A 72,089-nucleotide genomic window follows, 5' to 3' on the forward strand; every position below is an offset into this window, starting at 1 on the left:
GTGACAGTCTGGATGCAAGGCGAGGAGGGACTGTGGGAGACTTCAGGCAAGGGCTGAATCAGCCTCACAAGCAGGACTGAAACCCATGTTTTCTTCCAGGCTTACATGAGGTTTTATAATTCGATTCTTTTTCTTTTCTCATTTTTTTTTCCCCTGATTTTTTTTTTTTTTTTCTAAACAAACAGACAAGCTTGGTTCATTTTATTTCCCGACACCGCATTCAGCCTCTGCACCTTAAAGTCCTTTAAGCGATAGGTCCGCGTTTACCTCCTCTGGAGTAAATGCAAAATACACTTCAGCTTAAGGGCTGGGGAGAAATTTTCTCCGAAAGCAGAAGCTCTGCTAAGCAGCCTGGTGCTGCTGATTATATAGTGCAACTTGAAATGATCTCAGCCGGTGGAATATTAATCAAATCAATCAGGGTTGACAAATGAGAAATATTTGAGGGAAGGTGGTAATTTACAACTTTGTTATTAGTTAAGAATCTCCCGCCTTGTAAGAGTAATTAATAACTCCTGGATGGGAACAATTTGGAGACGGAAAGGAGACAGCGTCTTGAAATAAAACAGGATAAAGAGAGGGGTTGAGAAGTAAACTGCGCCTCCGTGAAAGAGAAATTGCAAATGATTTTTAAAAAGATGTCTACAGGGGCATTACATATATATTATGTATGTAATGTATACACACGTATAAATATGGCATAATCAGGGAGAGGGCGAGTGAGCGAGGGAGACTAGACAGGAGATAAGTACTGAAAAATAAATCAAAACATTGATTCTTGTGGTCACATCTTCCATCCAAAGATTAGACGCAACGCTGGATTTCAAAGTACTTCAAAGAAATGATACCCAATATGCAAAAGTGCAACTCAGAAACCAAAGGGGTGACTCCAAATTGATTTGAGAAATGTATTTTCCCCCCTTCTCTCTCATTCACTCACACCCCCCCTCTCCAGAGCCTGATAAATGTGAAGACCCCTTTTCTCCCCAACTCCCGCTCAGATGGGAAAACTCAATTGTCTGTAATGTTTATAGTGTTAACCCTACTTATCTGCAGAACCCTCCCCTCCCCACCCCTCCCTTTTCACTTTCCATAGTCACACATTGATTATTAGACTGTATGGACCCCCTTCCTTTTCCACAACCCACCCTCAACAACTGACCAAAATAATGACTTGTTGGAAAACTATAAATCATTTTCGTGTTTGAATCCCTGAAGACTCTATTTAAGTAAATAGGCTTACTGTGAAACAATGCATAGATCCAAGTCCTTCTCCGGATTGCTTCCAAATGCTGCCATCTCCAAAACTTTTATTTACAAGAGAGAAGAAGAAGGGGAAGGGGAGAAGAAAAAAAAAAAAAAAAACAAACAAAAAACAAACCAGAAACAAAACAAAACAAAACAAAAAAACACAAAAAAACAAAAAGCAAACCAAACTTTGGCAAACTTTATCTCTTCTTTATTATAAGCTTCAGCCTTGCCTTGGTAAGCCCCAGCCTGTTCTACAAAAGGTGGCTAGAGATTGAGATTTATTGGTTTCCAAATGAAAAGATTCATTCGATATAAGAGGTTAACTCAAAGTTCCTTAAACCGTGACTAGCATTGGCAAGGAGCTTTGCCTAGTCAGCACAAAGGCAGTTCAAAGAAACCTTTAAAAATACACACAGATATACATACACACAAACACACTCTCACACTTTAGCCTCAACTGCAATTTTCTTTTCATTTTTGTTTCTTTCTGCCATTACAAAGCCCTGAGCCCCTTTGTAGGTAGCTGGAGGGTTTTTTTTTTTTCCAAGCTGAACTTTGCCATTTTGGTGTTGACCAACCCCCTTTTCTTTTGCAACCAGTGAATGAAAAGACTCAAAAAAAAAAAAAAAAAAAAAAGATTAAGAAGTAAACGGGGTGAGCAAAAAAAAAAAAAAAATCCTTCTAATTTATAGCAAGTAGAACAACTTTTAAAAAATAATAGAGCCCCAAAGAAACCCCCAAATCCGTAGAGAGAGGGGGGGTCAGGCAAGGTGACACAGGGGAGGGGAAGGCAGCGAAGCCGCCCCATGCTGCTGCGGGGGCTTGAGGCGGGCTGTGAGGATTTGGGGTGCTGTCACGACACATGTGTGTGTGTGTCCGTGTGTCCGTGTGTCTGTCCGTGCGTGCCCGCCCGGGAGCCGCACACAGCGGCAGCCGGGGCTGGAGGGCTCCGTCCTGTGTGTGGAGCCTGAGCTATGGAAATGGTAATGAGGGAAAATTAACCCGGCCGTTTGTTACATTGCAGAGAGATCAATGCCTGACCCTGGGCTGAGGGATAGCTTACTTCTGTAGGAAAGATATGAGATAATCGCTCTGAAACACGCTGGTGGCGAAGACAAACAGGGACCCATTTGAATATCGCCTTTAATAATAATAATAGCAATAACAATAATAATAACAATAATCTTCTCGCCGGAGCAGATAAAGGGCGGAAGGTGTTTACAGGCTCCGCGGGTGCGGAGCTCCGGCGGGGGCCGGGGCGCCGGGCAGGCGAGGAGCGGCCCCTCCGCGGGGGATGCGCGGGGTACGGGGGGAGCAGCCAACTGCCAGCAGCCCCTCTCGTAACGGGAGGAGGAGGAGGAGGAGGAGGAGGAGAAGGAGGAGGAGGAGGAGGAGGAGGAGGGACGGCCGCTCAGGGCTGCGAGCGGATGGCGGGGATGGTGGAGTGGGGAGAAGCTGACCTTTCTGGGATTTCATGTTTTTTCAGTGAAACCTCGAAATAAAACATGAGAAGATGAAGGGGTTGGACAAATTCAGCTCGAGGAGAGAGAGTGAGCTGCTATCTTAAAAGCAGCCAGCGGAGGCTAATGAGACCTTTGGGGTAGGAATAGTGCACTTTTTTTTTTTTTTTTTTTTTTTTTTTTAAGTAAGTAAGTAAGACATCAGTAAACCCACAAAATTGGAAATAGTGTCAGTGCGAAATGAATCATCCTCCTATAAAGGGAATAGGAAATACAAAATACGAGCGGGGAGGGGGTGTCTATCAGGCGTGGAACATAATACAAATAATTTGGTAAAAAGGCAGCTGAAGAAGGTAGCAGGGTTCTCCCCGTGTTTCAGGAGGCAATATGGGCAGTGTGATGTGCTCTGACCTGCCTCCTGTTGTACAAGTTCGCCGCTGGCTTCAGCGAGGGAAAGATGAAGTTTTATCTGAATAAAGTCCAGCTAACTTTGCTGGATGACAGTCTTTCCTCTCCCTCCTCTTTTGAGCCTCATTCAGAGTCGATGTAAAACTAGTCTAGATGTCAAATGTCTCTTTTAAGGCTTTTCCCGCAATACATTTCGCATATGCTTCTCCCAGAGTTGTTATTATTATTATTATTAATAATAATAATCATTTAGTGACAGCTTTTTTTTTTTTTTTTTTTTATGTTTCTTTTTAAGGTTAAGTGAAACTGCCAGGCGAGAGGATGAAATTTTAGGTCACTGTACACTTAATTTCCAGGGGTCGTTAATTAGTAATGTTGCAGGAGTTAAAGGCAGAAACTTGTTGGCTGAGATTAGATGATGCAGGAAGGAAAAACTGCGAGTGGGCTCCATTACATCTACAACCGGGGACGACTTTCTTGTCCAGAAAAATAAAGCAAAGAATAGGGACAGACAATGATCTCCAAGGAAGTACTGGAGGGCGGTGGGATGGTTTGGGACGCCCGGAGCTGAGCCGAGTTGATCCCCAGCCCCGCGGCTGCAGCGAGCGGGGGAGCAGCCCCACTCCCACGGGGAACCGCAGCCCCGAGAAATGTGTTGTGGAAAAAGGCTCTGGGGCGAGGGGAAAAAAAAAATGGGGAAGGGAGGAAGATCACACTGAAGATGAGTAACCAGTCTGAGAACCAAGGAAGAGAGCGACTAGTGAAGTCGCTTTCAAAATTAGGATTATCTTTAAAACTGGGAATTAAGAGTGGCTGAAACTGGCTTCGCCTGCGGGGCGGGAGTTTGTGGGTAGCGAAGGATGAAGTTTTAACCCTAGTACCTGACATATAGAAAACATCACCGGAATGGTTAAAAAGACACTGGGAAGAATCAAACAGGGGCGGGGGGCGGGGGGGGGGAGGGGGGAATTTAAAAAAAAAAAAAAAAAAGTCAAACCGCTAAATTGCCCGAAAGGGAGTGAATGGGGGAACGCACGGAAAAACAGAGAGAAAAATGATTCTGTGATGCCTGGATATTCAGACAGGAATAAATGCAAAATGAGAAATCGGAGAAGAGTCTGTGCAGCCCGTCTGGTCTATATAGCAGCGACTTAAAAATTACATCTGGAGCAGAGCTGTCCTTGGCTGGCCGTTTTTACGATTTGATTTTTTTTATATATATATATATATTTTTTTTTTTTTTTCTAGCAACAAGTATCCAAGGATCTAAACTAATTGATTCTGGAGTTTCTTGGAATTTATCCAAAGAGTAATATAGTTTTAATTGTATGTTGCTTAAAACTCCATTTCTCGAACAGTGTGAAACAAGTCATAAAAGTCATAAAGCGTATCACTGCTTTTTCCCCCACCCATAAATACTCAGCCGACACTCGCAATTTTATCCTAATACTCCTAAGGGGTGCAAAAATAATTTCAAAGATGTGTAACTACACCGTAAACTTGGAAACTGTTAATCCGTTTTAACTGATTTAGAAGTCACTTCTGGTTTTATTTTTTAGGGGAAGAAGAAAAAAAAAAAGAATGAAATTAAGGCACCCTCCCAGCTATTTCTACTTACCCACTAACAAGAAAGATTTCAAAATCTAATTTTAAACCTCACCACTAATGTTCCAGTCCGGCTAAGGGGGTAGAACTAGGTTACTGTGCAAAGTATTTGGGTGGAGATGAAAAGGCCTGTAAATTTTATATACATTTCTGTTTTCCTCATCCCTCACTTGGAAAGCCAGCCAGCAGCATCCCTGGCTAATCAGCCAGAACCAACCTCAAAAAATGAACTTTTTTTTCAATTAACAACAATATATTTTCATCATTAGAGGCCATGGCTATAAATATCTGACTATTTCTCTTAAAAAAAAAAAAAAATCCAAACCCCACGACAGAAGAGTCACTGCCTTCCCCCCATCACCCCCCTCCCCCACCTCCTTCCCCTGCACACCCACACTTTTCGTGTCTAAAATTAGCAGGAAAACTATGCACTGGAGAGAAAGTGCGATGTAGCTGAGGCAGGGAGGCTTCATTAGTTCCTGCAAGGGCTTGGGCTGGGGCTGGGGCCGGAGAGACAGCCATCAAAGGAAGCCAACTGCATCTTTGCAGATCATTTTGGCGCTTCAGAGAGCGATTCAGGCTGGAAATCTGTAAAATCCACGCAAACCTTTCTCCTCTCGCTACTAGGCACCCTTTGACACAGTTGTATTGAAGTTGGGGCTGGAAGGTCCTTGGAGGTCTCTGAGTGTGACAGTACTTAGAATAGCGGGTAGATGGCACAATTTTCTAACATTTAGAGAGAAGAACCCACGCTGGGAGCAATAAGTCCATTTAAAAGCCCTTTATTTAAAAGGAACAAAGATAACTGACAAACAAAGTACAGAGACATCTCAATGAAATTTCTAGAGAAGAATAAAAAACTCTCTGCAAAGGAAAATACAAGTTCTCGGGTTTATTTATTGTTATTTTAAGTACAATACCGAAATTAAATTAAATTAAATTAAAATATAGATGTATCTAACAAGCTCCTAGAACTGTGGATGTTTAAATCGGGGATCCAGGATAGTAAAATACAAGCAGCTATTTGAAAGGAAGGAAATTCAGAAAATAGGGTTAATGTTTCAGAATGAATACAGATCTCGCATGCCTGTTGTTTAAAGGACTACATCAAATCAGCACATGCTTTTTTTTTTTTTTTTTTTTTTTTTTTTTTTTTTTTTTCCCAAGGCGAATTGGAGAAAGATGTGGTCAAGGGGGGAAATAAGACCAGGGAAGTGGGGAGGGGGAATAAATCTGAGGTTAGGAGCTACTTTCTAGGAAAGGGAAATAATCTTAAAGGCGCTATGTGGCTGCATTTCAGTAATTTTTTTTTTTTTTCTTTTACAGTGCTTGAATTCAGCAATGAATGGTGGTTCTTTCTGAGTTCATTCCCTTTATTCGCATACAGGGTAATGGGTAGGGTTCAAAGGAAGGGCTAAGAAAAAGGAGAGAGAAATTTCAGCAGAGGTAGGCAGCATCTCTCCGGGGCGGTGTGGCTCCTGAGAGCCGCCCGCAAGCGCTGGGGAAGCGACACACAGATAGTTCGGGGACAATTTCTCCCCTTTTTATCACCCAGCTTGGACTCCGAAACTCGACGACTTTTGATACCGATTACACATATCGTCGACATGTTGGGGTTGAAGGAAAAGAAATGGGTGAAAGAGAGAGGGGGAGAAGAGAGATGGTGATGCTGAGAAATTAGGCATTGATCCGGGTTTGATCGAGGCTGGGAGCTTCCACCAGCAATAAGCAGGCAAACACTCCCAAACCAGAGACAGACACACGCTCCCAGCTCCACCGATTATGTTAAAAAGGGGGGAAATAAAAGGAGGACCAGGTGAAAAAAAGAAAAAAAAAAAAAAAAGAAAAAGCGAAAAAAAAAAAAAAGGCAATAAGCGGTATGTTCCCTTGAATCTGTGGTGCTGTAAAGAAATCAGTTTCCGTATAAATGATTGTATTTGGGTGGGTGCTCTTCCGACTTATTTGTTGAGTAAATCTCTCTCACTGCGCTGAAGGCGAATCCCTGTTGATAAATCCATCATTACCGTTTGGATACAGGGAGACAGCAGCGCCACTAAATTTATCTTACATTTGTAGCGCTTTAATAGACATTTATTAAATGCTTTTAGAGAGAGACATGGGGCGCCTGATTACATCCTAGTTATAGACAGAACATAAAGACACACGTTAACAGCAATTTACAAGAAGGGGGGGTGGGGGGAAGAATAAAGAAAAGAAAACAAAAGAAAAGGCAAAGTTTCGGAGCAAAGCTGCTGGGAAACAGTCAGTGTGCGCCTCTCCGTATGGCCGCTAAATACCAGCTTTTTCTCCTGCATTTCTCAGAATATTCATCGTGGCCTATATATGTGTCTGCATCTATACGTAGAGAGAGTATATGACATGCACCCGCATACATGTAGATGCGTGCATATGGATCAAACAAGGCGACGCATATTTCTGTTCCGTTCACCAACACATCAGAATACAGGAGAGCATTTACAATAGATTCATCACCCTCTTTCACACTCGCCCTCCACCCCCTTACCCCCCCCACCAGCTTTTAACTCTAATTTCAATCTTCTTCAACTGGAGAATCTCCAGGGACCTGGGCAAACTTGTGTAAAATAGTTAAACCAAGCGTGTTTCAAAGAGGATTGCTGAGTTCCTCTTCCTGCCTTAATAAACCGAAAGGCCCAGTTCAAAGAAAACACACTGGAATCAAAATTCAAAATACCTCACGACTCACACGGATAGAGCAGGCTCCGAGCAATGTATACAGTTTCATGCGTTGGTGGGCACGTAGTGACAAACATTTCACCCTGGGTTTTGTGTGTGTGGAAATCCTTCCTTTGGGCTTTTTCTCCCTCTCTTTTATTTTTTTTTTTTTTTTCCAGCCTTTCTCTTTTTCTTAAAAAAATCCCTTCTTCCACTCTCTCTCAGGTACCGGGTTTAAAGCCACTTTTTGCTTTTATAAAGTTAACCCGCTCCTGCAGAGATCTGATCAAATTCGGGTTAACGCCGCACATCGCCCCTCGCTCCGCACCGCAGCGCGCCCGCTCCGCGGAGCCTTCGGCTCAGGAGCAATGATTTATCATCCTTTTTTTTTTTTTTTTTTTTTTTTTTTTTTTTTTCCCGGGTGTCTTGCGGGGATCGCCTCTACGTTATCTTCCCACCACCCGAGTCATGCCAAGGACAGCATCGCCCGGATTTCACATCTACCTCGGAGTTTATCCTCCTCTAACACCCCGTGGGTCGCCTTTCGCGGGGGACGGGGACACACACATACACATACACAGAGTTGATACCCGCACCTCCAGGAAAAACAAAAACAAACAAAAAACAAAACCCCAAAACCTACGCGAAACCTTCCCCCCACCTCTGCCCTTTTTCAAGAACACTTCTTCTATCTAAAAGTTTCCAAAAGAAAATAAATACAAGTGACACTGTGCTGGGGGAAAGCTCATTAGTTCGTTGTCCAACTCTAATAAAGAACAGAAGTGCAAATTATAGAGTTCAGCTTCAACACACGCTCTGTCAACTAAAATCAACCGAGTGCAGGCTTGATTCAAATAGCTGCGAAGTTGGTCCGCAATTCAAAACCACCTTCTCCCTCCTCCCTTCCCCTTCCCACCCCACCTCCACCCTCCGCCCTGCCGCAGGGACATTTGGTTGGAAAAATATTGTTCCAAGGAAGGTAATGATAAAGCTTAACATTAGGAAGAGAAGTGCGCAAACTCATTTCCCCATCGGTAATCCCAATAAAAGGAGCGTAGTGCTTGGCTGGGAAGGGCTGGGATAGGGGCTGAGTGTGTGGGGCTGGGGGGGGGGGGGGGGGGGAGAGGAGGGACAGGACTCCTGAAATAACATCTTCTTTCCAGTAAGGTAGAAGAAGAAACGGCCCCTTTGTTTTGATAATTAGCTAAGCCCAAACTAGGAAAGCAGATGTGTTTGCTTAGCTAATCATAAGACAAGTTTCTTTCAAAGAACTTCATTGAGCGATTGCAATTGTGAAGGAAGAAGAAGGATTTCATTTTACTCTCCCTTGTCTCCCACATCCCTCTATTTTATTTATTATTATTATTATTATTATTTTCCCTAAACTTCTTCTAATATGATATAAACGCTTCCGATTACCTAGATGGGAGGAATGCAACCCCTCTTCAGCACAGTCCCGGGCTCGCCCCCGGAGCCGCACAGCCACCCCGAGCTCTCCCTGCTGCACGTTACCACGCCAGATCTGTTGACATTTTACTTGAGGGGGGGGGGGGTGGGGGGTGGGGGGTGGGGTGGGGTGGGGGGGAAGGGTAGAGAGAGGGGAAAAAAAAAAAAAAAAAGAGAAGGGGGAAAAATAAAGTTTTAATGACATGTATGACATATTAAATTAGGCAGTTTTACAATTGGGTTTGAATGCGATGCTAACTGATTACAACTGTGTTATCAAAAGGGTGATAAGATTTATAACTTCGTGAGCACAAGCCTCTCCTCTTAATGACAATAGATGTTCAATAGCAGAAATCTGGTTTCTATTTTCCAAGAAGAGACGCTGTGTGTCTCCGTTGTCCCTTTATTACCGCAGGATTCAAGATCCTCTCTAAAACAGCTTGGCACTTGGAAATCCACAGGCCAGGAATACCTTTATGGTCCCTATTAACTACTGTGTTATTTACACTTTCGCTGGTGCTTCTCACTCAATACCCGTATCGCATACGATGGATAACACAACCTCTCTCCTTGCCTTTCGATGGGTGTTTTGGGTTTATATTTTGCATTTCTTTACTTTACAAAAGGAAAAAAAAAAAAGGGGGGGTGGGGGGAAGAGGAAAAAACCACAACCCACAGCTCTGTCTCTTACACCCCTCTCCTCCCCAGCTCCCTAAACCAACACATTAAGCAAACTTTAAAAACTGGGTTCCTATTACAAAGCAGCGCCCAGGACTAACTGCTTTAAAATTACTGCATAATTAGATTTAGTTGAATTTCACCATTAATTAGGCAGCCGCACTGCGGGGAGCCTTTGAAATCTGAGAAAATGGGAAAAATCATCTGAAGCACGTTTTTTAAACCCAACTTCAATAAATCCTGACAAGGCCTGCATTTCTCCGTGTATCTCTTTCCATTCTACAAAGCAAAGCGAAGCGAGCGCGATCCCCAGGACCCACTAAAGTTTTAATTAAAAAAAAAAAAAAAAAAAAAAAAAGAGAAATAAAAATAAAATCCATCTCCATTTCCACATCCCGCTCGCTATCAGCAGCGGCGGAGCGCCTGGAAACATCCCTCTTTCTCCTTCCTCTTTCCTCCTTTTCTCTCTTTTCCCCCTTTCATTTATTTATATTCCCCCCCCCCCCCCCCCTCCTTTTCAAGGCACCTTCCCGAGGATCCCGCTGTCTCTGCAGGCGCAGACCCTAAATATCACACCCCGGGGTAGGTCTGACTCCGCTTCCGTGGCCATTGAGCCGCGCTCGCACGGGGAAGATGCTGCCACAGGTCACTGCCGCGCAGCCGGGATACCCACGCGGGGGGAAGGGCCACCCCCCCACCCCCCCCCCCGAGTGCTGCTCACCGCGGGGACCCTGCGCGGAGAGGGGGAACGCGAGGTGTCCCCCCCCCCCACCCCCCCGGCGTGTGTGTGTGTGTGTGTGCGCGTCCCCACGCCCACGCTCCCCTCCGCGGGGCTCCGCGCGGCGCGGAGCGAACGAGCAGGGCCGGGGACGCCATGTTGGCTGTGCTCATCGGACCCCGCGGCGGACTTTCCCACGCGTCGCCCCCGCGGCCGCGCAGCGCTCCGCGGTTCTCCTCCTCCCCCCCCCCCCCCCCCCCCCCCCCATCTCCTTCTCCTTTCCTCCTCCACCCCCCCCCTTCAGCTCCAACCCCCCGCCTCCTCCTCCCCACTCCCCCACACACCCACCCGCCCGCCCCGTCCCTGGCCGCCGGCGGCGCGGCCCCACGGGCGAGCCCCGCGGGCTGCGGGCGCTGCCCGGCCCCGGCAGCCCCCCACGCGGGCTGGCACCGCCCGCCAAGCGCCTCCTCTCGCTCCAACCCTCCGCTTTTGTCTGAACTTGGGAGAGCCGCCTCCTCTCCGCGCCCCCTCCGCGCCCCGCGCACGCAGACCCCCCCCCCCCCCCCGCCGCCGCTCTCCCGGAGGGGTCGGGGAAGGTTTGGGAGAGCGGCGGCGGGGAGGGAAGAGGAGGAGGAGGAAGGCGAAAAGGGGGGGGGGGGGGGGGATGAAGAAGACCTTTCCCGAGATGTGGTTTGCACCGCGGGCGGCTCCGCAGCTTTCGCTGTCGTTCCGGGTCGCCTTTGGGTCTTTCCCCTCCGGTCCCCGCGGCGGTGGCAGGGGTGGGGGGGGAAGGAAGAAAGCGAAGTGAAGATCAGATTAAAGGGGGGGGAAACATAAATAAATAAGAGGGAGGGGTTGGGAAGGGGGAACCGCAAGGAAAAAAAATAAATTATAGACTTAAAGGGAAAGAGTCGCCATGTTTAGCAGCTTTTTTTTTTTTTTTTTCCTTAAAAAAAAAAAAATCTCCTCAATTCCACATAGAACAAGCTTCTCGATCCCAACCCTCCTCTTTTGTCCAATTCAATCTTTGGATAGATCTTTTGTTCTAACTCAGCATGAAAAGAAAAACTTTCTTTAAATGCTATAAACTTAAAACTAACTGAAGTCCCTAAACAAATCCTCCTCTGAGCATTCCAAACATATATACATGGGGCTTGTGTGTGTGTGTCTGCGTGCGTGTGTGTGTGTGTGTGTGTGTGTGTGTGTTTTTATTTAACCCTGGTGCATTTTCTGTTTGCTATTATTCTCTGTGAACCAAAGCTCGCTGCAAGAAACTTATAAATACAGAGATAGCTTACAGGCTTTAAAACATAAAAAGCAGAGAATGTTTTGGATTTGAAAATCATAAATTATAATTTAATGCCAATAACAATTTACAACAAATGGTTGTTTACAATAAACTAACACAAAACAAACAAGTCAAGATCCTGTGTTCTTAGTAAGCATAAAAACTTCACACACACACACTCACATGGATAGCACTTGCAATAGAAAAAGCTAAATCTAGAGGTCAGCAATCCCCTGCAATAATAGTATATTTATATATTTATATATATTTATATATTTATAGAAAAGGAGCCATGATTCAGATGTAAAACTCTGCTCAAATTCACAGTCATACGCCCCTCAGCCCCCAGTACAGATGTGTCTGACTGGAACACACTAAAGATCAGGGTTTAATCGACTTTACAGAATGATTTCTCTCCCTCCCTCTCTCTCTTTTTGTGAAACCACAACATGGTGTAGTTACGTGTGGTAAAAAGGGAGAGGGGGAAGCCTCAGACAAGAACAAAATTGCAAGCTTTCACATACAAAGCATCTGCTATAGACCAAGGGGAGGGCGGGTGGGGGGAGAGAGAGAGAGAAAAAAAAAAAAAAAAAAAAAAAAAGAGACACACACACACACACACAAAACAAAATATCAACCCCTTGCAAAACCACATCATCTTGCCTTCCTTCAGATTTGGGGGGGTTTTGCCTGCTCGGGATAGCACTAAATTCACAAATGGTGTGTCTGATCCTAACGCCAGTGGCCCAGGCAGGTCCCCAGCGCATCAGTGGGAGCTGTGCCTGGGCAAGGGCTGCAGGAGAGGGCCCTGTGGCTACACAGGAAAGATGCATGTACGCCTACGCATGTATGTATGCAAGTATACATACAGACATATAGCCCATACGTAAAATATAGAGATGACCTGTGGTCATGCTTTCACAGTCTAAGGTAAAAAAAAAATCCACTTGAGAGTATATACATTAAAAACCGACTCCTCAGTGCTAGAAGCTAAAGCCACTCCATTTGAAGACCTCTCAATGACAACGATAGATGGCAACTACGGAGTATTATAAAAAATCACACATACTTAAAGAAAACTCATTGCAAACAACTGACCTATATTTACAATACTGCTATTACCTTGCTTGAATGATCTTGTGCGCGTATGTCAGACATTTACAAAAGATTTTTCGCCCCATTCTGATCATAAAATAGATACTGATCTCCAGATTTCTAATACTTTTTCACAACAATACCTTTCCTACGCAGGCACTTAAGTGTGACAAAAATAAGGGCCTTTTTTTTCCAGAAAATCCATTTTTAATTAACAGGAGGATTAGATGAATGGGGGTTGATGGTTTACCATTTCAGCATAGTACTTCCTAAAACCAGAGATAAACCACGAACTTAAGTCCTCCACCCCCATCCCGGAATTAAACAGGTAAATACACTACAATACATCTGCTACAAACTTACTGTGACAAGTAAACAAATCAATCGCCTATGGACTTAAATGACTGCAAACTATAGAGAAGTAATGTGGTTTCTGAAAGACATTTATGACAGCCAAACAAGTTTCAGATATCAAATAATATTTTAATTTCTGAATACTTTCAATTTTCCTTGGAATATAACACACAAAGACTCGACCAAACAGTTCAGTTATTATAACTTTTACAGTATACAGAAATGTTGCACTTAAAAAAAAAAACCTTCAGTTTTTTTAAACACAAAACTGTAAACTCTAAGATACTGAATCAATCACGTTATCTATAAGTGCCAACAGTGTTATTTTGTCATGCTGATTTCAATGGTATTTTTTAAAAAGGGAAAATATCAACAATTATTATAATACAAAGGGCTTGCAAATATACAAACAGATAGAGGAGTTTAATAACAATTCATGATGAACTATGTGGAACCCAATTCAAATTACAAAAGTTCACTTTGCTTGTTTGTTTGTTTTTTTAAATCAAAACCGTAGTGTGTCTTGGACACAAATTCCTTCTACCTATTATAAATCCCCACAGTTCATTTTCTGTCCGAAATAGCAAAAAACCTAGATTTGGGGGTAGTTACATGACACGTGTGGTTCATTCGGGTCTATATAATTATAGCTCTCTCAGCTTCAAGCTAGATTTTGGGTCACCACCTTAAGTGCGCTTCCATCATTGTGTTGTTGAGGGGTTTTTTTCTCTTTTCCTTTCTTCCTATGATACTTTCGTGGACTCAGTTTTAATTCTTTCAGAACATATATTTTAAGGATACACAGTTTTTTTTTTTTTTTTAAAGAAGCCAAGGTTATATCAAAAATTATTATAGAACCACAGAATAAACTGGTTTGAAACCAGAAAAATACAAAAAAGAACAGCTATAGGTACATAGACACATAGGACAATTAATAATTTGGAAAAAAAAGACTTACTTTCTTCCATTCTGCTAATTTTCTCCAAATTTCCTTTAAATGCACTTTAAGCGATATTTTTTAAAAAGTTTACCCCAAAAAAAGAAAAAAAGAAGAAAAAAGAAAAAAAGAAAAAGCCCACCATCGTTTCTTTTCTTCTTCTTTCTCTTTTTTCTTTCTTTCTTTTTTCTTTCTCTCTTTTTTATTTTTTACAAAAAATGATAAGTAGCAAGTTTTTTTTTCTGAACGACACGGGAGTTTTTAATGCATTCTGTAAAAGTTCATTTGACAGTCTCTTTTTTTAATTCACAGTCCATTAATTTTTTCCTGTCTTCTCTTAGCAAACTTGTAACATCCTTTTACATCCTTTCTTAGCAGAAGGAAATTTAAGAAACAACCAGAACCCAAATGTCATTTGCTTTCCTTTCACTCTTTCATCTCCCTTCTCAATTTTTAATTTTTAAATTTTTTTTTTTTTCGCTCTCGAATATTTTATTGAATGGACATATAAGGCCAGTTAAAACTGCTGCCAGACAGTAACATATCCCTGATTAGGGTTTCTATGGGGGTTTTACCTACCAAACGGACGAAAAACAATTGCTCTATGACAGAAGAGGAGACAGTGCGAAGGGAGGGGAGACGTAGTAATAGCTTCCCGAATCGTGTTGGCTGGTTGGGATACTGGCTCCTAACATACTCTTCCAAAGCACACTGTGACTTCTCCTGTAAACTTTCAACATGGGCTACATCAGAGAGACCACAGGCATCTAGAAGAAAGTGTATTAAAAAAAAAAAAAAAAAAAAAAAAAAAAAGAAAGAAAAGAAAAAAAGAAAACAATCATCAGATTAAAAAGTTTTTTTTTGTTGTTGTTTGCTTGGGTGTTTTTGTTTTTAATTTTTAATTTGATCTGTTTTTTATTGCTAGAATTAAGTGTAGATCTTGCGCCATCACCTCGCCCCCCAGAGTTTAAGTAGGTTTTACCAAAAGGGACAATCTCTCTCTTTCTCTGTATGTGTGTGTGTTTGTATTTCTCTCTCTTCTGGAGGGTCTCCTTTAGGATTGAGCACAGCTCCCAGAGTCGAGATTTCTAATGGCATGACAGACCTGAGGGGTTGACAAGGAGGTGCTGGCCAAGCGTTATTTCGTATATCTATATTTTTAGGGGGAAAGGCTGGGGGGGCGGGGAAGGCTTGAGTCGAAAGGGGGGAAAGGGAGCCACTATTTCTCTCCCCCTTGGAAAATAATTGGGGGGAGTCTAACCACGTGATGAGAAGGAATACTAATAATAGTGATAGAAATCATCATCAGAATAATAATAATAAAAAACTGGCCCAGCCAAAGATAATGGCGCCCTGGATCCAGCAACAGATTCTCCCCCAAAGAAGACAACGCGTTTTTCTTCAGTCTTTGAAACTGATTTAAGTGGCCCTTTAAAACTGATCTTGTCAGTTTAGCCTATTCAGAGGCAGCCATGCAAACTGTGATCTCTCTGTTCATTTGAGCTGTTTCTTTTCCCCCCTCTTTTCTTTTCTCTTTCTTTCTTCCCCCCCCTCCACTCCCCCCTCTTTTTTTTCCTCTTCTTCTTCTTTTTAAACCTAAAGGCCCTTACAAGAAGAAAACTCCCTGATAGGGTCTGGACATTTTTTTTTCTTTTTTTTCCTGATACGCTAAAATACAATAAGTTCCCTTTAAATCAGAGACGTCTGTGCTGAAAGAGCACAGGTTGTGACCTGACCTCCCTGTGGCTTTCCTAGGCACAGGGCTAACACATGCATATTCTGCGAGTCATTAGAACCCAGATTTTTTTTTTTTTTCCTCTTAAAAGAGGCTGCAGCAAACATTATATGCATCTATGTGCGTCTGCTTTACATCAGGGAGGGTTATTGGGGTGCTGCAGAAGCTTCATGCATCACCCTATTTTTTTTTTTTTTTTTTTTTTTTTTTTGCATGCGGCTATCTTCCCCAGAATCAGATAACAAGAAACGTTTATCTAGTTGGGAGGCAATTTACACGCCAGGCCTCACATTTTGAAAATAGTAATAAATTAAACAGTTACGACAGGATCGGACGATTGTTTTCTCAGAAGGCTAAAAAAAAAAAAAAAAAAAAAGTGATTTGGGAGAAAAGGCAGGATTGGAAATAAACTCCTTGGTGTGGGTGTGAGCTGGCCAGGGGCTGGGGAGGGATGTGAGCGTGTGTGGGATCCTCGCTGAGTGTTTGAGCGAGGGAGAGGAAAATGCATCCTAGAAAACGACAGAAAAATAAAATAAGCACCCCACATACACCCCTTCCCACTCGGGATCTCTTGTCTCTCTGTGGCTAGATGCGTCCTGCTCATTGATCACCTTAGGACTTTAGCACGAGTAATTTGGGGGGGGGGGGGAAGGAGGAAAAAAAAAAAAAAAAAAAAAAAAGAGAAGTTTTTTATGTGTAAAGCAATAATATATAAAAGGAAGTTTAGGTCACGACCCAGAACCTGGACAAAGTCCAGAAAATGACTTCGTTCCCCAGACCCCCTTTAACACAACAAGGAACGGATTGTGAGCCCTTCTTTTCCCACATAAACTACATTTTTTTCCTGTTTCCTGATATCAGGCTTTAAAAAACTCTGATGAGTAATTATTTTACAGGTCCTGCTTCCATTCATATGTTTATCGCGTGGCCACTTTCTCAAGCTTTCAAATGAGTTACAGAATAAATATATCTATTTTTAAACTTAATCCCAAAACTTCTAGGGCTCTAGCACACTGGGTTGCCGATGCAGCCTTAAAGTTAGCAATCTGAGATAACGTATTACACAAATTAGTGAGCAGAATTTTTTTTTTTTCCCCTCAAAAAAAAAAAAATTTAGCCTCCAGAGTTAATATCAGGATTATTACTCACCCAGGTTAAACTCTAGTGCAGGCTAATTAGATTTCACAACACACTCAATTATTGCTTTATAACTCATGCACTATTTCTAGGCAGCAAAAGTTGACACATATTTTTCCCCCCCTCTCTTTGATTATCTAAGAAACACCTCGAGGTCTTTTCCTCGGGAGAGGCATGGTTGTGCCACCCCGGAATTACACTGCGGAGCGGCAGCTTCAGTCTCCTCTTACTTTTTCATACTATCCCTGTCTACTTATGGTAATGATCTTTTCGCACCCGCTACTCGCTTTGGACTATGCAGTTCCTGCTGGGTACAAATGCAAACTTTTCCCCTTAGCTTAAATGACACAGAACTGCTCACTGCCACATTCTGTTTAAATCAGAGACAGCTCTTTGGAAAGTTGATTTATTTTATTTTATGGGATGGCAGGGAACATATTTTAAACTCAGCTTTGCGCATTTAACTTTTTTTTTTTTTTTTTTTTTAATTCAATTTTTAATCCTGCAGGGCTTTTTTCCCTTCCTGGCTGCCCATAAAATGATCCTCTTTTTAAAGTGGTTTCACTGATAGGACGACTTGTATTTAACAACATCAAACAGATTTTGCTGCTGTTCAGATGCGTGTCATTAAATGCAACAACCCAGAGCTATACTGTTAAATAAAATATTATTTTCAATGGGAAAAGCGCAGTCTCTTGTGGCAAATGGGTGTCTGTCTCTGAGCCCCCTCTTCCCCCGTCCCCAGCATTATTCAACTAGGGTTGGGGTGTGTTTTGGTTGTCTTTTTTTTTGGTGGGGGTGTGTGTGTATTTTTTTTTTTTTTTTTTTTTTTTTTTTTTTTAAATTCCGTACTCCCTCTAAGATGGGATGCTCAGATCCGAGGCCCTGAAGGCGAGACCACAGGGCACCATTTCCTAAAAGGAAAGAGACCGCGCCGGTTCTCGAGGGGGCAGGGAGCAGTGATGGGGTGCAGGCAATAACACTTTGCAAGAGCAAACAGTTCTCAGGGGGGGGCCCGGGGAAGGAGAAAAGGAAGAGCAAAGAAATGCTGCCTACCTGAGGTGAAGAGGACTATGGCCTTTAAACAGCTATATTCTGCAGAGTCGACATGCAATGCTTTCAGTTTTTCTACTTGCTCTTGGAAGATTCGTATGTGGTCCATAAAGGCGACCACTCGGTCAGCAGACATTGGTGAAGCGTGGAGGCCAGCGGCTGCCAGGAGCGGAGCTACATGGAGGGGCATGGAGCACTGGGCAGCGTTGAGGACAAATAACTCGCTCCAGGTCAGCCTCAGGAGGGCCACCTGGTCTGTGATCTGGAGGTCTGGGAAGAAGGGGATATTCCTGGCCCACTCCACCGCGCTGAAGAGCATCCTAGCTGCCAGTTCACAAATGTTCTCGATGCCCATGATGTTGTTGGGTTGCATGCACTGACTGCCAAAGCGGGAGGTGGGGTAGGGCTCTGCTCTCAGAAGAAGGGAGATATATCCGGATAGGTAGGAATGGCAGTTGAGAGGGTCCCCGTTTGTCAAGGCGAACTGACCATGAGTTGGCTGTGTGGGTGGCATTCTGCCCCTCTGGACCGCTGCAGTAAATAAAGAAGAAACTACAGCTATTAATATCTGAATTGCGACCATCGGTTCAAATACAGCCTGCTTTGTGTGCTTGTGCGTGCGCGTGTGACACCGTACCAAGTCAGCTTAAGGGGGAACATGCATTTTTCCAGCCAGAGTTCAGCCCGTACCCCGTTTTAAGGCTCTGCAGTTCCCGGGTCAAGTAAAAGCAACAATAAAAGCTGAGCAATGCTGTCCGCTCGGCCAGGACTGCCCGAAGGAGCCCGAGAGCCTCACTTCCCAAAACACACCACAATTCAGTTATTTTCACCCCCCTTCCTCTCCACCGCCACCCCTCCTTCAAGAGATGCAGGATACGTCTTTGTGTGCCCGGGTATTTTTCTTCATTACACCTAAAACAGCTTATTGATTTGAGGCTGGGGGAGCGGGATGAGGAGGGAGGAAGCGGGGGGGGGGGGGGGGAAGAGGGAAGAAACACTTCAGTTCAAAATCCCCGGCGCTGGTCCCACACGCGTTTCTCACCCACTGAATATATTGTTGCTGCTGTTATTGCATATAAACCCCCCCTCCTAAAAAAATATCAAAGGAGGCGAGATCACCCTGCAACATCCCCGGCAGGTCCCCCGGCGAGGCTGGGGGCATTATCCAAAGGCACCTTCCTCAGCTGCCCATGGAAAGTGGGCCTTTCATTTTGTTAATAAATTTACACGGTGACAGCGAGAGAAAAAGGAGAGAGAAAAAGGGCTCAGAGGCAGGGAGACGGCAAGAAGGGAGAACACCTAAAAATGTGCTTGATTTATATTTGTTATCGCATGTATTACAAGGTTAGTTACTCTTGCAGAAACACAAAGAGAGGAGCCCAGCAAGTCCCAAGCCCCCTAACCCTTAACCTACATAGCAGCGTCCAGACACAGAGCACGCACTGGAAAACTGCAGGCTCACATTTCTCGTCTAATTTTATATCACAAAGACTCGACTTGCAGAGACCCGAGCACCCCACACTTACTTCTGGGCTGCTCCTTCCCCCCCCTAACCAACCCCCCCCCCCCTCCGTCCCTTCTACCCCCTCCTGCCTCTCCCAGAGGAACAAGAAAATAAGAAGAGGACGAGAAAAGTGAGAGAATAACAATCAGGAAAGGCAGGCACACGGCAGTATATGAATATATATATATACACGAACACATGCACAAGTATGTGTGTGTATATATATTTTTAAAGGAGGAAAAATCCGGCTGGGAATCCACAGTGGAGTGCTGTAGAGCCTCGGTAGGGTGAGTCCCATTGTAATAGTAATTTGAACCGCCTGTGTAAAATTGCAATCTAAGGCAGGGTGCTGGAGGATATATATATGTGTGTGTGTATGTGTGTGCATCTCGTGAGGCTCTGTGTGTGTCTACACACACGCAGAGAGACCCACAGACACCACCCCCCCCCCCCCCCCAAAGAGCTGCTCGGGGGACGGGGGGTAATGCTGAACATGCAGGAGGAAACACGAAGGAAAAGTAACCACACGTCAGAATAATCATCTCGCTCCTAAGCAGCGTGAAACTAAAAATCCACTTCCAATAAACCTCCATCAGCAAAATCAAAACAAACACAAATCAATTACGAGTGCAGAAGAAAGCATGCAAGAGACCCTGCCTCCCCTTGCCCACCCTCTCCAACACCTCTTTCTTTCATTACGAGAAAGTTTCTTTCTGTTTATTCGGGGGGTGGGAGGGCGAGGGGGGGAGGAAAGGTTCTGGTTGGGTTTGGGGAGGGGGGTTAAAAATAATAAGAATAATCATTAAAAAAAAAAAAAAACAAAAAACAACCAAACCAAACCAAAAAAAAAAAAAAACCAAAAACACAACCAAAAAAAAAAAAAACCAAAAACCACAACAAAACAAAACCCAAAACGCAGCGAGTGAAAAAAATTGCAAAACAAATGAAATCCCAATACCTTCCCGTCTCATGCCAACTTTGAGGCATTTTTTGAGGCGGCAGTACTGACACTGATTGCGGTGGTGCTGGTCAATGGGACAGTTCCTGTTGGCACGACAAGTGTAGCTGAGATTCCTCCTTACACTCCGCTTGAAGAAACTCTTGCAACCCTCGCAGGTAAACTGGCCATAATGTTTGCCACTAGACTTGTCCCCACAAACCACACATTCAATGTGCTGCTGCTGCTGCTGTTTGTCTCCTTGGTTCTGCTGGCTTGGCGGGTTGGTCTGGGCTGGCGTACTGGGAGGGCCCCCGGGCCCCGGGGTCTGGGGGGTGTGCGGGGCCCCGGCCGGCGGTCCCTGCACCGGCGGGGCTTGCGAAGGCTGCGTTCCCTGAGCTCCGGGCACATCGTCCTGGGGGTCTCGCCACGCACCGACTACCATTGCCATATCTATTGGACACCGTTGCCAAACTTCCTGTTCCCCCTTTATTTTCAAAGTTTGTTTGCTTTGCTTTTCAGATCAGCTTTGCAGCAGTCTTTTTTTTTTTTTTTTTTTTTTTCTTTTTTTTTTTTCCTCCCCTCTCTCTCTCTCTCTCTCTTTCCCCCTCTCTCTTTTGTTGTTTTGCCCCCTTTTTTTTTTTTTTTTTTTTAGGAGAGTCGGAGTGGGGGGGATCTCCCGGTACCGGCGAAGGTGCAGAAGCACGGGGCGATGGAGGTGTGTGTGCGGGGGGGCGAGTTGCGAGTCGATTGTCTGGGCTCCAGGAGAGCAAAGTAAAGGGGTGGTGGGGGTGGGGGAGAGAGGGAGAGAGAGAGAGAGAGAGAGGAGAAAAAAAAAAAAAAAATCTCTTCAAAGATCTCCCTCTCTCTCTCTTAGAGCTGATCTGCAGCAGAGTAGTTGAAGGAGGAGAGGCGGGTGTCTGGGGGCCAGGTCCAGGGAAGCTCGCAGTCAGCCATTCAGGAAAGCCATCAAAATAAGAATGAATAAAAGGTTAAAGATTACACACACAGCGGAAAAAAACACGCACAGCTGAGGAGACTTTTCTCGGCGCGGAGAGCGGACGGTCTCGCCGTAGTTTTTGGAAGTCCAGCTTGCAGCAGCAACATCAACTGCGATCGCTTTGTTTTTGTGGGCTTTTTTTTTTTTTTTTTTTTTTTTCCTCCTCTTTCCTCCTCTCTCTCTCTCTGCTCTGTCTCTCCTCCCTCCTTCGCTCGCTTTAATTCTTCCTCTCCGCCGCTCCGCCCGGGCGCTGCTCTCTTTCTCTCTCTCTCTCCCTCTTTTGGGCTCGGGGGTGGGGGGGCTGGCTGTTTGGTTTTTTTCCTCCTCCTCCTCTCCTCGCTTTTTTTATTATTATTGTTATTATTATTAATTATTATTATTATTATTGTTTATTTGTTGTTCCTCCGCTCCGTCCCCGCCGCGCTGCGCTCCGCTCTGCCCCGCTCCGCCGCTTCAAGCCGCTCCCGCCGCGCCGTGTCCCCGCCGCCGCCGCCGCTCCCGCCGCTCCCGCCGCCGCCGCTCGGGTGCTGCCGCCGCCGCTGCCGCCGCCGCCGCCGCCGCCGCCGCCGCCGCCGCCGCGCTGCCTTATGCTGCTTCTGCCGCCTCGCAAGTGGGCTCTCGCCTCCGCGCCGCCGGTGCTCACGGCGCGGGCGGGGGGAGGGGGGCCGCGGGGCGGGGGGGAGGGAAGGAGTCAACTCGCCAGCGCAGCGCCCAGCCAGCCAGGATGATAAAAGAGGGGAGCGGGAGGAGGAGGAGGAGGAGGAGAAGAGGAGGAGGAGAGGAGGAGGAGGAGGAGGAGGAGGGAGAGAGAGAGAGAGGGAAGGATCATAACCCAGCGCGCAGCATCGCTCCTCGGGAAAGGGAGGGGGGGGGGGGGGGAAGAGGGGAAAATCACCACGGGTGGGGGGGGGGGGGGGGAAGCGCCAGCCCTCCCCCCCCCCTAAAAATTAAAAAAAAAAAAAAAAAAAAAAAAAAAAGCGGGTGCTCCCCCCCCCCCCCGGCGGTGAGGGGAGGGGCGGGGCGGGGCGCGGCGGCGTGTGGGCCGAGCGGCGAGCGCGCGCTCCCCCGCCGGCCGCTCGCCCCGCTGGCGGGAGAGTGAACTTTGACACGGCTGCTGCAACTCGGCGCGCGGTTGCCATGGCGACCCGCGCGCCTTATAAGGCAACCCGACCGGCGTTTGACTGGTCAAAAGCGCCCGCCCCGCCCCTCAGCCCTCATTGGGCCGCGGCTGCCCTGCGCGGCCTGCCATGGCCGCCGCCGCCCGCCCGCGCGGTCCTAGAGGCAGGCGCCGCCCCGCTCCGCCGCCACCGGGGCGTCCCCCCCCCTCCTTGCCGGCTCCCCGCTTCCCCCGTCGTGCTGCGCTTCCCCCGTCGGGGCGTAGGGCGAGCCCGGTGAGGGGAGAGCGGAGCGCCGCCGCCTCACCTGGGGCCGCCCGCCGGGTCACGGCCTCGGGAGTCGTGAGGAGGCGGTGGCGGCAGCCGGGGTGAAGGCGGGGGGGGGGGGGGCGGGGGACGACGACGGACGAACGACCCGCGCACACATACACACACGCGCCGGCGGGTGAAAAAATCAGAAAACTGACGCTAAAATGAGGTAAAACGGCACTGAATAAAAGCAAAACGAGCCTCGCCGCCGGCTGGGGGAGGGGAGCGGCCGCCCTGCCCCCCCCCTCCCCTCAGGGGTAGGGCCGCGCAGGTACGCGGGTTCCCGCCGGGCGCTGCCCTCGGGCCCTGCGGCTCCGCGCTGACCGGCGGAAAGGGGGGGTGGGGGGGCGGCACCTGCGCTCTCCCGCGGAGCCGCGGGGTGTCCCGGAGCGCAGGGACCGGCCGCTCGCACCGCCCCGAGCCCCGGCGGGTGACGGGGCGCCGCCGCTCCGTCCTTCCCCCGCCGCCCAGGGCAGCCGGCGGGACGGCCGAGGATACCGCGGTTTCACGCAAGGCACCATCAGCCCCTTCCCACGATGGAGGAGAAAACCCGCCACGCCGCTCCGCACAGTGCGACACTCGTGTCTTTTTCTTCTTTCCGCCCCCCCCCCCCCCCCCAACCTCCGCGGCATCGCTACAACGCACCTCATCCCAACCCTTTTAACTTTATTTTTGGGGGGGTTGTGGGTGTGGGGGTTTTTTTATTTATTTTTTTTTTTTTTTATTTCTCTTCGGATCTCCCCTGACACGGTAACACAACCTCTGCGCTACAGCGGGAGCCCCACTAGATAGGTAACCGATCTAAGTATGCGGGGACAGCTCTTTATTTCCCGCTGAATGTAGCTACCGGGCAGCGGAACGGGGACTTGGAGTTCGTCTCCTAGTGAAAATGGCCAAAAGACACTCGAGCAGGCGAAGGGACGGAGAGATAAAAAAAAGAAAACATGTTTAAAATAGACAGAGAAATGCCCGGCCGGACAATTCCTCCTCTGCAAACACACGCGTGTTGTGTACGCTCACGTTTGAGCTGGTCACCAAGTACGGGTGTGGGGACACGGACCTGTGCGCAACTCTGCAAAGGATTAATTGCCCCTCACCTCCTCACACACACTTTTTTATGTTGCCACATGCACACCCCCTTCTGCCGCAGAAATAATATATGTGGCTAAAGCCACAGGTGCTGAGATGGTTGGAAAGTTGTAAAAAGCACCTTGACAATGTCCTGCTTCGAAACCTGGTGTATTAAGAGCCCACGGACGAAGATGTACTGCGGCTCAATTTCAAAGACAAGGCTGCAGCATTCCATTGATCCTGACGGAGCTAAAATAACCTTTCCCCGAAACAGGGACCAGGAGGGACTGGGAAGACAGAAGGGGAGAAAGCAACCTTTCCCCGTTAAAATGTGGGGAACTGCCTTGCGATTTCCACATAGCCCAGAGGCGAGGAGGTCACCTTTCGGGGAGGGTGGGAGAAGGTGGGGGTTCAAAATGCAGGGCAGTCACAGATTGTTGCTGATGTTGAATTTCCTGAGGGGGGGAAAAAAAAAAAAAGAACAAACAAAAAAAACAAACAAAACCACACAACAACCCACAAAACAACCCAACACCAACCTTTCCTGTCTCGAATCTGACAAAGTAAACAGGATTAATTCGCCATATGAAAAAACATTAACGCCGTCCTAACAAATGCAGAAATCAGAAGAGAAAGCGGTTTTTAACAGGACGTACAATATTAATAGTTTGAACGTATGATCGTAAAAATGAAAAGCCATTGATATACGCTTAAAAGCCGCCGTATACGCTGATTGCTCAAGCATTAATGAAGAATGCCCCAGATTAACTATTTGCTCTTCGAGGGATGCAGCAATATAACTATCTATTAGCACCATTAGACGCTTTGCTATTTATTTGAAAACACCCCTGCGAGTGGGTTGAGGCAGAACAGATGAATGTAAAAATGAACTGCAGCTAATTTCGCTAAATAATACTCGAAACCCGAGCGCCTCGCAAAGAAGGGGGAGATTCTCAACTGTCCTTCTCGCAGCCTAATGACAATGGAAATGCTCTGTTTTAAAAGTAAGACTGGATTGGTTTTCCAAATAAACAAACGCATCCCTCCTGCCATTTTACTGCAGATGTAAATTTATTTTAATGAGAGGGAGTGGAAGGATTTATTTTGCTAAAATAGAGTTGGGGATAGAGCCGGTGTAAATCTTTAGGTTTTAAAAAGAGGAGGAAGGAGGGGGAAGCTGCTTTCCTGGCAGAAAGCTGCCTAACAGTCCTCTAATTCTTTCTAGATTAAATCGCAATATGAATACAGCATCGAACAAATACCGAGTTTCGCTCTGAACTCAGTGGAAAGCAGTTACGTCTAACAGAATTCAATGAATTCCTCTTCTCCCTCAATGTAGTATGTGTGTGTTTTTCTCTTCCACCACACTGAAGTTCCATGAATAGGGAAAGTGGCTCCTATTGTGTGCCTCTGAACTTCCAAGTCAATGCAATTTTTAACCACTGGCTTGTGGTACTTTGAAAATCACCAGGGGCTGTCAGAGTTGGGTCCTCTGAAAAATTTACAGTGCTAAATCAGAGCATATGCTGTGAGAGAGGAAAAAAAAATTGCTTAAGATTGGAGCAAGTACAGTATCTGGCTGCCCCCTAGTGTAAGTCTCTTATCTGCCTAAAATTCAACTTTAAAAGAAAAGGATCTCTTAAAGGGAAACGACTTTTGGCTCACGTATGCATACGAGAATGAAACTTCTGTACATTTTAATCTGATTAATTCCTAAGGATTTAAAATTAATTGGCTTGGGCACTCCTAGACTGGACTATAAGATTTCTGCATCAGGGTTTCTGCGAGCGCTGTACCGAATAGGTATTTTTAAGGGATAGTGGTAAGGGATGGGGGGGGGAATCCTGTTTTGTGATTTTTTTTTTTTTTTTTTAAAACGAGGAACCGTGCCTCGCATGCTGTTGTCAGAGCAATACAGTTTTGCTGCTTAAAGTCAGATCTACGTCTTTTGCAATAATACTTAAAAAAAAAAAAAAAAGGATAAATAATTGCCTTAAAGCCTCAGCCGAACTGCCAACCACACCTTCGGAGGGTGAGTATATTCCAGCTTCTTTCCATTGTACTTGCTTAGCCAGGGAAGGGACCGGAGGGGGAGAGGGGATCTCGGCACTACACCTTCACCACCGACCTCTGTTGTCGGTTTGTTGTTTGGTTTTGTTGTTTTGTTTTTTTTTTTTTTTTTTTTTTTCCTTAAATAAATGCTGCCAGCTGCACACGGCGACACAACCCCGTGCAGTTTAATACCTATCACTTAAGTTAAGAGCCTTGTCCTCCCCTCCCCACCCTCCCGAGCAGCCCGAAGCCCGGGCAGGGGCGGCTGCGACCGGGCTCTGCCTCCTGGGCGCTGCCTTGGAAATGACTTTGAGGCGCTTTGCCTCGCCTCGGACCTGGAAGCCGATTCCGGTCGGTGGGTTTGTTCGCTTGTTTGTTTGTTTGCTGCTTGCTTTATTTAGCTAAAGGACGTGCTAACTGATGGTGCTGCAATTACACATACTTGGGTCTCCCCCCCTCCCCTCTTCCCCTCCTTAGAGCAACCCACGTAACCTTAGAAACGATCGTTTAAGACGTAAGTTAGCTAACATTTGCTTTTTTGGATTTTTTGTTTTCCTTAAAAGAGAAACACAAGAATCACAACACATTGCCCGAAAAAAGTGTCAAAGAAGAAGAAAAAAAACTATAAGTAAACATACCAAAACCATATTTGCCTTGTTCAAGGTCCCAAATCGCTTGCATCTTCCTTTTTCTACCTCTCCTTTAGTTTGGCAGGTGAAACAAACAAACAAAAAAAATAATCAGACCGCTGTTTGCCCCCCAGAAAGATGTGCGTTGGGTAATTAAAGAGAAGTCTCCTTCTTGGTGTTTATCTAAGCGATTGTGCAAACTGATAAAAAAAAAAAAAAAAAAAAAAAAAGGAGGAAAAAAAAGTTACAGCCTTCAGGGGGAAAAAAAAGGAGGCAAGGTGAAGGGAGTAGATTTCCCACAACCTAAAGGGAAGTGCTTTCGATGTATTATTAGCGATCAGCCTTGGGAGAGAGGAAAAAAAAATCCTGAACACACTCTAACTTTACACAGACAAGATTTCAGGGGGGCTTTGTACATAGCTGCTTAGGAATGTGCGCCTCGCCTTTAAGAAAAAATCCCCAAGCCCAAGGTAGGAGATGTCTTTGAGTGATCCTTGTCTCTCATTTCATTCCTTAGAAGGAAGAGCGTCTCGCTACACCTTGTTTGGAGCTGGAAAGGCGAGACTTAAAAAAAAAAAAAAAAAAAAAAAATTCACAACCCACCCTTCCAATTGGGGAGGAAAAAAAAAATGAGAGGGAAATCTCCTAACTTAATGACTGTGGGGGTAGGATGGATGCGACCGATTTCAGCCCCCCACCCCCCACCCCCCCTTCCCCACCTCCCCCCTCCCCGCCAGGGGAAAAAAAAAAAAAAAAAAAAAAAGAAGAAAAAAAAAAGCCAACCGCAAACAACTACAGGCTGAACTATCAACACATGCACCGAAGGGGAAAAAATATATAGTGTCCTGTGTAGGGTCGGCAGGGAACGCAAGCATACGCTAAAGCAAGTTGGGAAAGGATCCGAGCTAATCAGCAATCTCTTTCTCTCTCTCTCCTTCTCTCCCTCTCCCCCTCTCTCTCTCTTTCACTGCCCCTGAGATCCCAGCTCGAAAGAGGTACTCCACATTTTTTCATTACCAAAAATCCGTTGCAATAATCATTTGTTGCTAATTGAAACCCTTGGAGACATTTTTCCCCACCCCCTTCACAAACATGGCAACTTTTAGACATGGGAAGCACGTTTAGTTTTATTTTATTAAAAAAATATATATATACAGTTAGGAGGACGCTGAATCTTTCACCCACGAGAAATATCAGCTCGTCAGCCCCATTCCCCGGGGGGGGGGGGGGGGGGGGGAACGGGACCCCAGTACAGTGAGGGCTTGGGAAAATTTGGAATACATTATACCGCCTTTGGCAGGAGAATACTCTCCAACTAATGGATTCCTGCTCCTTTTTGTGTGTGTGTGTATCAGTGTGGGGGGTTTCTGGAAAGAGGGGTGGTGGTCGTGGTGGTGGGGAGCCGAGCTTTTATTTTAAGAAACTGTTAGGCTAAGAAGTGTGTCATACTTGACAAATGGAACAAACGCTCTTCCATTTCTTGCTTGTCCTTGCCTTAAAACAGGAATTAAGTTAACCACAGTGCTGCATGTTAATTGAATGTTTACTGGGCTAATGAAAATTACAACAGGGTTTTGCCACCTCGATCGGGGATGAAAAAGTATGAAGGCGATTGTCATTGCAGCCTTCGGGGAGGGCCGGGGCGGGGGGAGGCGGTGGCCGGGCACCAACAATATTGATCAGAAGAAGGATAAATCTTTTAACTGCTCGTTAATACCATAAATATGGTCTACACAAGTTTCCACTCTTGTTAAGTCTAATCAGTACATGGAAGATGGAGACATAGCCCACTTGAATGAATTTTTATTATTGCCAGAGGGGCACTTGCATCTGTGGGCTCTCTCCCCTCCTGGATTTCTGCCCCCCACCCTTAACCCCCCCGCTCCAAAATCCCCCCTTGCCGAGGGGGATCATGAAGGTGCGCAGAAAGCACAGGAGACAAATTCAAGCTTTTTGTCCTTTCTCCCCTTTTTCAAATGCTCCTTTTCTCTAAAACTGAACAGGTTGTGGTGGGAAAAGCCTAAAGGGGGGGGATCTCCCTCCCCCCGTTTATTCCTGAGATCTGTGGATGAAAGGACAACCTAGTAATTCAGTTTGATGATAACCATTTTCATGCTTGAAAACAAACTGCCAAATTAAACTTAAATGGAAAGAGCAGTGGGAAAGGTAGTGGGAGCAGGGCACTTGGAGATCCCCCCACCTCTCCAAAAGGGATTGTTTGGCAAAAGGAGGAGGGAAAGGCAATTAAATAGACTAAAGATGATTTAAATCCCGATCAAAAATAATTCCAGGGAGAAGTTTCCCCCCTCCGGTGTTGCCCAGCCCTAGATTTGAAAACTTTGGCCCAACTTGTGGCGATAGCTACAACTTTGCTCCACAGGGGTCAGAGGTGAGGGCTATTTTAACCCTAAAACCCTGCGAGTGACCAAGGTTGAGGCTGGGCTCGCAGCACTAATAGCCATAATTACCTCCTCCCCTTCCAGGGACATTCCTCGCAGCAGCAGTGTTAGGCACCGAATTGAAGAAAATCTTGGAGTTGAACATATCTTGGGGGGGTAAATATCAGCAATATGAAGGAATTTCAGAGCTCTCCCTTTTGCTTGGGGGGATTGAAGCCTTTCTCCCCCCCCCCCTTTTTTTTTTTCTCCCCCCCTTTTTTTTTTTTTTTTTTTTTTTTTTCCCCCTTGCCAGCATTCCCAAGGCGCTGGGTCTTTGTCTTAGAAGGAATGGAGTGTCTGAATGGTGTGAAAGGGACAGAGAGGGTCGCTTCAAATCGATTTTACTTGTCCTCTCTGTCTTTTCGGATCAACGCCCTTCAATGGACACATAGGTGCTCTTTCAACCAAAAACTTGTGCAACATTTTCTGCCTGTATTGGTGCTAAATACAATAAATGCTGGGCAGATTTTTTTTCTTTCTTTCCAAAGCAGAAAGCTCCCTAATTAAATTGTTTTATATGGACAGTCAAGACAGACCAATTAAGTATGCATTAGTATAAAGATATATTCGAGAGATAAGCGCTCTATAGGAGCCCTGTCTAGGCAAGGTGTGTAAAGTGTCCTCTCGAAGAGAGGCTGTGAGCAGGGTTTCATATGGATTTTTCCCCTCCATTGCCTCCTATACTCGAGTAACAGACTGAATAAGTTAGCGAAAAGCCATTAGTGAGAGTGGTTTCTAAACAAAGTTAACAGGTGGATGTAGCTGGTTTGAGATTTGAATACCAGTCGCACATCTGTAATACACAGCCATATATTTATGCAGCACGGATGCATGCAACGTGCATTTACAGAGATAAATGCCTTCACCCTATAGCTTATGTGCAAATGCACACACACGGAGATAAAATAAACAGCTGGGCACTTCTGTAGGCTACAGGACATGATGTGAGTAAGCACCCCCCGTCCCCCCCCCCGTCCCCCCATTACAGATATAACTGTGTATCTATTGTGTATAGGCACCCAGCCCTGCATCAAAGCCAGACACACGCACACAAGGCGTAGCTGTCTCGCCTGGGTGTGCTGCACAGACATCTAACCGGCGATCAGCGGGCACACAGCACACACTCCTGGGGTAATTACAAGTGGAAATATTTCCTATTCGAGGCATAGGCTTTCCCAGGAGTGAAATAACAGATCAGGATAAAACATACACATACACACACGAACTTCTCTTTTCTGTCCATTTTATCTATCACCCTGGGAAAGCTCTCGTGTATGGTTAACCACAGGAACCGGGCTTTAAGCTCTTCTCCATTTTCATTATTATTATTGTTATTATTATTTTTTTTTTTTTTCTTCACTGCAGATTTTCCACGTCGTTCAAAACAACCCCCAAACCTTAAACAGACAGACAAACAAAAAAGCCGCCAGCTCCCAGCCCTGCCTCAGCCTGATCCTGGGGCAGGCAGAGCTGCGGGATGCGAGGAGGAGGAGGAGGAGGAGGAGGAGGTGGTGGAGGAGGAGGAGGAGGGAGGTGGGCTGGAAGTTGCTGGGGCACCCTCCAGCCCTGGGCACTCCGTTACCCACCCGCCGAGGCAGAGCTGTGGGAGCGAGTCTGTGCCCGGAGATGCTGCGGAGCGGGACCGGGGCATCGCCCCTTTATCGTGACATTGCACCGCAGGGACAGGACGGGGCTTTGCTGGAGGGGCAGGGGAAGGGGGGACAGAGGAGTCCAGGGCTGCGAAGCAACCGTGCGACGGCCGACCGGCTTGATATTCATTTTCTAGCAGCGCTCTGGATGTGTTAGCCCATCAAAGGGAGGTGGGAGACAGGGAAGAATAAGCCATTCCTTGCTTAGGTGCTTTAATGTCATGGTAAACAGGTTAGAAACAGACGTTTTTAAAGCCTCGATTTCTCTTCACTGGTTACCTTCGAGGATAAATCATAACAGACTGTATGGGGGGCAAAGAATTCATCTAAAGGAGATCTCAGCAAGTCACTACCCGGACAATAGTCCACCTCCTGTTGGGTTGTGTATTGATCAGGAGAGGAGCTGAAGATGTCGCCACACTAAATATTTACTGATCACACACAAATAGCCAGGACTTGAACGATTTTCTCCTGTGAGGAGAGCAGAGAGAGAAGGGTAAATCATTTTATTAGTGTGTATAAAGCAAAGAGCACACTCTGGCTTGGAGTGTTTTAAGATGTGTCTTCAGCTGGATGAAAAGAGTTAGGGAAATCGATATGGAGTGATTAGACGAGCCAGTCGTGTCAAAGAGAGAGGCTGTGAATTTCATGGATTTGGTTATACCGGGAGGGGGAAATATATCGAGAGATTAAAGGGAGGAACCCATTGTAGCAGAGCCAATGAAAAAATAATATCTAATCAGAGCCGGCAAAGGTAGGGACGGGATAAGACCCACATTTCTAAAAAATCACCATCAGCTGGAGAGGGATCAGGGACACACATGAAAGAGGCAAACGGGGGGATGAGGGGGCGAGTAGGAGCCTGGAAACGCTACAGAGCAAATCCAGGAGAGGCAGAGAAAAGTCGCCTCGGTGGAGCAATGCTGAGACACCACGAAAATGGGGACAAAAGACCCAGAAGCGAGGGGAAGGCGCGGACGGGAGCAAACGGGCGCCTGGCTTGGAGGTGAAGTTGGGGGGTGTCCAGCCCCGTGTGCCCCCCAGGCAGGCAGCTCTCCAGGAGCGAGGGCACATCCAGCTCAGATGCGAGGGGTTTAAATCCTTCTACAAGTTTGTTCTTCCCCCCCCCTCCCGCCCCCCCCTGCCCCCCAAGCAAATGTGGTGAGTAAAATGGATTTTAGCGTTTAACCACCTCATTTTATCCACGTAATGACAAGGCTCGTAATATGTAATCTACAGATTACTGCCAGTCGAGGGTGACCACAAATGACATAAAAAAAAAAAAAAAGAAAAAAATCAACATTTCTGCAGATGATAAAATGGCTAAAACCAGCCCGAGCTTTAAATATTGAGTTGGGGAGTTGCTGCTGGAGGATTTTGTCGGTCACAGGGAGCAATTCAGCCGTGGCTCAGGTACAGCCCTGGGGTATCTCGGCGGATTAAAGAAAACTTTGCTGGAGACAAGCAAACGTCGAAGTGCCAAAGGGCAGAAAGCTGGGAGCAGGGCAGGGCTCTGCCAAGCCACGTTAAAATACGTTCTTTAGGGATGCTCGTTTTTCTTTCTTCCCCGCCCCCCCCCACCCACCCCGCCCGAATCACTGATGTTTGGGCCGTCTTCAAACGCTCCCTTCTCTCTGTGGATTTTTCTTTAGCAGAAAATAGGATGCGGCTGCAGAGAACTGAGTCAAAGGAGCGAGAGAAAGTTTGAGCCGCACTTTAAATGATGCTGATTGCTGGGAGGGAGGAAAGGCATCTAAAGCTAGGAACCGAGGAGTAAAACTGATGTGAAAACAGCTTTTCACTTCTCCTCCAAGTGCTAATTTTGCTACTGTAAACAAACACTGAAGTTAGAAACAGCTGCAAATAGCCTGCCGGGCACCCAGGGCTCAGGGACGAGGCGGGGAAAAATGACTTTTGTTCATCTCTCGGGTTGAATTTCCCCCCCAAACTTGGCTTTCTCCCGAAATCAGTGGCTGGTGCTGGTTTTAGCTGTGGAGAAGGAGGTGTGTGTGCGGGGAAAATATAGGCATATTAAGAGCATTTCATGTGAGCCTATAGAGTGCAGGCAGCTCGGCTGGATCACTAATGCAACAGGAAACCTCGGGACAGACTCAGCCTAATTAACAGTTTTCCAGAGCTGAAGCGATTTTTAAGAATCCCAGTGGATTAGCCCAATATGTTCAGGTGTGAGGCTACGAGGGCCTATAACTCCTTTCACTATAATCTTATAACCTCCTTACCTAATTCCTTAGATTGCAGATAGGAAGAGTCTGACCCTGGAGGTCGTAAAGAGCTTGGTTTCATTAACCCTTCCCTCCCCAGCGCTGCTCCAAGGTTAACGGCGCTGGGCTGAGTGTTTGGCGGGGGGAGGGCAGAAGAAAGGGATTTGCAAGAAGGGACGATCCGATGCGGGGAGGGGGAGAAAGGTTTAAAATGATTTTTGCTCCCTTCGTTCCCCTCTCTTGAGCCAAGGGGAAAATGGAAAGGGAAAGGGAACTTTTCTCTTTCCCATGCACCGGGATGTTCATAAATGTACGGATATTTGTGAGACAATTCATTCCTTTTATACCATTTCACAGTGGTTTTGTATGGTGGTTTTTTTTTTTTTTTTTTTAATAATTTATTTTTTCAAACGTGGAGGAAATGAAACATTCTAGAAACGTCAGATATTGCAAAAAGCAAAGCAATCTCCATCTCTTTAGGACCAACAGCAATTTCTGGAGCTTCTTGTCCATAGTAGAGCTGTAATCTTTAAAGAAAAAAAAAAAAAAAAGAGATCTAGAAAAGCTTCTCAGACTGTATTTGCCTGGTAACACACCTGGTTTATATTTTAATAGGTAGTTACATTGTATTGATTCAGGGTACATCATTGATGTTGAAAGTTAATAACTCTCAAATTATATCTATCTGCCTACATACATAATTGCATACACAGTATAACACTGTAAGAATTTGCATTTTGCAGCACATTCTTTGTTCTTAAATCTTTTAACACATTGAATTGTTCCTTTGAAGAAAATGCTATTGAACCACATGTTTAAGGAAAGGATGCTTCTAAACTATATGTTTAAGCAATGAAATTGTTGAGTGAAATACAGGTTTCTTTGTATTTCACACAAACCTTGCCATACGCCAATCTTAACCTATACATCCGAACTGCCTTTTTTTTTTTTTTTTTTTTTTTTTTTTTTTCCCCTCCCAGTCAGAAGGCAGAAATATGTGAACTGCTGAGAGAGGTGGGTACTTTTTGGTAAGTATGTTTAGATATGATCTTCAGATACATTTATAGTACTTTCAAATTCTTTGGATACTAATTAAGCTAGCAAACACTATCTCAGTTGAATTTCTTCCCTATTTAACAAGCTTTTAATATAGAATTATATTGTAGTTATCCTTCTACTAAACAATGTAGCTGAGGAGTCAGCATAAAAAAAAATGTTAAAACCAAATTATAATTGCTGCCTTATATCTGACTCTTCTTCCTTTCCGCAGTCCTAATGAACTCTTTAAAGTTTTTTTCTTTTTTATTTCTGAGTGACAGATCAAAAATAATTAGCAGAATCAGAAGCAGCCAGAAAGCTTGAAATAATGTATCTAAATATTTCATATTGCTACTTATAATACTAGCCCATCAGTTGTAAAAAGGATTCATTACCTAGTTATTCTGTGGTACTTTATACATATAGAAAGATAGATTTTTTTTTTTTTTTTTTCCCAGGGCCTGTCTCAGAGATGACATAAATAGAGGTTGAACTATGAGGAAAAAAAATGAAAAAATAAAATGAAAATAAACCCCTGGACAGGAATAGAGACAGACAGATAGATATATAACTGCCTCTGAACAGTGTTGTGCACCACATTAGGGGATGGTAAAAAAAAAAAAATAGATTGCATATTTATAACCTCATAATTAAAATACATTCTTACCTCTCTCCTCTGAAAGGCTGTAACTTTCTTGGAAATATTCTGAGTGCATATTTTAAACTCTATGTCCCAAATTGAATTAAGATGAGCTTTTGTTTGCAATTTAATGTTTAAGTTTCAACTGCCTATCAATTGCCATATAATTTTTTTTTTTTTTTTTTACATTTTACTCCCTTACATTTGGAGACTTTATTTAAAATGGTGCTAGGTTTTATCAAATTCTGTTTGTAAGAAATTGGTCAATATTTTAAAAAATAATCCCCTGTGTTTGACTGAAGTAAATTGGATGAGAATTTTTCACATTCAAAGGGTTAAAGCTAAACTGAAAACTTTAAAGCAAAGGATACCAGCAAACAGTGAAAAATGGCACGTTTGTTCTCTCTTGACAAGCTTGCATTATATCATATGTAAGGAAACACAAATTTTTGAATCTAAGACCAGTTTTAGTTTTTAATAGGAAATAATTACATGGAACTTTATTTCCAGAGAGAATGTCCCTTCCAGCTACAGTGTTTTGCTTTGATCTAAGTATTAACTGGTAATAAAATAACCATATTTTGGATCCTAAGCATATTGATGCTTAAAGGAATGTTATGCTTTCAATCAAATTCTAACTTTAGATTATCCAAAGGTATTCATCCCTCTTTTGTCAGAAACCAATTCACTCTTTTAATATTTCAGCTACTCACAAGCGTTTTAGTATACTTTGTTATTTTATAGTAAAATTTGCACTACCGAGGTGGAAAACTTTTAGGTGGAGTGAGATCATGTTCCAGCCTGGCAATTTGGGCTGTTTCTTATACAGCTCCCCAGTCCAGCCCTTCTTTACACTTGTTGTACACCACCATCGCTCATCTCGGAGGGTGACTACCAAGAACGTCTTTGCAGCAGTATTTTGTTTTAAATCTTCAGATTTTTTTTTTTTTTTTTTACCGGTAGAATTAATCATTTGGACCCATCCTGAACAATTAACCTCCCCTTTATATTACAGCCCCAAGTGCAGTACTTCATAAAGACATGAAAAGGACATCCCAGACAGCAGGACCTGAGCCCAGGCTTGTCACAGAGTATAAAAGGAGAGAGAAGGGGAGTTTTTATCTCTCTGCTCTGCCAATTCTTAATAGTTCTAAGTTTCAGTGTGACAATAAAACAGTTTTGATAACATAGCTCATGGGTTTCTCTGCCACATAAAGTTTTCTTAATAATAAAAAAGAAGAAACTTTATCCCTGCTAAATTAAAATAGGGCAGATGTTGGATATGGTTTGTATTAACCAGCCTTTCACCCCTTTGCCCCTGGCACTAAAGTTCTGACTTTTTCTCTCTACTATGTCTGTTTCTAACTGAAAGGTATTATTCCTGCCCTAGCTCTCTTCTTCTATTTATTTTTTCAGTGTCTAAAATTAAACCTATTCATTTAGTAATATACGTTCTATTTCAGATTGCTAAACCTGGCCAGAAAGGGGAAACGTTTTCCAAAAGCGATGCACCACTGACCTTAAAAGAAAACATGAGGCAGGGAAAGCTGTTCTTAAAGGGCTTATTTCTAGAGAATTTTGTAGCTCTGTTGACATTATAGGGATAATGCTTGTATTGCAATGGGCTTTCAAGGCCCAAGAGGTTTATGTTTTCTTCTGACCATAAGTATAATAAAATTTTAAAGGTGCACAAAGTCTCATCACTTTAGATATTTAAAACTAAATTGAAAAAACCCTTGGGAAACATACATTATAGTGGACAGCCCTGCTGAGAGAACGGGGGATAGACAAAAAAAATACCCCAAACCCAAATAAAAAACCCCAGCTTTTCCATGCTAGCTCTATGAAAATCTTGGCTATTAAACTCCTAAGGATAGTACAACTCTTTTCTCCAGGGTTGTGAAGATAGAATTTATTGTCCATTTGGAACGATCAAGTTTAGGCTAATAAAAGGCCCTCTGTAAGCAGAAATGCCCAAGTTGATGTTTGGCAGAGTTTTCAATGGTAGAGTTTATATAGGATGGGGGCTCTGCACTATTTGAAATTACTTATATCTCAGCAGCTGAAGATGATTTGACATACAGAAGTAAACGTTAGTAGGCAACAGCTGAAGGTTAATCAGCACTGCTTTCCAAACTGGACGGTTGAAAGCAGGAAAAAGTGAAAGCTGCTCTCTCTAGCCCTTCCCTTTGCTAAGGTGCTGCTAACTTTTATGATTTTTTTTTTTTCCTCTCTCTTCCTCTTTTACTATCTGTCTTTGTGCCTGAGGGCCAGTGAAAGAACACTGCAGATTCTAGATTGCTTTCAGAGTTTCCCTTTGCTGATGATGGATTACCATGTCAATTTAAACGGCATAGGATTAATTTGTTTCAATGATTTCTCTTTAGGCTGAATGCCAGTCTTTTTTTTCTATCTCTCTCCTTGATAATATAATAATAATAATAATAATAATAATAATAATAATAATAATAATAATAATAATAATAATAAAGAATAAATTTTTCCTTAAAACCCCCAAACTCTTTTGATATCCCACATTAAAAGGACAATAATAGAAATAGACAAGTTAGGTGTAATGTTGCAACACAGTTATAGGTCTGAGTGTTTTTATCTCATTCTAAGGGGCTGAAGCATACAGTCAGTCACATTAAAATGAAATTGGATCCAACGTTTATTCAATAAATACTTGTCTTGTAGGTAATCCAGAGCAGAGTGCTTTTGACACATAAGGACTTAATTTGTCTTGGATAACAAGTTATTAATATGGCACATTTAAACTTGCCACCTACAATAAGGTCATTTAGATCTATAATACGACTCGCAAGAGAACTTCATAAAGCCAGAAACAAAGTTTGAAACTGCCTCCGAGTTGTGGAGCAGACGCACAGCTCATGGTTTGCTCTTTTCAGAAGGAAGTTCAGAGCAAGTAGGAGCCACCCAAAACCCAAATGGTGTGCATCTGCTCTTCTTTGAAAGGCAAACGTAAATGGAGTAAGGAAGAAAAAAAAGAACCCAAACACACATTTTTGAATGAGTAAGCTTTAAAGCTGTGCTGCGTCTGCTAGCAAACTCATCGCAGCTTTGAAAGTGAAAAAACAACATTTGGTTCCGAGTGGAAATTCGCCCGCATTTGCACCCTACCTCTCCCATGTGCTTTGCAATTTACTTGCTTTTAATAATAAGCAAGGAAGTTGGAACATAATCCACCCATAAATGTTATTGCTGTCATTTGACTGTGCTGTGTTTGTTCATGCATTAGATGTATATGTAAAACGAAGTGGGGGTGTATGGTGGTGATCCCTGTACAGCCTGAACAAACAGAGATGTTTTGGTACAGACTGGATTTCAGGCCCCAAATACGCTGCAATTATTTTAAAATTTGGGAAGCTGGAGGTGAGGTGTTTAGTTTCAGACCCGTCCTAAGCGAACAATGCCTGCAAGAGGTGCATCAGGAGGTGAATATCGTGTGTATGCAACACAGGACGTGTTTTGCGGCTGGCAATTCAGTCTCCACACTGTGTACGTGAGCTTTATTATCCTGCTTCTATGTATTAAGCTCTTGGTTGCTCTTGCCCTGGCAGATTCTGTCTCTTTAAGTAACTAAATCTCATTTTTAAGCTCTTCCTGGGAAAAAGATGTTACACATGAGTAGAAAAATGCAGGCAAGAAAGGCTAATTGAATGAAAAGAGAGAATTAGGTTAAAAATAGAGTACAATCTAGTATCACATTTTCACTAGTGTAACCTGAAATGAAGGTGTCTCCAAGTCCCTAGTGATGCCAGAGTGTTTAGATGTTGGGCACAGATGGAGACACCTATTGAAATGTGTCTGAAGAAGATTAATAGGACTTGTCAGTGTTGGGAAAGCACTGCTTTGCTGTAAATTTCTACTAGCACAAGATGAATTACCGATGAATGCTCAGTTATCAACCCCATCACTATCATTGGACACTAAATCAAATTGAGCAGTTATCTACAATCAGAAAATTTCTTTTAAAAATAGGCATACACCTTTAGGCTTAAACTCTTTAATAAGACAATATCCTCTATGGTATGTGTGTGTTCACGAAGGGATATGATTTAAAGTTTCCATACAAAAAGCTTCTGTTTGGAAACGAACTCCAAGTTTAGTGTGAAATCAGGGTTGTCAAACAATAGAATATATTCAGAAAATACCGGTGATACAATACAATATTCTGCTGGGGGCCTGATCCAAAATGGATTTTCATGCATGTCACTAGATTTTGGATCCGTCCCTATTTGTGAGAGGTTTTTTCATCACTCCTTTCCACTTATTTTTGGTGATGGTAATAAAAAAACTTCTCTCTACCTTAAAGACTGAGCATCCAAATCATATATTAATGCAAAATAGCTGTCAAGACTCAGGATATATGTATAATAATAATACCACCCCCCCAACATATTTAGGAAATTATAGCTTAATATAATGAAATATGTGATGAAAGAATCAATGAATAATATTTGAACTGAGAATATTTCATTCACTCCTTTATAAAAGCGGAAACTGTCGCAAGCAAAACTATCACAAGCATTTACCAGCCACTGCTAAAGTATATTGGCTGTATTTACCATGTGATGCTGATGATGACAATGATACTAAATAAGTATTATATATTTTTAGTTTCTAGGATTTCTCTGCCTCTCACCCAGGCATTGTACTATTTTGTCCAAGGAGATTTATTGCGGCGTGTTTTATGAAGTAAATTTTTCCCTTTTATTATAGACAAGGGCAGTCATTTATGTTTAGGGAGGGAGACAGGTACAGTGCCTTTATCTGATCTGTGTCCCCAGCCACAGCTACCTTCTTAATCGATGGCAAAGTTCCACTCCGGAGGATCAGGCCCTATCTGGGCTACTTCTCAGCCAAGGAATGTATCCTTCCCCTCATCTCCACATATCTCACCCGTGGCATATATTACTTTTTGAGGAGGGAATGATATGCTATTTACCACAAAACACAGCTTCAAAGCCTTTGTGTATTTCTCATCTCTAGCCAAAGTTTATAGTTTACCACCCTAAAAATTTACCTGGGTAAGGGATAGTAGCAGTTATTGTCTTCATTTTTACATCCTAATTTTCACACAGCAAATGCCCTGCATTAGGGCCAGATTCTCACTCAGATGGAAGTTATTAACTTTAAGCAGAACGGAGCTGATTTCAGCCAGCCACAGCCCGTGCCCTTCTAACACAGTCGCTTTACAGCATCCTCCTGTTTGTTTTTTTCTTTGGAGGGCATGATTCTTTAAACATGTTTGTTTTACACAGAGCAGCAGTAGATTCCTAACTTTTTTCCCCACAAACATGTAAAGAGAATATTAATAGAGACTATTAATAGAGCTGAGTGCAGCACGATGCTAGCTATATTGTAGTAGCTGAGAAATATGAACTAGTGAACATAATCCATAAACTCCATTTGGTTACTATAATACTCCAATCTGTATTTATTACAACCCCACTCTGATGCTTATACAACAGCAATTGCTAGATTTATACACTCTAATGGTTTCACAATAGGAAAAACCTGTGCTCTTTATCTTTCTTTTCCTGTCCAAAATAACCCCTTCCACATATACTTCAGGCTTCTCTGGACCTTGTCTGGGTTTAATCACAGGCTGTGGGACAAAATGTGCATTATTAAGAAATATAAATATTTTCAGAAGCAATCAAAGGGTTGAAAGATTGATTCGGCATGTAGATTGGATTTAATTCGAAGCAGCTTTGTTCTAATGAGGACTACTGGGATACAAAGACAGCAGCCGCTTATGGCCACCAGTTGGGAACTTCGACTCGCTGCAGCAACCTGTCAAGAATTTCAAGAAACTGCCAGGTATTAAACAGCAAAGTGGTGGGGAAGCTGGTGGTCTATTGTTTTCAGCCTCCTTCTGAGGCTGGATCAGGATTTCATAGTCTGTTTTTTACCAAAATGACAATTAAGGTTAATTTCTTGCTGCCCATGGGGCCAAATCCTGCAGTCCCTCACTCAGGGGAAACTCCTATGGACTTTATAGGGGGTTTTGCCTAAGGGAAAGGTGGCAAAGCTTGGCTGAGCCCCAAACCCAGCAAATTTGAGAGCCCTGTAGCAATTTGTACAGCTTCCAGACCGGGTGTGGTTGCTTTTGCGGTGAGTTTTGCTGTTAGATTTTGCTACGTGCGGTCCTAGATGTAACAGGACCTTTTTGCATAGGGAGGTGCTTTTTCCCCATGGAGAAATACAGTTCTGTGTTGGCTTGGAAGCTCTCTTGTCCATGTTGGGTGACCCAGCAAAGCTGCTGGACCCATCCTGCTTCCAGGGGAAAAGCCCGCAACGTCCAACAAAACATCCACGAGATGATGCTGAACAAAACCGGACACTTGTTAGCTTTCCCTTTAGACTTAAAAACCCCGACAGTAAAATTTCAGCGTGCGCCGTGGGGGGAGTGTCACGTCACAGGTACTTGGGGGAGCACAAGACCCTGGCAGCTTTCCTAAATGTCGAGTGTACAGTCAGAATCACAGTATATACAGGATCAAACACTGACTAGTTTCTCTCTCCCCGTAGCCCCCCCCTTGCGTACTTTTGTCCATAAAAGCAATAGAAAGTGAGAAAGCTTGAATTTTCTGAACTGTTTCACCCATCCACAGCTGGAATTCCAAAGTGAAATGAAAATGCCTTTAAAATCAACCCTACATGGGAGCCTGAGAGAACAAGTTTTCCTTTGTTGTAGGGTATAGTATTATTTGCTGTAGGTTTTTGATATACATTCTAAATTAGGCCTGCAAAGGAATGCTTCATCTTTAATTCATCACTCTCAGCTGAAAGAGATTAGCAATGTCTAGCACGCACCCTTCGTATGGTGCTGACCTCATCAAGTATGGCCTGAAATTAATTAGCCTCATTCATTCCAAATGGAAAAGGATAATGGAGCTGCATTTTAGAGATGACCATCACAAATTGTATGCAGCATATTTAAAATCCCTCCCCCCTCGCTCCCCTCCCCATTTAAAAAAACTATGTAGATTAAAATTCTTTCCAGAACTTGCAATATATCAGGGTTATCAAGGCATTAGGAGCAGAAACCACTCAGTTTTTATTTGTGGAACTGGGAGCCACATTTTGTGTGTGGCTGTAAAAGCAGCAAGCCCGTCTTAATGGCAGAACACCTGGAATTAATTTGATATCTCCAGGTGCTCTGGCAAACTGGGGCATCAAGCACTTGCTGTTTAAACATTCTTCCACTGGCTTGCTTAAATCAATATGAAAGTGGTGTCCCTTTGTCATTCATACATGCAAAGTGCTAGCACAAACTCCAGCTTGGCTTCAGAGTCCTACATCACTCATAATCTAATTAGAAATCAGAGCAGAGCTGAAGCAGCATTCTTTGTGGATTCTTGGGCAGCAAATAGGGATACTTGTCTTTTGTTTCCCTCCTCGATTGCATCGTTCACAAGCTTTCACACCACATCTCTAAAGGTGGTTAGGTGCCTCAAGATGTTGACAGGCATGAAGGACAAGATTATTTAGGTATTTAGGTGCCTACTTGGGGTGATTTCAAATGGAATTAAGCAACTGGATGTTACTGGGGTAGTGAGGGGGGGAGGAAAAAAGGGAAAAAAAAGCTACCAGTGCATATGAAAAGCTCTAATTTGTTGTCCTCAACTCTAGCAACGTGGGCGATGTTTTTCCAGGGTAAAATTGCCTGCAGGGTAAGTTCACTGAAGTCTGCTCATTTGTACTGAGGTCAGCGGGTACTTGGTTTTGGGCAGCACAGCCCGGTGTGGCAGCTCAGCCAGCTCCTCCCTGGCTGGGCACGGTGGTGGTGTGTGCTCCGGTTGCTTCCCAAGACACAGGGAAACTAGTAAAGAATGTGGGATTTCCCCCAGGAATTTGGAAGATGTCCATGTCTAAGACAGTGGTGAGGATTGGGCCAAAATCTGGGTCCAGTCTGGATCCCTCCGCCTGAGTAGCCCTGTCTCAACCTACGACTGCTGATGGATCACAGCAACGTGGACCTTTCTCTCTCGTTACTCCCCAGCATCAGATTACCAAGAGGGCCTGAGATAATATTGTGAGTAAGAGACACATTTTTCCTCACACCAAATAATTCATTGTGAAACTTCAGGTTTTGAAACAACAAGGTCAAAATGGCCTGTATCCACAATGCCAGGGCTCGGGGAACGTTCCAGCAGTTCATATGCCCAAGGCTGGATACGCAGGGAAAACATTTTGCTATATGTGCTGTGCACCTCATACCCAGGAAAACTGAGAATTAATTATTTCTCTTTAGCACAAACAAATATTTGTCTTCCAAAGACTCCATTCATTAAGACTGCCATTGAATCCAGGATTGAACTCATTGTTATTAATCCTAAATGAATTCAAGTTTGTCTACCATGAACAAAGCTGCTTGCCATCTGATAATCCAAATTTGCTCAGGAAAAAAGAATGAGCAAATGTTAGAAGCAGCAGGTGAAATCATACCACAGTTATTAAGCCTTCTTTCAGGGGAAGCACAGGATAGATTAAATTGTTATGTTAGGCCATGTTGTGAGTCCACGTCAGTTTTGTTTGAGATCTTATCTTAGCTCAGAACTGTTTCCTCCTAAATTAAACTAAATGCTGAAGACATGAGAAGTATATTGACCCAAAGATTCAAAACTTTGGACTCAGCAGCCTTCTGATCTTTTGTCCACAGAGTATCGAGTTGTAAAGCTGTGGAATATTAAATAATCATGATTATCTTCAACTTGCCTAAGTTCATTTGTCATGCTGAAACACTGGCACGGATTTTCCTTGCTGTTTTTTCAGAACAAGACATTGATTCTGCCTGCAAGCTGGATTAATTTGCCACTGATCTTACAGACTGTGATCCTATACTAATATTAAGTCTCATGCACTAACTGTGGTCTGTAATTCTGTCTCTGGTGCTCTTAATCTCTCTTTTGCAAACAGCATTGTCCAATAAGGCAACAAACAAAAATCTTACAATCAAAATGACTGAACTATGCTGGTACTTCGATCAGCTGTTATCAGGCACAAGCAGTTCTTGAGATTCAGAAATGCGGTGTAATTCACCTGGGATAAGAAATCAAATTTAAAAATGAGCTGAACAGACATTCTTAGGAATAAGTAAGTTTCTAAATAAACCAGCTTTTTAATTCTGCCTTTTCTATATTAGTACTGTAAATCAATGTAGTCTGCACTTGGAGAAACCAGATGAGTTTGAATTATAATGAAAAATCATCTTTCTTGCAGCACAGCCAAACAAGGAGTTTTACTCCTGACACAAGAGTTTTCTCAAGTAAGAACAATTTACTAAATTATTACGGCAATGATTTAATCTCCAAGTGGTCCTATCGTTTTTTACAAAACAAATCTCTATCAAAACGCGTAACACAATTCCTGGTGTCAGAGCACCTAAGGGATGGAGTTATAGAAGAAATAATATTGTTTAGATGCTTTTTAAATACAAGCATAATGATGATACATTAAATAATGTAATCTACTCAGCCGGACTTCTAATTATCTACATACAAACTGTGTGTTCATTCATCATTTCATTCACTTCAGCTGTAACGTTGGTTAGTGGTTGACATTAGCACTAAGCCATAAGTTTGAATGGGAAGAAAAACAAGGAGAGTGCAAAGCTGTATATTAGCTTAGACAAGTAGGATGTCATTGCCAGCTTGAATTTGTTGATGACACCAGGCATTAAGCAAGTAAATCTTTAGCCACTGAAGCAACAGTTCACTTACTTTCAGTAATGACATCCAGGAGGCAAGGAAGTGGATTTACAACAGCAGGTACCTAAGTACTAATAATGGCCACTTAGCCCCAACCACAAAATAATGAGTCAAAATGGAAATTCACCTTTCCCCTGAAAAAAATATTTTTTTCTTCTTTTATTCTCATTGTAAATGCTCAAGAGTCTGGATTTGATCTTTTTTGGCAGTTGAGGAAGGATTTTGGGCAATTTCCATTCTCACCTAGCAAAGACTATGGAGATGTTCAATGGTACAAAAAGGCATCCAGCTCCCAATCTGGGGGTTTGTGTGTGAGGTCAGGCCTTTCTATGGGCTGTGGTTTGTGCCCATGTGTACCAGATGGCAGTGACCTATAGTGTTTTTCTCTAAATCAGTGGACATTGCAGGTCCACACACACACGGTAAGCTCATGTGCTGAAAACAGGTGTCCTGAGTAGCCATCATAGTTCTTTGTTCCATCTAAATTATTTTGTTCCCCTTCTGCAAGATTTCCTTTCCATACATCCTAATTTTACTATCCTTTTTCCCTAATAACAACATAAATGAGTACTCTATAGATATAATTACGATAACAGCTCTTTTACTGAAAATACTAGAAGCCTGTAACCTGTAATTCACTTTTTCTGATACTCTTCTATTCTAACACCAGACATGTTATTTTAAAATGTCTAGGACCTGAAAGCTAAATTTATATAGTGATATATAATAGCAATGGAAACTAAGCCTCCTCCTTAGCTCAGGCTTTAGAGCTATGTTGCATCTCTTTGCCAGTTGGTGCCTTGTTCACCTATAAATATACCCACTACTCTCAGAGTGGTTCAAATATCAGAGTTAGACAGGAGGAAGCAAGATATGTCTCTGTCTCTTTAATTTAAGGTAAGGATCGATGAAAACCCAAGACATACTAGCATGTAATGTCTCCTTTTGCATTATTTCATGGCAAATTCAGGGGCAATAAGGGCATTTGCTTCTCCACAGTGAATCTGCCATATCTCTTGTATCACCAGCTACCCTTCTTTTCTAGGGATGAACCATCGCAAGACCATGACTGGAAAGTGTGGGGCCCAAGCACAGAGAGAGGTGGCTGGTGCAGCTGGTTCCCTTTTGGTTCAGCTCTCAGTCATGGCACAAGCTACCAGAGGCTAGAGAAACATCATGTGGACTGGTCCTGTCCTGGCTCCTCCTCATCAGTGATTTGGGCCCTGTGAAGCCCCGAGAACCAAGGCAACATGGGTGCATGGCAGGGTATTTACTCCTTTCACGGTCTATACCTGAAGCACAGCGCAAAGTTTCATCCTTCTGAAGGTAGGAGCTCAATCTAATTTACAGATTTACTGTTAGCGATGAGCAAGACAATAATGCAAAAATAACTCATGTGAACCTTTGACCTAGCCTACAACTGACATTGTTTCATCATTTTCTCTCCATTTTCTGGATGAAGCAGCATGAGGAGGGCATGCTGGCACACATCCCACCTGCTAGCTGAAGAAAACAAACTGACAAATATTTTTAATATGCTGCAGTTTATCAGCATCCTGGTGAATAAAGGGTGAATGATATTTTCCATTGGCTATTCACAGATGTACGTGGATATGCTGATAAACTGCCATTTAGTCCAGAGGCTGGACAGAAATACATCACCAGATAAAATACAATATTCCTAGTGAAAATCTTTATGGAACGTGTTCTTGCCCCAAACCCCTCCTGGAATAGGCATGGTAATGCTCCCTGAGACCTGGCAGCCCTTCGAAGTGAGCATATGGTTTGCTCAGCTCTTGCAGTACAGGTAAGCAGTGAATAAACACACAGCAATGTCAGAGCAAACAGGAGGCTGTTTAATAGCATGAAATTCTGTGGCTACTTCAGACTTCATCAGCACTTCAGAAATGGATTCCCCTTCTCCGCTGGAGCGTGCACTGTTTGCAGGAGAGGTAGGAGAAAACTGAGACAATCTCTTTGGGGGCAGATGGTGTCTGCAGCCGTCTCCCATAATGCTGATGCTGCTGTGGAAGGGTCCTGGCGTGCCAGAAGTTGCATTTTCTGGCGATGTTATGTTGCCGCCTTCATTTTTCGGAGAAGTCCCCTCATGCAATATAACTTGTAGAGTAATTGGGATAGAGAGAGGGACGCAAAGGTAAAAATCTCACTGTTAATCAAGGCTGGCAAAGGGCAGAACATCAGCTGCAGTAATTGTATTTCTGAGGGAGTCAACAAAGCCAGGCTCGTCAACGCTAGCAAACAGATCTGGTCCTGCCTCTGTGCTTCTCGCACTGGCAGAACATTGTACTGAAATCACTGGAGTAGGGATCGGGCCAGGAATGAGAGGCTGAGTTGCAAAGCAAATTAATTCCTGCCAAAAAAGTTCAGCTATGCTCAGAAGTATGTAAAGTGTCTGATTTGAGAAGTGTCAAGTAGCATTTGTGACCAATTATCCAAGATGAAGGGGGCAGAGCTATGTTTACATGTACTAATCTTCAGCCAAAGTTTGAAAACTCCAATTCATGGACACGCATCAAATTTCCTTTCCAGGCTTGGCATTTGCCTGTACGCACGCACGCACATTGCTCAGGGATGACAGGAAAACATGATTACGAATTGCAAATAATACAAATAAAAAAAACCAAAACAAAACAAGGGGAGCTGCCATGCAGCAGCAGCATGGTAATTAAGTCTATACTGATATGCAAAAAAAATCATGGACTGCTATATGAGTAAAATAGCTTTATCAGCTGAGCTGAAATATGATGTATAGTATGTCTGTATTGTTATTTTTCCACAACCTGTGAAGCCCTGGGAAATGATCTACCCAAAAGAATAAGAAGTAAAAGCTGTTTCTGACATCTTCTGTTTAATTAAGACAGGTATACCAATTTAATGCACTTAATCGAGATAGTAGGGATAAAACAGTAACAGTTGACAGAGACAATGTTGTTGTTGCTATGGCATAGAAGGGCTACAAAATGATAGTGGTGACTAGAAACACTATGAGTAAGAACAAGCTGGCTGGAGTTTTGGGTAGGTTTCAGAGGTTTATGCACATCTATTGAATTTTAGGGGCAGCTGATTTTTCATGTGGCCAAGTGTTTATCTACCCCTGCCCTTCCCTTTCCCCTCTCAGACCTTCCAGGGTAACCCCCAGAGTGGCAACAACTTTTAAACCAACTCCTCTTTCTTCTAACAGGTTCCTGATGGTAAAGGTCTGACCTTAAAATGAGCAGTGAATAGGGCAAGAATGGGTACTGCAGTGAGCTTCTGGCCTTCAACCCTTCCAAATGCAGCTATTTTGGTAACCAGAACAGTATATTCATGATGGGTGAGGGAACAGAGCCTTTCAATGAAGGATTTCTCAGCACGTTAACTCTATCAGTGCTGGATGCTGTGTCCCTGTGCAGGTTGCCTGTGTCTACTTAAGACCCTAAATGCAGATTTGCAGAAGTCATCAGCTTTCTGTAACTTCATGGCCTGCTGCACCTAAAAACTGAACCATTCTTCCTGGGGATTTCCATGTAGATCTGGGGAGAACTGTAATCACATGCTGCTGTGAGTAGTTCAAACTTGAATTTCTTGTCTGCAGGAGAGGCACAGCCTGGTTTGCTACGATGCAACCGCCCTGATTAATGTTCTTGAAGCCCTGATGTACTGGGACCACCATCGTTGGGTAAGAAGATGGCTAAGCCTTCCAGGCTCATTCTTTTGGCTTCAAAATGTTAAATTGGGTGATAATGAGTAGTAACCATCTCGCTTTTTATGGTGAAGTTGACACTTGCCTTCTAGTAAACAGACACAGAGATGACCCTCCTCATTTCCCACGTCACCAAACAGCCCCTGGGATGGTAAGTGTTATTGGCCATTTACCAAACTCTGTTTGGTTTGAGTTCATGGGTGAGAGATGAAAGGCACTATATTGTATTACCAATCCCTGGGGCCAGCCGGTCTCCCTAAAGAAGCATTTCATTTAGCAAGGCAACTGCTGACCCATGGGGATCAGAGAGTTAAGAAAAAGAGGAAGCAGTTTCAATTGCAGATGCATCCTTAGGGCAGGTATCTTAAAGCCACATGGAAACTCACTGCTTCAGTGTGGCAGTAGTTGCTCCAGGACATTTAATGGCCAGCAGATTTTTCCCATAATTGATCTCCCCTTCTTCCCACCAAAACATCCATTAGGTTACTTTTGGTGTTTCTGCCTCTGCTCTATTCTGTTTTGTTCCATCTCCCTGAGGGGGATGCCCCATACCAGGGGCAAACCCAATGCAGCAGGTATGAACTGTTACCTTTTCTAAGAGCTTCAAAGTCCAGGTAGCATGTGCCTTCTCCATCTCAGATGAAACAAGCAGCCCTGGTATCATTAAAGCTGTCAGGAGCTTGGAAGGAGAGAAGCGTTCTCCTGAACTGCCCAAACATTTTCAATATCCTAGAGCCAAGACGCTGACTGATTTTCATGGTGATAGTGGAGTGACCCTTGCTATCGGGGTAGTCCAAGCGCTGCCTTTTTACAGATGATGGATGCAGTGCTTAATGCAGTGGTTTCAGGAAGGAGAATGTCTGCTGCTCAGGCAGACCAAGAATTCAACCTGGATTCAGCCTGAATTTCTCATGATCTCAAAATCCAGTGTTGTTCCAAATACATTAGCTCTGGTCAAAAATCCTCCTTCGCTTTTCTCCCTTGATGTTTTTGATGTGAATCATGAGATGTTCAGAAGTTGCATTTGTTATTTGATAGTTTTACATTGTGGTTGTAATAGTGCAACTGTCAAGTCAGCAGTTCTTTCTGTGTTTGCTTGTTTGTTTGTTTATTTATTTAATAGTCCATTTCCAGCAAGATCTTGTTACACAGTTCCTGCTGACAACCAGGGAACAGACACAAGTCAGCTCAGAAAATGAACGACTAGAAGGTAAGTGAAAAGAATAGTAAATGCAGGCCATTCATGTGACAGGATCCGATTCATTTTTATGTCAGGGAGATTTTTTAAATGGGACTTCTCCCAGTGGAGAGCTCACAGTGCTCAAGGCCTGCTTCACTATAAAGACAATACATAATTATTCAGAGCTTATTATTATTTTTTATCACCCATTTTCCAGTCACATGGAGCGAGGGCACAGATGAGATCAGGACCTAGTTTATTGCCATGCACTGTACAGAATGTACAGTACACTGTACAGTATGAGCCCTATAAAAGATGCTCACTATCTGCTTTATGGAGGCAGACAAATGCACCCAGACTGAAGGCTGAAGTTACTGGTCTAACATGGCAGAATCAGCAACAGCAAAAATGGGGACTCCGCTTGAGACCCTGAATCCTGGGATCCTGCTGCTTGTTGCTTTAGATATCTTTTATCTTTACATTTATTTTGAATCACTGAAATGATGAATTGAATAAATGCCATGCCCTTTGAAGTACTATTTATTGTATTTATAGAAAACAGATTATCTGTTCTCTCAGGCTAGTGGAAATTATTAAGAGTGATAAATTCATCAGGAAAAAATGTAGGTTGGGTGTGATGGAGAAATGTGTGTTTCATTCGCAGTGCTGTCTCAAACTCTGGTTTTGGTATGACAGACTATATGATCCCAGTGATACTGTGCCATTCTGTTCCCTGCTTTCAGGCTGGGGTCACAAGTTGGATTTGGAAGAAACAACTTTCATGCAAAAGTGTGACTGGAATATGAATACTATTTTAGGGTAAGTGGATTTTTGTTTAATTTTGTTTTTATACAGTGTATAAAGTTTGTACAAAACCTGTTGTTAATCCCAGCCTAGATATGAAACTGCATTTGACCACTACTTGTTCAATCCCATAAAGTGTACTTGTGTACCACAGCAACATCTGCTCTATTTATATATTAAAATTACTTTACCAGGTCAGCCCTTTGGGATTTAGCATTCCATTTATAAAGGATTCTATAATACACACCAGTTGTGCTATCTCTCTGCTTTCTGGTGAATTGGGTGATTTTCTTAAACCTATTTATATTTTAATTTATTGTAACACTTATTTACTTTCTTATTTGAACAACTGAGACTTTTACAATAATAATAAGAGCTAAAAAATAACTCTTAAAGACTGAACGGATACTCGTTATAATGTTCTCTTTAGTACTTGCAGGTTTTGGGTTATCTTATGCAACCTTTCTATGTTGACTACTCTTTGTTAGTTTTTCTCAGACACAGAAAGTAGTGATAATGGATAATTTGTGCTATAGATTTCTTTACAGACGAAGTGTCCTGAAATCTAGTAAGTACTCAATACTGGCAACTTATACAGCCCTCTGTGCTACTACTGCTGCTTTGAACCTATTTATTTAGTCATTTGGACTTTAACTGCTCAGACACATTCCTTCCTGCTGCAACAGCAGTGATACAGGAAGGTGTGTGTTAAACCATGCAGTCATTTCATCTTGGATTTCACGAGGGGTTATTCTTGTCTCAGAGATGAGTCATTCAAATATCCTTCTACAGATTCCAGGTGAGTTACTCACATTTAGATGCTTCCAAGTAATATACAGAAAGGTGCTGAGAAAATGATGAGTCTCTGCCTAGTCAAAATCTTAGCAAAAGTAGATCTGAGTAAATTACATGTACTAGTGCTCAAAATCTTTCTAAGGAGACCTGGGGCCAAAGGGCTTCTACCTTCAAAAATGTGTTGCCAACACGGATGCACAGGACTTTCTTTACTGACCCATCAGCTGCTCTCTGTCCCCAGAAACAGTTCACGAAATGACTGAAAGTATCTGAAGACATAAAAAGGATAATTAAGTTTCATTGTGGGAATAAGAAGGTAATCTGTCCGGACAAATCTAGGACCTAGTATTGAAAATTGTAGTATCTGAATATAAAAAATGAGTAATTTTGAATAAAGATGTCTATCAGGACTGTAAATTCAGAGAGTAAAAAGGTAGCTTTGCTTAATAGACCATCTCTCCATCTTCCTCTAACTCATTTTCTTGTTCTCTTTCTTCCTTTTGTGTTATTGCAAAAAAAAAAAAAATATGCATGTAAAATCTGATACTGAGAATGCTTTAGCTTCATTTCAATCTTCTCAAAATGTTTTGTTCCACTCTGAAGATTCCCCCTATGAGATAACCTTAGCCATGACTGCACGAGGCTTGCGGGGCCACTTATTTGCAGAGAGAACAGCTATATTTTGAGGAGTCTCTGAGGCAGCCAGGTCCCCACTTTTCTAAGGCTCTTAAAGATGTTTTTGAGCTGGCATGAGAAATCACCTGAGACTCAGAGCAGATCACAAGGTGCTTAGGACAGTATTTTCTCTGCACCTTTTTTTGCTGAGCAGAATTGCTGCACTATAAACAAATGCAAGTTTTGCCTCATTCTTAGATACTGTGAGTTATGAAAGCCTACTCTAGATGTAATGAATGTATAGATCATTTTGACCAGATCATAATCTATTAGTAAATAATGTTCCTTGAGAATGTATAGGTGAAATAAAGAACTTCTTACTACTATTGCTCTGTTGGTATCAAGGATTACTGATGGGGCCAACACGATCCTAAAGCTTCGTGCTACTGATGTTTAAATACAATGCAGAACTAACTACAGGGTTTGGTTAGCAGATTCCTTCCTGGATTGAGAAATTCAGGATTTATAGTGCTGGAAACAGAACACAAAACTATACAAAGCTTATCCAGCCCTAGACTTTATCACAAGCCCCTAACTTCAGTTCACTAACATGCTTACTAACATCTATAAAACTTTCCCATTAGGCTCCCCTGATTTTGGTGGCGATATTAATAAACAAATCACACAGCAATTTTCAGAATGAGTATGACTGATATAGCAAATCCCTATAACACCTATGACTCCATTCACTGTCTGTGGAGGAAGCCCAAGGATACCAGGCTGTCCAAGATCTATGGGCAATTGTCAGCACAGTGTCTAGGCCATGGGAAGGTTAGTTTTAAAGAAGATGGCGCTTAAGGGACGTCTGTGTGACACATGCTACAGTGTCCAGAGATTGGAGTCTATGTATTTTACTCTAAATCTGGAGAGGAAGTCACTATGAAAAAAGGGAAAGAAGCACGGGGGAATAAAAGTACTTTTGAAAGAGAAGAAATCTACATTTCAATGAAAATCCTTTCAAGGCATTTCAAATAGGAGTCTGAGAGAAATAATTACAAAGTTTGGAGAGAAAGAACGTTAGCTTTGATATCTTTTTCTTCTATGAAGCAATTAAAATAAGCAATTTTTCAAATACTAAGCAGAAAATTACTAATGGCTGAACCCAAAAGCTTTCATTTCCTTCTTGGGGCCTTTATTCTTCTAAAAAAAGACAAAAAAAATGTGAAGGTGGTTTTCCAGATAGATTAATGCATAAAGCAGTCGCTAGTTGGATGTCATAAAAACTACAGCAGCATAGAATAGCTGAGATTAAGAGCTAGATTTAAATCATGCAACAGTCCAGTTAATATCAATGTCTAATTAAGAAATGCATAAGAAGTCTGTAATGTTGATTTGATGGAGAAAAACTCTAATAGGGTTTCTTTTGGAATTTTCCATTTCAATTGCTGTGTAGACTTTTAATGGATGTCCTATGCAGTCTTCAGTATTATCAGGAATCATCCTCAAATTAAAACCAAGGCCTAAAATGGAACACAGGTAGACAAATTAGCTCGTCTGGAAAGCAGTCTGGGTAGAATGACAATGTGAGATCAAGCCGAAATTTTAGTACAAATAAAAGAGAACAAATGTCTCAAATCTGGTGTGGTAACCCTATCTGCTTATCGTTTTAAACAATTTTAAACCCTGTAATTTTAAACAATGCAATGTTAACGCATTTCCCCACCTCCCTAAGCCTGCCGAAATCCCTGACAATTCATACTTAGAAATCCAGACTACTAAGCATTATTAATTAGTCTTTTTAAATAGGAAGGCTTTCTATAGTTATGTATATTAGTAGTATGTAGAGGTGGGCTCTTTGCTTGCAGTGGGATTTAGAGCGTGCAGTTCCCTATCACTATCAATGAATGCCATTAATCTCCCACTCCTCTCTGGGCAACTAAAGCTCTTCAACTATTTGAGCAATACTAAACCTGAGACATCTGCTCTGTCACACAGATCATCCAAGATGTTTGGTCTCTAGATATGAAAGAAGAACTGGTTTTATGCCGCGTGTCACTAATGCTCTAAAATTATTAAACTAGGAGCAGTGTAACTGTTTGTATGCACAAATCCACATTGCAAAGAGGGGGAAACCATAGCACTGGATTAAAGCAGGGTATTTGTTATCACCACTTTGTTGTTTACCAAACAAATCCAGAGGGAATTATCTCAAGATTCCAGGAAGACATCAAACTCAAAATAGCCCTTCTGAGCTAGGCAGCAAGCACACTGAAGAGTAATTTTTAAATTCATTAGAACCACATTAAAATACAATATATAAGCCATGGTAAAGTGAGGCATATGATTCCATCTGTCTACATATTTCTTTCCAGTACTAAATTCATCCAGAGACTTTTCAGAATCATATCATTAAGTCTTGTCAGTTCACTTAACGAACAGAGAGTGGAGGTAAAATCAGAATAACAGTGAAAGTTTGGCACTTCCAAGTCACTGTCATTGCCTGAAATGACACAGTCTAAATTTGTGCCTGACATTACTCCACTGATCAATGAGGCACCAATATGTCATATTAAACTGATACCATGGCCCTGGGGGACGCCCCAAAGATTTTTCCCCTTGAAAGAGATGGGAACTAGGATGTTCTTAGTGAGGCATGTACCTTCTGGATGGTACAGAAGGTCTAATGTGGGGACATTCAGGTTATCAGAGGAGTCTGACTATTTTTACCCTTCTCTTGACTGTATAACTGAGAAGGTATCATGGGTAAAGATGCTTCTAGATGATTGGTTAAATGGAGCACTGCTCTAGCAGGGTGCTTTGTCTGCAAGTTTTGTTGGATTTATGCAATATTTAGAAAATAAAGAACATGAAGCAGGTTGTCTTTTGCAAAAAAACATGCAACAGAAAAATAAACCTTAACTTGTCCAAAACACTTGAGAGCCACAAATTCTATTACAGTTTCATTAAATGAGAGGAAAATTTCTACTTTCCTCCATAAAGCCATCCTTTTAGACATTACTGCAGCCATGACCTTACCACAGTTCCTGGATTCTTTCTGAAAAGATTAAAATGAACTAATACACCAGTGATCTCATCACAGCATAAAGGACACCTTACACAGGGGGGAAAAAAAAAATCAGAACTTCAGTGCTTCATCTGCATCAAAACAAAGCACTATAACATCACTGTGGAGAAACACTAAAGGTACAATGCCAGAGAGGCATCTTTGCATCTTATAAATTATTTGGATTTGTCTTACCTGATCCTGCCTGTCACACCCGTTATTGTTTTAGCTGCTGTCTCCACATCTGTTCTCTTTCTTTTTTTTTTCCTGCTTTTACCTATACCTTCCATTGTCTCTTCTGTGCCTTTCCTACATGTTTTAATTTACCTGATTACTTTGAATCATATGTACTACTATTCTTAACTACATCCAAAATACATTTTGCAGAGTATATAGATACAATCAAGTTACAAAAAAGTGTTCACACATCCTTCATCTATAGCTTACATTATTCTGGGTAGGAACACCTTTCCTACATGTACATACAGTTCTCAGGCCAAGGGGTCATGGATTATGACATCTAATTTGGAGCTGTTGTATCTTCTAACAGAAATTACAAGGAAGAATATGGAGTGAGGCTTTGTTTTCTTTGGTAGGAGAACCTATAAATTAGTATTGATGGAACAGAGAATCCCACCACATTTTTAATATTGTCTCACACTATGAGGTTGGAAGCAAGAATATCTTCAGAACACGAAGAGTACAGTGTTAATAGTGTAATGTTATCTCTTGCACCCAGAGGTATACCTAGCTCTGTCTTGAGATCATACCATTAAGCAATGAGGTGACAAACCGGTTTCCTTTCTCAAGCCAAATGTCACGTAACTGCCCAGGGGCCCATTTTGGTGGTGGTAGTCCTCCCCGACTTTTCAAGGAGAGATGTGCCTGTGCAACCTGTTCCTACCCTCTACGCTTGGCGGGAGGAGACAAAACCGCTCATTTCCATCTGTAGACATTTCTCAGCCAGGAAAAAAAGCCATGAGGTATCAGCCTGTAGGCTGGGAAGCATTAGAGCAGCCACCTGTTAGACACTGAGAAAGAAACCTTTGAACACCATCAAGTGGAGAGGAACTCCCAGCACTAAAGCAAGTGGATGTCTTGCAATCCTTTGATGATGGTACCTTTCTATCCACCCAACAAGGTTTGTTTGTCCTAGATGGGGCAGCAGACAAACATCTAACACCAACTGCTTTGCTGTTGATAGATCTGATTTAGTGAAGAGAGCCCTGATCAGGATAATACATGCTGCAGCATTAGTAGAAGCCAAAAAGGCCCAAGAGGCAGCACAGAGCATCTGTTACCTACAAGAAAACAGTGGGTGAAAAACTGTTGTAATTCCTGGCTCCAGGAGCCTGTCTGGAGGCACAGACTTTCCAAGATAGAAGAGAGAAGGAGAACTTGGGATGTTCAGAGAGATCTCATCCCCACCCAGATTTACCAGTCAGCTCAGTCCAGGCCAAAGGAGCTGAGTGAGGTCCTCGGTTTTACTCCAAGTTCATTGTTCTATTTACTGTGAAGATATATTTATAGTAGATCAGGATCTTGAACTGAGACTGGCCTACCAGCTGAAGCTGTACAAACTAAAACGTACATTCCCCAACTACAGATAAAACCCATGGCCAATTGTAGCCTAATCATCACTTCTGCCAGAGGAAAGAAAAACTCTTTGAGGCAAGTTCCCTTGGATATAATTCCTTCTTTCCAGGTTAAAGAATGGTTACAACTAATACATATCCTGAGTCGTAATGTGGATTTGCACCTTTCCTGTTAAATATAGCTGGTTCATGTCCAAAGCATCCCTTCTATTCCTAATGATCAGTTGTATCCTTACAACTTCTACATTAGTTGCAGGTGTGAAATGCCAACTGATCCACACTTCTCTTGCTGTCAGCAGGAGAGTAATGTGTGTCAAAGGCCTAATTCTCAGAGGTGAGGTCACCAGGATCTCCATTTGCACATCTGCTTTGCTAAACACAAAACTCCTGAGATTTGCAAAGATCCAATATGCACAAAGTGGGATGAGTTCACTGGGGCCATACATAAGAAACTCTGCTTCTCATTTAATAGGCAGGTCACAGAATTTTCCCACTATACAAAATATTTGCTGTTTTATAACAGGCAGCATTTTGCTAGTCTTCATATGTGGATACTTGCATGCTCTATATTAATAAGGAAAAAGGCTACACTTTTCCCTGTTACATTATACAAGAGAAGTCAGGATACCAACAGGCTAAAAAAGAGCCTAATACATTAAGCAGCTTCAGAAAGATGCTAATATTCAGCGTGTCCCTGCTTGGACTGTGCAGATATTGAGATAAGGAGACTGACTGATCAGAGCTCCTGGAAGGACGATGCTGCTGGAGCCTGCCTTAGAGGCATCAAGATTTAGTTTTGAGGGCTTCAAGAGAAGCATTCAAATATTTCTACTTCCTGCTGCTAGTGGATGTTTTTCATATCTTGGAAAAAGTCTTCTGATTGCTATATATTTGCACTTGATGTTTAGATAACGGTTCTTGCTCAGGGACTATTCTAATACAGTTTTCTGCCTTCTACATTTTACATGAGATCAAAGACCAATTTTTAATATATATATATGCTTAATTCTTTCTTGATTTCTGCTAATCTAGAATATCCTTCAATATTGGAAATAAAGATTCCCACAAGTAATCTGTACAGACTACCTTTTTGTCTTCAACGATGGTAAATAATTGGTCTTTTAAAGTAATCTTGTTACGACATCATGATTTTGGTTATTCTGGATTTATAGGACATTTTAAACACATGCACTGAAGTATCATTCACCACTATACACTATACTTTTCCTCCCTCAGTTGACTATTTTTAAAGTGTTTTGGGATAGTGGAATCAAAACTGATCTTAATATTCAAAATGAGAAAACAGGGAATTTGTCTAAATCCACTAATCACCTAGCCTGTGTCTGTGCTTGGGATTTCCTTGACCCATGTGCAGGACCTTGCACTTGGCCTTGTTGAAAAACTTGAAGTTTGCACGGGCCCATCTCTCCAGCCTGTTCAGGTCCCTCTGGATGGCATCCCTTCCCTCCAGCATGTCAACCACACCACACAGCCTGGTGTTGTGGGTGAACTTGCTGAGGGTTCACTTGATCCCACTGTCCATGTCACCAACTAATATGTTAAACAGTGCTGGTCCCAACACCGACCCCTGAGGAACACCACTCACTGCTGCTCAGCACTTGGACATTGATGTGTTGACCTCAACTCTCTGAGTGCAACCAACCAGCCAATTCCTCATCCACCGAGTGGTCCATCCATCATTATGTTGGTACCTTAAAGGAACTGTGCTGTAGCCAACATCATGGCTTCTATGGCTCTTCATAGAAGTGGCTATTGAATTAAGAGGTGTCCTTTTCCCCTGAAATTTACACCAGGAGTTCAGAGCAAGAGTTTGTCATGTTTTGCCAGAATGACTTCATTACCTTCCTAATAGCAATTATATTTGTTTCCCTGGGATGTAGACTATAGACATAATAAACCCATGAAAATAAATGGGGAAAGAGATACTGATTTTCTTGGGATGAAATTCAGAAAAATTTGGCTTGAAAAACATTTGTGTATAATATCCTCTGGATTTTTAAAGAAAGTTTAAAGAAATATTTTTAAAGAAACATTTTCCAAGTGCATGCCTGTTAGTTTTATTTTAATTTTTGCCATGTATAATTATGAAAAACTTACAGACAACTCATAAGATTTTTAGTTTCTGTTGAGAATTGCCTTTTCCAGGATAATTCTGCGTGCTATTACTTTAGCCCACTGGGTATCATGTAGGCTAGGTGTAAGATTATGCACATGAATATTTCTGTCTACCACTTATGCGTGCTGAGACAATATCAACTTATACTTCCTCCTGTCATTGGTCCTTATTCCACAGAGGATATTCTTAATTACCAGCAAGACAATTTGGTAATATCATGTAAAGTGTTACAGCATCATTTCTGTGATGGTTTACACCTGCTAAGGATCTGACCATTGCATTTTAAACTATTTTTAAGTCTAGAAGATAAAGAATATTTTTTTTTCTACAGGACACTTTCTATTTTTAATAGAAATACTCTCATTTAATTTATTGGCACTGTTCTTCTAAATGATATGGAGCTTTTGAACATGAAGACGCCGTTTTTGCACATTTGTGCTGCCCTGAAAAATATAGAGCACACTTCTGAACCGGCTTAAATCAACTCAAGTCTAAACACCTAAACTCTATTTTTGACAACTGTGCGTGAGGGATATACCTTTACAGGGATTCTAAAGAATACAGAACTAAAAATATCTCAGTTGCAGGGCAAATTCACTGTATTCCTTCCTCCACTTCGTGATTATGGTTATATATTTTTTTAACTCTTGCAAGTTTATTCCTAAGTCTGTTGGAAATGATTCCGTTGACTCAAACAAACTCTGCTTTCTACTGGATTAAGGAAGAGGTTTGTACATCAGATTTTCTGGTGACGTCCCACTAATGAAATGGGAAATTTTATAAACACATCAGGGAGGGTAAGTGCCCAATAAAATAGATATCAGATAGAGATCCAGAAATTACAGTCTACTTGTAACAGAAATAAAACAAGGAATGCTCACTAACGAGTCATGAATTTCTTTATAATTGCTTCCACATTTGGGCAACTTTTTCCTAAATATCTACAGAGACCCTACAATTCCTGGGAGTTTTGATAGTTGTTATGATCAGAACAACACATTTCATATGATAAAAATTACTTACATTCGAAGGATTTTTTGCTCCTCAAATTAATTTTTTGAGACTTTATTTCAATCTCCAACTACTTTATCCTCCTAATTTTCTATTTCTAAAATAAAAACAGTTCTCATCAATTTAGAAGAGAAATAAAACTAAAGAAAATTCAGGCAGAACTGTAAAGCGTGGTCTATTTTAAAGTTCCAGCTCAGATAAGAAGAAACTGTTTTGTGCTGTACTTCTCCCATGAACTCAGTTTTCCATGGTGCATTCAGTGATGTAATAATGCAAATCAAATACAATTTTAATAACTCCTTCCATTAAAATGATCTATTAATGTTTTAAGACTCCAACACTTATAAGCATGATTCTAATTGCATGATTTTGCTGCAGGCAGGTTTTAGAGATCTGCCTGATCTTCAGATATTTGCACCATTTGGATTATTTTAAATAAATTAATTTTTGGAAGAGTTTCAGTCTCAGTAACAACAGTTGAGTCTGATAGTGGTCGTCTGGTGGATAATTGTATGTATCTGCTTCCACATGAGAAAAAACTAGATAAATTTAGAATTCTTTGAAAGGAGATGCCTGAGGATTATATGATGACAAATGTTATGAAGAATGTTCTGAAGAGAGGAATATTTATTCACTGTGTTAGTACAAGGTGCAAAGGCGGTTTAAAGGGAACAAATGTTATGTTTGTCATGCAGCACAGTTAAATTGTGGGGCTTTCTGCCACAGAATACCAAAAATATATTCAGATTAGAAAAGAACTAGAAATTCATGGAAGATAGTTCTTTTGATACCATTAAACATTCTTATTTTATGCAACTTCGATTGTCAGTCTCTGTAATGCACTGAGTGACAGGAAGAAGGAAAATGCCTCAGGAGAAGAATTAGTTTGTGCTTGACTTCTGACATTTTTTCTGTATATCTGCTAGGGGTTTCTGCCACAGACATGGTGAGGGGTTAGCTGGACCCTTGGTCTAACCCAGTACAGCTACTTCTAGGCAAGACAAACAGTAGTTTGAAAACTTGATCCTCTCTCCAGAAACCTGTGAAAAACCTTAGGTGTTCCTGTCATTCTGCAGAGTGGGATGAGGAAAATGAGCAAGACGGGCCTTGGAAAGAAGGTAAGCAGGGCAGCAAATGTTGCAAAGAAAGCATTTACTGAGTGGCTTGTGAGGTCCCTTACCTTGACATGGTCCCCAGACTTTATCTCTAGTGATAGGCTCTTGGCCACCAGCATGCTGGCTCTCCTCCTCGTACATGCTATTCTCCTTGAGCATCACTTGAGATCTACAGCAGAAGGTTTCCTCCTTCAAGATGAACTGAAACACAACACCTTGTGCTCTTGATTCAACATCTCTTCTGTAGAGAATTTACTCCATCATTTGCTCATGACAAATGCCTACACAAGCCTTGAACGAATGAGTGTTAAAACTAGAAGTGGTAATTTTCTTCATGGGTTAAAGAATTCCTATTTACTGAATGTTTTTAATTGTATGCTGAGAAATGATTACTGCAAAAAAATAGCATGTTCTTTAGTGAATATGGCTTTACCCACTCCAACAGTGCTAGTTCTTCTGCCTATTTGGTGGATTCTGTGTCTCGTATGACAGAAAAGATGAAAATTTCTTCTGATACATGGCGCGTGCATTTTCCTTGCAGAATGGATTCCTAACAGACTTGCTACAGAGTTTACACACTGGCAAAGAAAAAGTGTGCAAGTTGTGCAAAACCTATGACAAATTTTCACTTCAACAGCAACACTTTAGATCAGTCCTATTTGAGAGTAATGGAAGGGACAACAGACCATAGGTATACAGGCCTTGAGAAATGTAAGCTTTTACAGGAATGGATACTCAGAAATATGGATTATTTCAGCAGTATTTGAAACGTTCAGTGCTGGATCAACTCAGAGCAGGAAATCTCAATTATCCCTCCTCATAAGCCATCCCAAACAAGAACACCCTGAGATACTGAATTGATGATACAAGTGGATAATGTCTGGGGTTTTTAATGAAAACTCTGTATTAGAAAGTGCCAAACAGGCAAAAAGGTTTGGAGGGAATTAGGTGGTTCTCATGAGGCTTCTCAACTGAAAAAAAAAATGTTAAAGACATTTCAAAATCTCTGCAAGTGTCCTGATAAATGTTCATTTAGAAAAATATCTATTTGCTTTGAAATATGTTTTGGTTTTAATCTTTAATTTATAACTGAAAGCAAAAAAATGAAATATTTTGAAATTACTGAATCAAACGGCTCAGTCTGATTTTTAAATTTTTTTTAGCAGCTTATTTGATATCCAGAGAATTAGTTGGAAAAAATGAAATCTTGAAAACTCCCAAAGGACAGAAAAAATCACTTCCCTGCCAGCTACAAGAGAAAAATATAATGACATTTTCATGTAGCATAAAGATTTACTAAGATACCCACATTTTCATAGAAGTTGCAAAGACTTGAACTCAGACACGCTTTGGTTATCTTTCCAAGTGCGATGCTTACTTATGGTAAGTGATAATGTTTTTACTAGACCTGGTCATCTGCACTCTTAGATAAATAACTGGAGGTATCCCAGCCTCTACAAGGGTTATAGTCTCTGTCTCATATGCTGTCACAAGGAGGACAGGAAGCATGAGGAGGGAATTTCACAGCTGTAGTCCAAACTAATGTGTTTAAACATGAAATTATGATTAATTCTTAAATAATTTAAAAGTGGGGTCTCCAAGGAGAAAAAGCCCTGGATGCCAGGAAGGGTTAAGCTTTGTAGCAGGGAGAGGGAAGGTCTGTATAGTTACACTGCGTAGTGCTAAAGGTGTAGGGCAAGAACATCCTTAGATGCCTGCTCAATTTGTCAGGAATTTCTCTTCTGAACTATTACCTCCAGCTTTCTCCAGAACACCCTCAGTCCTTTTATCTGTGAGCTATCTCAAGGCTTACTGTCTGCCTATCGCCTCGGCTGAACCACACTAATAGTCAACTAATTACATGTGAACACTCTAATTTGCTTTATGTCTTTCTCAAAAAACTGTGCGTGTGCAGGCATGCACGTGAGTAAACTTTTGCTCATACTATAAAATTGCAGCACTGTGTAGAATTGGTGCGCCAGCCGCAGCATGATAAAATTCGTTGCAAGTTTGCTGTCCCCTCCATTGCTTTCCCCTCACCAGGCCACCATTAACGTTTGTCATTCCTGATTTGCAACATCACCTGTTGCTCCAACACCAGGCTTCTCCAGACCAGAAACTGGAGCAAAGAAGAGAAATACGTGTTTGTCATTGAACTGAACTGAGAAGAAGGAAGAGGAGAATGATAAGATCATAGCCTGCAGCACTTTGTTTATGAGAACATCCTTCCAGTGATATATGTCTGCACCAGGTGAAAGTATTGTGTCACCCCTAACATATTTTAAATGCCAGGGCTGTCATGCAAGAAGACAATGATGAACAAGTTTAAACAGAATATGGTATTGTAGCCATGTACAGAGCGTTACCCTTTAAAGGTTCGCACTGGTAGTGCTTCTTGGCAAAATGTTTCCAAACTCTGTTATTTTCCCCTACAGAACCTCTCTCACAGAGAATTTAACCTAAATGAAAATATTTCCATTGCAGATAAACTGAAAGGGTTATACAGAAACCGGTGCATTTTCTCACACAGGTTTTTCAGGTCATTTCATGTGTCCTCCCTGCCATACTATCTAAGCCTCTCATAACTCCTTGGATCGGAGCCCCGCTTCACTTAGCAAAGAGGCAAATAAAGGTATGTCTACCCTGTGCACTGAAGAGCAGGGACTGGCCCCAGGTCACTGCATGTCAGAGTTTTCCTTGGACTAGCTCTAGCATGCTCCTATGGACTGAATTCCCGTTAGCTGCTGGAGCTTGCAGACCACATCATCTGGTTTGATTTCACACATTTTCAAAATAATTTAGTTTGCATGCTCCAAGACTGCCTTGCGTTGTGGGGCAGGGTAAGCAGGGTCATTTGGAGGATTCACTTCAAAAGCGCACTCCTGGGCCAAAGTGAAATGCTAATGTAGAAGCACCTTTTGTCACAAAGTAGGTATGCCTAGAGCTATCATCATATGGCAGTTTTCTTCCCAGATATTTATCTTGAGCTCAACTGCACGAACACCATCACAGTGTTAGAATGCTATTGCACAACATGACTCATTTGCTCAGACTGACAGCTCAAATTGAGCCTTGGGAAAGCCAACATCCAACACATGATATTGAATATGGGCATGACCATATCCACCTTGGATTCAGGTGAAAGAGCTTTGGCCATATATGTCACGTGGGAATGAAAGCAACCGTGACACCACAGAGTTTTACGTTTTTGAGGCAAGCTAAGGTCAGAGCCACTCCATGAACCATCCAGGACAGCATTAATAACACTTTAGAAGAGAGAGTAAAGGGAGCTTCTGATTGCCTGAAAAAAAAGTTCAAGGAGCTAGGATTTCTGAAGCACTTACCGAGGTCCTGTGTGGGCTTGTGTAACATGTTCAGCATCTCCCCATCAGTTTTCCTTTCTGTAAAATGGAGATACCTTATTTTTCTCACAAGGTTATTAAGAGGATTTTCCAATTAGGCTCTTTATAAATGAAAGTGTCTTGTAAACAGTATTTAATCACCTGACTAAAAATGGTCTGCAACTTCTTTAGGCAGAACATTAGTTTTTATAGGGACTAGTCACGGTGCCCAGCTTAACATAAGGCTGCAGGATCATACACTGCATCTTTAAGACATAGTTTACTTCTGAATCAGTAAATGTACTAGACAAAGCAGCCATTATTTATGCATTCCTGCATACATGGCAAGGTGAAAATAATAGAATAAACATCATATACTTCATTATGATATCAGTTTACACTTCCAGGGTACACAAAAAGAGGCCATTTCATCAAGCTAATTGCCTGAAAGTAAAAGAGAGAGAACTTTAGCTATTAGTCTATTATGGGGCTTTTTTCTTAATCACAAATAGGGGCCGTGTGTCCCCAGGGGGATGTGTATTCTAATTTACAATTGAACTACAGATCAGAGCAATCAATCTTGTGCAGCACTTTTACAGTGTAATTGCTGCAACATAACAAATAAAAAAAAAAAAAAAAAAAGCAGCCTAAGTCGAGTTTCAGCTTGAGGTGGAGATATTTACCAGGCATTGGTTCAGGGTGGGAGGGAGGCAGAGAGAGAAGAGAGGCGCCAAAGCCATGAATATGCAATGAGGGCTCATTAGTGCCCCAGTGTTGCCATGACGAATGGCATTATCCCCAGACTGGTGCAGCCTAAACATGAATTTTATAACGACCTATTTATCATGACTTGTCATGGGTTTCTTTACTGTACTTTCTACTGACTCTCACACCTTCCACCATTATCACCTCAGAATCCCTTCCTTTTGTTATTTTGTCTTATTCTAGCTTAGTTTTTGGTAACGATTCTCAACTGATAAGGAGAAGAGGACTGCAAACAGCAATACGGCAGTGTTCAAGAGTTTTGAGCTTCCTAAGCTGAAGACCTACCGCCAAATATGTAGGTGGTCTTCAGTCCACTTACTAGTGGATAAGCGTCCTCATTGTCACAAATATCTGCAATCTTGTCAGTTGACTCAGCAGAAAGGTCTCGGATTGACCGAGCATCGAGACAACTATCTTTCCATTCTGGCAGATGTGATGGATGAATCTGTTTTGTTGACCCAGGCCTGTCTAAAAGTGCTCTTCCTCAGCCCACTCCAGCTATATGCACCGTATAAAAACCCACCCCTCACCTTTACATCGATAAAGGTTCTAAGCTGGATAAATAGACAAAACCTGCTTTCTCCCCAGCTTCAGTTAAACTAAAAAACCCCATACTAGATGTAAAGCTTAAGTGATAGGAAAAGCATTTACCTTCCAGGAGAAAGAAATATTAGTCAACTCTAAAGGAAAACAAAATTACTGCAAAGTAATTAGTGTCTGGCTTTAGCTCATTTTTGGTCACTACACGTTGTCTCTGTTTTACTGCTGTCCCTTTGGCCTACCCAATTCCACATTTAATATACTACTGCTTATAAAGAAATCCCTGTGGCTCAGAAGGCTGAATTGCCACTCCTGGGCTAAGGCCTGCTCTCTAGTATATAGAGGTTTTCATTTCCCAAGTTATGAATCTGACATCTCATGGCCAAATCCATGCCAGTTTATTTCTGAGAAGCCTGTCCTCATTATTTACCCCGAATAGTTTCACTGTCAGTACGCCTTTTTTCCACTATGAAGTGGCTGGAGTATCTGAAAGTATCAAGCCTCTCTTTGTTGGATTTTACACTTTTGCTATTACAAGAATTTGTCTTTAGGGATAGAAAAAAATCAAGCAACTTATTTCCAGCTATTACTTGGATAGGACTTCATGTTCTTAAACAAGTTGTGAGCTCCCATGATCTCTGAAAACAACTCTCCCGAGGTCTTACATCAGGATAGTCCTACAGTTCTTTCATTACTCTACTGGATGTTTGAAAATATTAAAAGGCATCTAACATCCCAGTCCAGCAATTTATAGACTCAGAGTCTGGTGCTGTAGCCCTCAAAGCGTCTATTTCTTCCACAAAATCCGCACTTTGCTATTATTGTCGCCAAGACAGGCACGTGTTTCACTAGAGGAGTAGTTTGTCAAAGCAACAGTCCATTATCCAAAGATTCATCACAGGTTCCCACTTTGATACACAATGGAAAAGAGTCTGGATGTCAGAAAGTGAGGAGAAAGGAAAGCTTCCTCTCAAAAAGGTGCATTAGGTAAATGTCACACCATGATTAAGCTGGGCATAGCTGATTAGGGCAGCACATGATCATGTGTTCTTGACATTTTATTTTTTTCTTTTTCAAACCCATTCAAGTTTCTTTGGATTATATATATCTATATATCTACCTATCTGTATTTTTTTTCAAAGCCCCAGACAGCACCTTGCACAAGTCCCTGACCTTTGATGGAGAACACCAGCTCCCACTGCAATACAATGTTCTGTTAATTATCAGGAGATGAAAGAGGAAAAGAAATCTCTTTTAAAGAAGTAAATCAGAAATTACTTCTAATATTGCAGAAAATGTCCACTGCCTTCACAAGGACTCAGGACACAGCAAATATTATCATTACTTTTAAGAGTAAATGTTTGCCCTGTGACCCAGGTGATCTGGATCATCTATTGAGTGGAGAGAATAGAAGGTTGTCAGAAACAATATGGCATAATTAAACTTTTTAAACTCCTATTAGGAGTTCTAAAACTTACTATAGTAGGTCTATAAGGTCAAATTGATATGCCTGATTGCTGACCCACTATCTGTAGTTTATGTGATGGAATAAGCAGATTCCTGTTTGAGTTTGTTTTAGTAATTCACAGGTCCCATCCAGGGAGCTTATTCTATTATTTTATAGCAATACTTGCAGGTCCCTCAGGGAAACAGGCTCATCTTTCTTCCACTCACCTCATCAAAAAGATAGACATTGAAACAGAGATTATTAAAGGCCAGCCAATCCAGATGACATCTAGCTCTATGTCACTTTAACGTCCAGTACTACTACAATCACGTCAGAGATTTCTAGGTTGAGATCAACCACCATATGGAGAGCAGCTGTCTAAGACAGAAAAGCATTCACTATTCCTCAGTCAATCCAAATATGGCAATCATTAAAATAAAATAATTGCAATCCTTAAAATATTAAGTCCTTGCTTCTAAACCAACAAGCCTCTAATGATAAGAAACACCCAAATTTCAGGAGGAAAAAGACAATGTTCATTGTCACATGCATCTAGCTTCCAATAAAAGTATTGGCTGTGAGATTGTTTCAAAGAGAAATATAGGCAAGATTTTAAAATGGAAGAAAAGCCTTTATCCTGAATTCAGGGGAAGTTTAGTGATTGCTGTGAGTGAACTCACATGAAATTTCTGCTTCAAATGTATATTTTAATACAATCAGATACTGACCATGTGGTAAAAACCTGCAAAGTTATATTCAGTAGTTTGCTCTACTTACAGATAGAATGCAGAAACTTAAGATACAAAAAGCCCCCACAACTGTAAAAGATCTGCAGGTGTGATTACTATATAATGTTGTTCAATTGACATATTTACGAGAAAAACTAAAAAAACCCCAAATACTATTTCCTGTATAAAACAACACATTTCTAAAGATGTGATAAAATGCTAACCCTGAACACAAAACTCATTCTGAGTGAATGCTTAAATATTCGAACACCTAGGTAGTGCCAGGAAGATATCCTTCTGTGACTGTAAGGACTATTGGTTGTACTACACAAATCTGACCAGTCTTTTTTTGCAGAAAAATCCATCCCTCCTTCCTTAGTTGTGCTTCAGATATGGCCTAACACTTTTTTCTCCCTTCAAATCTTAGCTTTAGTCATCCTAGTGAACTAACGATCTTTTCCTCTGGATAGATTTCAGCTTTGTCTTTAAGCTTTCTCCACCTTTCTCCATGCAGAGCCAAAGAATTGCCATATCCCACTTTTAAACAAACAAACAAAATGTCCTTCTCCTCCCTCCTCCCCACTTTCTTTAATGACATCTTCAGTCATTAATGAGTTAATAAAAATCTCAAAGTCATCTGGGAATAGATAAGGGGAAAGAAAGAAGAGTATTGTACACATAATGACAGGCTCCCTGCTGGCCCTAAGATGTCATGGGTCAGCCATGTCAAGAATGTGTGTGCCCAATCATCTGCTGATTTTTATCAGCAAGGCCTCAAGCAGAATCTGACACGGCCAGTTTGGGAGTTACAATGAATAAACAATGACTTCTTGGATTGTTGGCGGCTGTATGATAGAGTGAGAGGGTTTATATATACTAAAACATGATGACATTAGCAATCAATATACCAATTACTGGACAAGTTATTGGACGAAGAATGCACATATCTTAAGCTTTGTGCACTTTGAATATACTACCAGCAATGGAGACCACAGAAATAATGTTACTTAACCCTTTGTAAGCTAGATATACTAATATCTGATGATGCCTTGAAGTTTCTGAGAGCTTGCAATAAAAGAAAACCTGGTCTGATTTAACATATTAAGCCTTCTGAATAGAAGACATAAACCTGACAAATTTATTTTTCATCAGGACTTGAGGAAGAAAGGAATAGATTTTTCCAAGCGAGAAGTTGGGTGTTGGAACAATGATGCCAACAAATTTAAATTGCTCTATATAAAATTTCAGAGGAAATAATTTTCTTTTCACCCAAATACCCCTAGCATATTACACAAACTTCATCACTGAAAAGTCAAATCATATCTTTTATAGGATGGTTAGGCAAACATCCCAACAGCTCTTGCCTGCCCGTTCTGCAGTAAAAAAAAGGAAGATAAAACTCTAACATACTCCTGTGCTACTAGAAATGCATTTCTGCATCTGATCAGTGATCATCCTCTTACTTCCTTTAGTCAGCTCAAAATATTCAGTGTTTATGAGTTTGTATTCTGTTATTCTGGAAGCGATTGTGAAGATTCAATGCCAGTGTTCTAATTGAAGCCAGAATAAAATGTGGTTAAACAAGTTACCTAATTCAAAGTACAAATATAGCAGACAAATAAGGTGGAGCTCAATGTAGCAGGCAGATCTTCTGTATCTGTGGGCATGGCAGAAGTGTTGACCAGATTGAAGTTAAATGGTGTCAACTCTCCACTGTCCATTAAGATGGACAAGTCCATGATCTAGTAGAAAGCTCACAGGTTTTGCCCTGAGATACATCATTAAAATAATGTGGAAAAGACAGATCTTATTATGGTTCTCCATCCTTTCCTATGTAGCCTATTAATGACAACTTTTAGTGCAATCTGGAAAGCAGTGATGCCACAAACCCTTTGATTTCTGCTCAGGTGGGAGCAAACAAGGCAGGGCATAAATATAAAATTTTTCTGCTGGGGCATCAGCTAATGAAGTAGAAATTCTGCAAAAGTAGAGAGGTAGGAGTTCAGACATCAGTCTGGCACTGTGTACTTGCTGTGTATCAGAGGCTGAATAAAATCTTAAGATACATCTCTTACAGATCACTTTTGTGATATAAGGGCTAAAATGTAACTCTGAATTACAATCAAATCTGCTCCTGCTCCTCAGAACACTAAGCACTTCTCAGAGTTGTGTGCAGAGGGACCAGTCTCAGACAAAGGGGAAAAATAGATGAGACTGCATCTGGTTTTAACTACAATGGTTATGAAATGTTCAGCTGGATCCTTTCAAATGACTCTTCCCATTGAGTGAGTTCTTGAAAAGTTTGGAAGTGAACTTGTCCATCACGTCTGATATGAATAACAAAATGCTTTTAAATTCAAATGTTTTATAAAATAGCACCATTACCATACATTACAGTGAATACAGTTAAAAAACCAACTCAACAATCCCTCCTCTGTAATTTACAATTAACTTTTTGCCTCAAGGTAACAGCTACATTCACAAAAATAATGGTAATAGATTGACCTTGTTATGAATGGATAACAAGCTGGAAACAATACAGTTTGTCACAGAGCATTAACTGTTACTGTTGAAATTGTAAATAATGTGTATAGACCTTACAATGTAAATGGCTCCCCTTAAAAATATTAATTATGTTGATTAAACTCTTGATGCATAATGGATTATTCTGAAACCTATTTAAGTCCATGTCAGAATAAGCACACCATTTTCTAAGATCCCATTCCCAGACTACTGGAAAATCTATGGCTGTGCTCTGACTGCTCAAGGTGGACAAAGGGCTTACAATGGAATATTGCCTTAAAGATATACGTCTGCTTCTTTTGTTTGGATTGCTTTCATGCTTTTTCACTGAGTACAACATCAGAAGATTAGGCTGTCTAGAGACATCAGGATCTTCTGAGATGCTTTTAGGCTGCTTTGGAAAGTAATAAAAAGCAATCCTCATCCAACAGCACTGGCCACTCACTGGAAGATATCTATGGGATACAGAGCACTCTGCTGGCTTTTATGCCACTTTGTAATCACTGGTAATGGGACAGAGGAATATAGATGAGTTCTTACACCTGTCTGGTTTCTCACACAAAAGTGGTGTAACTCATCATCCACAAGCCAGTGAAAGCTATGAGGGTTGATGATATTCAGCTGATCTCCTCTTTGTATGTCCTTTGGAGCCAGGGCTGTGCTCATCTGGGAGGAGGAGATTGGTATCACATGGCTCTAGAGAGCGATCCAAAACTGGTATATAACACATGGCATAGAAAAGATTAGACTTTTGTCCCAGTGCCTGGGGACCACTAATTCATGAACAAGAGACTAAACCATATTTTTTTTGCTTCCCAAGCACAATAAGTGCTCCTCAGCTGTAGCTCAAGACTGAACTTAACAGCACAATACTTCAGTGTTCTGGCCAATTACCATGTATAGACTGTTGCATTATAAAGGAGGGGTTCCCACTAGATTATCCACATAGAGAAAGTGATATTAAAATGACAAGCCACCAAGAGGTCAAATAACCAGTTGCCAGAAGTTAGAATAACTAGACTGTGGAGCAGCAATATCTGAGGAGCTGGCGCGTGTCCCAGGACTGGTTGTCACACAAATGAAAGAGAAGACAGCTGGAATATTTTTGGATTGACTGTTATTTTCTCTGAACATAGTGTAAATCTATCACTTTGGTTTTTCAACTGAACACTGGAGCTGGGAGTTGAGAAACTGATTCAGTAAAACATAAGATCTCTTGAAGCTCACACACAGAAAAATGAGGTATAATCTACTTTTTTTAGCTTTTAGCTTTATCTTTTGGGATGAAGCACTTTTCAGACAGTCTGAGCATAAAGAATCTGATTATATTTAGGGCTTTTCAGTGCTTCTGTAATCCAAGCAAATACATTACATCCTTTCTTGCCAAAAGGTGTGTTCTCTCATTTGGGCAGAAACAAAGTCACTGCACATGTATAGCTGAGCAGGCGCCTCTTCCCCTACAGTGGGGTCAAAATCCCAGCACAAGGCTGGGTAAGGAACACTCAGATTTCCCTCTGCCCAATGATTTTTTTTTTCTGGGCAGCTCTTGTTTCACCTTCAGTTAAAGTTTAGCTGTTCACTATACATTTGGTGCCATCTCTTTAAAGATGTACATCTGAATGGGCAAGAAAGTTAAGGATTAGCAATGGGCAGAGGTCAAGTCTGTCAAGACTTTAAGCATGTCGTTGGTTGTAAAAAAGATTACATTACGGCAGCTCTTTGCCAGATCAGTACTTCGATGCCAAATGTTAATCCTTGCTGGGGACAAGATGGCTTGTAAATGTTATAGGAGAACATAGCTTTTCCTGTAGAAAACAGGCATTTACGGTTAAAACACAAGGATTATTTTCTCATGCTTACGTTTCCATTTCATGCCGATTCACTCCTGCTTGCTATGAGCTTCGCTTCAGTACTTATATTTAATCACTTAAGATCTTTATTTGTATAGCTAAGGAGAGTATGGTTGAGTTCTTAAAGCACTGGGGAGCAGAAGAGTCAGAGCTCAGCCTCAAACTTTGCCAGAGTACTTACTCTCTGGGCAGAGCCTGTTTGCTTGCTGAACCTTGGTTTTCCCATCTGTAAAATAGAGCTGCATATAAAAATGATACTGTAAAATTTGATTTATGACTGTCAAAACAGTGTTTATTGGATTTATAAAGCAATCTACTTATTTTAGTGTGTCTAACTATATGTCTGTGACTTTATAAGTAACATCCCTTCCTACAACTAGATAGCTTTGGGTGAGACCTCAGGTTTCCAGGTCAGTTGTTTACACCAGGACAGCTAAGGCATAAGACAACACAAGATTTTAAAATAACAGAAGACTCAGTTGGCCCAAAGTTTATTCTGCTGTGGACAGAGAGCAGAACTGGGTGTAACCAGCAGCTGTTATTAAATGTGTGCAGGACACTGCCTGTGACTAAGCACAGTCAGGAAATAATATTGTTCCAGTAGATCTCCAGCAGCTGACTGTGCTTGTATAGCTATGCCCCAGTGCTCAAACTGTAGGAAGTCGTTCGGCTG

The 72,089-nt window shown here is 42.2% G+C and overlaps 1 protein-coding gene and 1 long non-coding RNA gene across 4 annotated transcripts; one reads left to right on the forward strand and one right to left on the reverse strand.

Moving 5' to 3' along the window:
• Nucleotides 1–14,399: 14,399 nt before the first annotated feature.
• NR2F2 (nuclear receptor subfamily 2 group F member 2) lies at nt 14,400–27,201 on the reverse strand. 2 transcript variants are annotated; one of them, XM_032994364.2, is made up of 3 exons: nt 26,486–27,201; nt 17,863–18,390; nt 14,400–14,701 (listed from the first exon to the last, which is right to left on the reverse strand). In XM_032994364.2, the coding sequence occupies exons 1-3, from the start codon at nt 26,526–26,528 to the stop codon at nt 14,427–14,429; spliced, it is 846 nt and encodes a 281-aa protein (XP_032850255.1). In that variant the 5' UTR covers nt 26,529–27,201; the 3' UTR covers nt 14,400–14,426. The 2 variants fall into 2 exon arrangements, with proteins under 2 accessions (XP_032850255.1, XP_042659681.1); XM_042803747.1 differs by lacking the exon at nt 26,486–27,201 and adding an exon at nt 20,322–20,865.
• Nucleotides 23,121–57,434, forward strand: LOC116961920. Of its 2 annotated transcripts, XR_004407241.2 has the most exons (7): nt 23,121–25,827; nt 33,766–33,813; nt 45,249–45,529; nt 45,805–46,010; nt 47,799–47,882; nt 49,030–49,116; nt 49,830–57,434. It is a non-coding gene; the product is annotated as an uncharacterized LOC116961920 (long non-coding RNA). The 2 variants fall into 2 exon arrangements; XR_004407240.2 differs by lacking the exon at nt 33,766–33,813.
• The last annotated feature ends 14,655 nt before the right edge of the window (nt 57,435–72,089 follow it).

The sequence above is a fragment of the Tyto alba genome, unplaced genomic scaffold, assembly GCF_018691265.1.
Source record: "Tyto alba isolate M040663 unplaced genomic scaffold, T.alba_DEE_v4.0 Super-Scaffold_41, whole genome shotgun sequence".
In the NCBI taxonomy this organism is placed as follows: Eukaryota; Metazoa; Chordata; class Aves; order Strigiformes; family Tytonidae; genus Tyto; species Tyto alba.

Coding starts and splice junctions, on each gene's coding strand:
- NR2F2 (XM_042803747.1), bottom strand. CDS start 20,751: ATGGCAATGGTAGTCGGTGCGTGGCGAGACCCCCAGGACGATGTGCCC. Junction 18,391..20,321: donor AGTTGGCATGAGACGGGAAG/GTATTGGGATTT, acceptor TATTTACTGCAG/CGGTCCAGAGGGGCAGAATG. Junction 14,702..17,862: donor CATAGTCCTCTTCACCTCAG/GTAGGCAGCATT, acceptor ACTTTCTTCTAG/ATGCCTGTGGTCTCTCTGAT.